General features: G+C 35.5%; 3 protein-coding genes across 6 annotated transcripts; 1 reads left to right on the top strand and 2 right to left on the bottom strand.

The window, feature by feature from the left end:
- Window positions 1-5087: 5087 nt before the first annotated feature.
- On the bottom strand, window positions 5088-22798 carry LOC110465138 (natural resistance-associated macrophage protein 2-like). 3 transcript variants are annotated; one of them, XM_021520745.1, is made up of 16 exons: window positions 22715-22798; window positions 21886-21939; window positions 16850-16968; window positions 16493-16615; window positions 15396-15561; window positions 14590-14650; window positions 13463-13601; window positions 12174-12329; window positions 11132-11290; window positions 10625-10672; window positions 9826-9864; window positions 8825-8944; window positions 7534-7757; window positions 6659-6815; window positions 5968-6018; window positions 5088-5724 (listed from the first exon to the last, which is right to left on the bottom strand). In XM_021520745.1, the coding sequence occupies exons 2-16, from the start codon at window positions 21890-21892 to the stop codon at window positions 5644-5646; spliced, it is 1650 nt and encodes a 549-aa protein (XP_021376420.1). In that variant the 5' UTR covers window positions 21893-21939; window positions 22715-22798; the 3' UTR covers window positions 5088-5643. The 3 variants fall into 3 exon arrangements, with proteins under 3 accessions (XP_021376420.1, XP_021376421.1, XP_021376422.1); XM_021520746.1 differs by lacking the exons at window positions 21886-21939; window positions 22715-22798 and adding an exon at window positions 20199-20365; XM_021520747.1 differs by lacking the exons at window positions 21886-21939; window positions 22715-22798 and adding an exon at window positions 17067-17138.
- An 8735-nt stretch (window positions 22799-31533) lies between these two features.
- LOC110465142 (natural resistance-associated macrophage protein 2-like) lies at window positions 31534-58865 on the bottom strand. 2 transcript variants are annotated; one of them, XM_021520755.1, is made up of 15 exons: window positions 58803-58865; window positions 57182-57476; window positions 56346-56468; window positions 55679-55844; window positions 49492-49552; window positions 48269-48407; window positions 47664-47819; window positions 46602-46760; window positions 46070-46117; window positions 44946-44978; window positions 44665-44784; window positions 44019-44242; window positions 40560-40716; window positions 38287-38337; window positions 31534-32983 (listed from the first exon to the last, which is right to left on the bottom strand). In XM_021520755.1, exons 2-15 carry the CDS (start codon window positions 57383-57385, stop codon window positions 32873-32875), a joined length of 1752 nt encoding a protein of 583 aa, XP_021376430.1. In that variant the 5' UTR covers window positions 57386-57476; window positions 58803-58865; the 3' UTR covers window positions 31534-32872. The 2 variants fall into 2 exon arrangements, with proteins under 2 accessions (XP_021376430.1, XP_021376431.1); XM_021520756.1 differs by having other exon boundaries at window positions 32892-36138.
- A 9-nt stretch (window positions 58866-58874) lies between these two features.
- On the top strand, window positions 58875-70742 carry LOC110465141 (proteasome activator complex subunit 3-like). The gene is made up of 10 exons (XM_021520754.1): window positions 58875-59153; window positions 59723-59755; window positions 62631-62693; window positions 63513-63608; window positions 65362-65422; window positions 65754-65866; window positions 66512-66580; window positions 67443-67565; window positions 68066-68152; window positions 68789-70742. Exons 1-10 carry the CDS (start codon window positions 59097-59099, stop codon window positions 68867-68869), a joined length of 783 nt encoding a protein of 260 aa, XP_021376429.1. The 5' UTR covers window positions 58875-59096; the 3' UTR covers window positions 68870-70742.
- The last annotated feature ends 1347 nt before the right edge of the window (window positions 70743-72089 follow it).

Here is a 72089-nt window from a genome sequence, read left to right as displayed (position 1 = left end):
AGTCACATGGTAACGGGGATCTTTCATATCGAGCCCCAAACATACTTTCGACATATGCACTCCGTTGCCGCATGGAAAACTATTTCAAGTTTTGTCGGAATTTCTTTACCTGTGGTTGTAATGGTCGAGGGTTTTCCAGCGTCCTGTAATACCCAAGGTAGTACAAGATACTGGAGATGTGCGCACACATTCCCATCGTTCTCTCTCCAACTGGGCACTGGCAGTAGTAGTCCTTTATTGGGGCCTCAACATCGGGTGAAACGGTGAACCGTATCCAAACGTTATATTTCGTTTGGCTTTTGTGTCGAGAATGTATTTGACATCGGAGAAGGTCTGGGGAGTGCTGGTAAAGCCACACCTCATAGTCTCCGTCATCACTTAAATGTTCGGCGATGTAACCAGGAGCCAGAGATATCTGATACGTTCCACACGTAATGGTTCTCAAGTAATCAAGATCGAGACGGGGAAACAGTACGGAAGATGCATCCATCTTGACAAACTCGGACCTTGCCCGTCTAGATAGATCCGGATCTGTCTTGACTCTCTGAGCTAAACCATTCGGTGTTGTCAAACGGTCCTTCATACGTTCAGCCATTAGCCTATCTTTGGCATCTCTCTCTGGAGATCTCTGGTAGATCGGTCCTCTAATACCATTCAGACAGGCTGTGACGGTTCGAAGCAAAGCCTCGATGACATTGATAAAGCTGTTAGACACCAATTGCGTTCGGAAGAACGTCCAGTGTTTCAGACGACCATGATAGGATTCCACAATCCACCTCGATTTGGTGATAGTTCTGTCAAGATTTGCTTGGACGTCAGAATGTTGACTTTGACCGGGTTTAACTGATCGATTCATGCTAGCATTGAGGCCAGAGGCTTCGAGAACTGGTAGGACATCTCTAAAACCTCGGTCAACGACAACGTTGTCGTCTGGTTGTAGCCAAGTAACTAGCTTGTCCATGACTTTTTTTTGTAATTGTAGCATCATTTTCGCTGCCAGTGAATGGTCCTACTGTGTCCAGAATGTAGCCATCTGGTAAGGCGATGCTCATGAATTTGAGATAGTTTCTCTTCTTCTGGCCACAGTAGGACATTCTCTGGAGCTTGTGGTCGGAGCTTTTCTGGATATAAATATAGGTGCCATCTAATATGGCAGTGGCTTTATCTCCAAAAAATGCTTCTGAAAAGACAGTATTGTGCCCGAGCAACTGTTCTCTTGTCAAGTGATCCGGACCTAGAAATTGTGGGACTATCGATGTGTCTAATGCCTGTACTATGGAGTGGAAAGTTTTGGACACACTTGACTTGGAAATTCCAAAAAGAGAAGAACACTGACTCCAGGAAATGTCGGTTTTCAGTTTTACCCAGAACAGTAATAGAGCATCGTGTGTAGTCTTGGTATATATACCAGATGAAAGATATGGGGAACAGTGCGAGTGGATTTCGAGGAACTGATCTTTGGACCAACCTGTCCAGGCCATGCATGCCGAGTCATCAAGAGAAGAAAAGCTTATTGTAAACGCAGACTGGTTCTGTGAAAGGACGTGCGACACCTCTAGGAGGTCATTAATGATTTCGGACGATTTTGATGGTAACTGAGATTCCAAGGAACCTCTACCATCAAGGACAACCTCTGTAGACGGATCTAAGTCGTTACCAATAAGGTGAATGGAGCAGACGCGGGATGAGGTGGGACACCACAGTTTGTGTGAATAGATCAGGTGATGTCTTGCACGTTTTGGTAAGACTGATGATTTTGTTCCATTTCTTGCAAAGGTAACAAGACAGAGACAGCATTTTTTGTGTGAAGATGATCCATTCAAAAGATCATGAAGGGTCAGCAACGGCAGGATATGGGACGGGGAGTCGTCTTCTTCCTCTATTTCCTGGTTCTGCTCGGGTTCAGGTTCAGGCTGATTTTTGTTCCGAAGATACTTCATGTAGCACTTCTGGCAAATAAGTGCTTGTTCCTTTGCTGACATCAATCCTTGTTGCACCAGCGTATCTAGGAGCCATTTATATTGTGGACTATTTACATTGCGTGCACTTCTGTTCTTATTGCCACTACGTTTCTTGAAGTATACTTGACACCCTTCTCCAACACATTTACCCTCCATCTTGAAACAATAACGATTGGTTTATGAAGCGTCGATAAAGTAACAAAATAGCAAGCCACCGATGATTGCTGTAAACAGCTAATACTTAGTAGTTTGGTACAATTATGCGAAAATGTGTGATAAATAACGAACAACTAATTACACAAAATAACAAGACAATATAATAAATCACATTCAATACCTCCAAGAAGCGCAGAATTGATTGATTACTTAGAACAAAATAAAGTATTTCATATGGATAATCTATCTATTCGATGTGGCGTGGTCGGCAGGCACAAAGAAAGTGAGACAAGTCAGGGTCCCAACCCTGACAGAGCCACAACGCTTTGGAGATGGGACAATAAAACAAGGAAAGTGAGACAAGAATAGCTAGCGTCGAGTCAATGATTCCGTAAACGTATAGACAAAGACAAGAAGATACGGATAAATGTACAAGGCCACACGATCAGAAAATTCAGAAGAGGACAACTTGAGATAGAACAGTATTCATGTATCAGGGTGTCCTCAGTGTAAATCTTTATATCGATACTGTTTATTTAGTCGTTACACATCATAAAACTGTCATGAAAATATCCGCTCTGATATTCAATACAAAAGTTGGTATATAATAAGCTATATAATAGGGTTTCAGACAAGGTTGTTACTCATTTCCCCTTTTCTTTCAATTTACAACCACATTCAGGCGGCGATATGAGAACGTTCCACCACATGGAATTAGCTGATTTTTGGTACACATATGAAACAAGTGAAGCTCTATCCGATTTTCTGATGGAAATTTGCATCCAAAACTATATAACGGGAGAAAATTGCAATTTTATGGCTTTTTTCTTCATAATTGTGTCTCTGCAAGTGCATTTTCATCCGAGAAATATTTTTTTTATGTTTTATGAATAAACACGATGTTTTGGAAATATTTATCAAAAGAAATTTATACTATGTTGCGAATTACAATTTCGAGATAACCTTCTTTTATTTACGAACGAATTTATTTAGTCTTTGATGCTAAAATTGACAACTTTATAAAAATACATTTTCACTGAAATTATGAAATCTGGGTGTCGGAAAGGTGTAAAATTATTCTTCGGAAAAGAAAAAAACAGTAGTTGAGCTAGATAAGAAATTATACGGGGGCAGGCTCCTATGGAGAATTAACATTACTGGAAACAGGCCCTTTGGATAAAATCCCTCCAATGGTATCGAAGAAGAAGGATTTTAAAGGTTTAAATATCAAATTCCCCTATTGGGAACAGTCCCTCAGCACGCAGAGTATGTACATGTGCCAGTTATGGCTAAAAGGATTAATGAAATAATCTAGGAAAAGTGCATGGTACACTTGTATGCTGGTATAGAGAAGTGACACAATTTATGCTTTTACAAAGACGACGTTACAACTAAGGAATAGAGTAAAATAGTTCGATAGTGAGGTAACAATTATTGTCATACCGTAGATAATGCCATGATATAAAGCTTATTAACAGGAATGTTTGCCGTCATTAATTGCAAGTCCTGAAGTGTAAATAAGATTGAAGTTTTCTTCTTTGTCAAAGCTCGATATTAGAGCATCTCCAGCACACACGCAGGCATACACACATAGGGAGATATTAGCCAGGTGGCATAGGACTGGTAGTTAGCGCCTGATAAGGCAGCTCCTGCGAATTCCTCAAAATTGTATTGATTAACCTATATGCTAATTGTATTAATTGTATATCTATGTACTGTAAAGCGCTTTAGAGTGGCTTATGTTGGCTAGATAGGGCGCTACATCAAATGTTGTATATCATAGTAAAGACCATAAACCGACAATTTCGTACCTCTTCCGCTTGTGTACGTAGGTACAGAATGAATCGCCTTAACAAGGATAGGCCAGCGTTGTCTGTGCCTTGACATGTACAGTAAACACACAAGTGAACAACTATATATAATACATTTGTCGTTAATTGATATGTTTTGCTAAAATTGTAGCCTAAATTCGCACTGGAGGTATCGCAAAACCGTTTTTATTCCGACTCTCTTTTCCTTGATACAGTATTTATGAAAAGTTTATTATTTGATCTGTTTCGTTCAAGGTTTTAAATTATAACTTCTCTGATAAAAAGAAATCAATTAAAATTATTGTTTTTTCTCCATTGTTCTCCAGTCAGGAAGTTTAAGCGAAATAAACGTGGTCACATCCTGAACAATAAAGCGATAATATGTAACTATTGTTAAGACTATGTCGCATACCAATTCTAAAATAAGAAGAAAATAACAACTGAAAATACAAAGATGAAGTGACGTAAGATATCAATTGTACACTTGTATTATATCATTAAGGCATTTTATAGAGACTGAAACTAATTATTACAAACTGCTGTATATTTAAATTCAGTCAAACAACTTTACCTCGAACTCACGTGATTGATCGGCGTTAACTCGAAAACTTTGTTATAACTATTAAGTGTCGTTTAATTTATCAATCCATAGCTTTAATTATAGCTCAAGACATTTAAGTAACGTGATCAACAATCTACGTGAGAAGACGAAATCGCCCTAACTTTTAAACTCATATTGATTGTCATGTATTTTTTACGTATTTTTTTTACATACAATGTCATTGTAAAACAACACTGAAACAATGCATGTATGCATCGTAAGGGAATGTACAATGTTAGTGATTCCGATGCTTAGGTCAATAAACTTATCCTAATGTGTAATTTTCATATGGAGCGCAAAAATAATCATCATATGGTATGCATAGTCGATCGACCCATACAAAAGTCACTCTACAACACACATTAAATCCAATGGTAAATTTTTGGTCTTAAAGTACAAAATGTTTGTGTTTATGAGATCATTCAATTCAGGTAAAGGTGAACACAATACAAAAGTGATTCCAATGCTTAGGCCAATACAATTAGCCTAACAATATGAGAGTTTGTGATGCGTTGGGTCAGAATGCTATGAATGATTGAATAGGATAACACATTTGTATTTTGTAGTTATTTTCACTTCAATTTATTTGCTTCGTACAGTCAGTTTTGAGAAACAAAGAATGTTGATGATGATGATATTTAATATGCAATTATCTGTGGTTGTTTTTTCATCTCATGAGCATTACATGTTGGAACAAAATTTTCCAAATTATAAAATATCACTGGCTAGGACAATATATTACATTGTATAGCATTATCTCACTCACTGAAGATAAGAAAACTCAGGGAACTAAATAATCTAATTATAATCTGCAAATATTCATCAATTCACAACTACAACGCACTCGCCATGTCCTTCTCCTTTAGCAACATGGTGAGCTGCAAAACAATTAGGTGAAACAATGAAAACGAGCTTATTATTATCACAGTCTGCTTTTTTATTTCGATGTTGATGACGAGTTGGCTTCCCTCGGAAAATACTTCAAATGGGTATTTTATTGTACACGACGTACGTATGGAACACATGAAAATTAACCGCCTTTCCATGGCTCTACTGTGAACACACTTATGTTTTAAAATAAACTTGTTCGGAACCGAGGATGCCTTTTCCCCCGTCAGTCCACTCTGATTTCCTCTTCCTCTTCTTCAAGAACCTCAATACTAAAATCGTCTGAGTATTGTAGAAACTGTGGACACTGGAAATGAAAAGAAAGTAAGCATATAATTAAATTGGCGGTATATGTCGGCTGCCATATTGACATAGCTATCGATTGGATGGTATTTCTCTTCTTTTTTTCAGATTTCGAAATATCACATCATTTGTGCATAACGTTCTAAATGACATCTCTTCAACTGCTCATTAAATTTTAGCAATGGTTTTAAAACGTGCCGTTGTTTAGGCAACCACATTATCCGACTCCAGAAACTATCAGCCTTACCGGTATTTTCAGTAGCCATTGCCATCCCATTCCGATTAAACAGTACCACGTCTGCAATAGAAAACACAAATAGAAGCAATAATATACTATTAATGACTTTTACGAGGTGAATACGATTATTTATCTATCCGAGAAAGATGATTTTTTTTTACATTTCCTAAAGTATCACATGGAAATTAGGCTGCAATGAAATAGAAAACTGACAAGAATGACACGAGGAACCGAAAAGATAAAAATAACACAGCATCCCTCACAAAAACTGTAAGCGAGTCATGATTTTCTTCAAATCTTTCAACATAAACTATTCTTTGAAAGGATTTTATTTATGATAAAAGAAAAATGATGATGAGACATATTCCTGCATTGAAGAACGTGATTATGGCCGTATATGTGATACATTATCGGATCCTACGGAGGAAGACAGTCATGCCGGGTAGGATTTAAACAGATCACAGAATAGAAGTATGACCACCATGATAGCTAATTTGACGAGGGCTCGTATTTATGAAATCGTTTTTAACCCCAAACTCAGATTTTGTGCTCAAGTTCATTTTCTTGTTCTGCTGATATATTAATCACACGTAACATTTTTTCGGGATGCTGACTTATCAGGCTGGCTGTAAATAGTACACGTAAGGTGAGGTTGGCCGCTTTGAGGAAGTTTTCCTAGTATTGAAAGATGTGGACTTACCAGGTAGGCTGTAAATAGTACATAGAACGTGAGGATGAGCGCTATGAAGAGGTACATAGCCCAATGATGGGGCAAGACCGGAATATATACAGCCACGAAATATAAGTTGATAACTATCACAACGACGGATAATACACTGGTGAGAATCTTTGTAAATCTGAAAGAGAACAGAACAATTAAGAATTACATGTCTAACCATTAATATCATCTAAACGATAATTTTCAAAAACAAAATACGTTTCAATGTGACAAAGTCTCCTTATTCACAAACCTATACATTAACAGAATTAATAAACATGTAAAATATTGTTCCTGAATGGTAATTGAGATTGAGTTGATGTATTAAATAGAACATGCACACCGGTATCACTTCCAAAAAAAAACAATTCTAAATTTAATTTAGAGTGATTTGAGGAGACAGGTTTGAGACATTAATTTTTTGAGTCATTAATAAGCATTTAACTTCATGATGTAAAATCGTCTACTCTTTCGATATCATTTTAGATGCTTCCTCAGTCTAAACTGTCAAATGTTTGTTCAACGTCAAAACAATTTGACGTCACTGGGATTTAGCTATGTTATACAGTCCTATGACACACCAAGAATAGCCATTGCACTAAAAGTATGGTACAACGATTATATAATTTGAAATAGCAGTGCCCGTGATAATGGTTTTTAGTTGTTGTTTTACGTAAATACCAGTTCCTCTCAGCACTGTCTACGCAAGATATTATTGCAAAAATAAGCACATACATATACATATAATATATCATATTGCTCCGAAAATTTGACAACATCATATTGTGTACACTGTAAGAAAAACTTCCTTGCTCCTTATAGTTAAATTTATGTATATATTAAACAAAATGTCTTACAATCCATTTTTAAAATCGCCCATGAGTTTTTCGGAGTTGGTGAAGGTGAGAATAGGGATGAGGGCGAACGGCAGCTGTAGGCTCATAAGGACATTGAGGAGGTCATTCATGTCTGTCAGGTCACCTATTCCTTTATAGATTGCGATAAATACTGTCGGTAGGATGGCGATTGACCGAGTAAAGAGGACTCTTTGCCATCTTTTCCATTTTAAGTTGAGGAAACCCTGATGGTTGAAAAGAAATATTAAAAAAAGGCGAAATTGTCAATGCACTGTACATTTATGTACATAAATTTACAAAAATGATATGACATTTGTCATTATACTGTAAAAAATGATAGATAACGATAATTCTTATTATTCGATACACTACAAATATGATAAAATATAATTTATAATTAAGATAATGATTTGTCAATATGCTGTAAATCCCGAAATTAATAACAATGATGATGATTCGTCGATATACTGTAATGTTCTCGTTAAATACAATTCATATCAATGAAAAGAAATTGTCGACTCAATGAAAATTTCGTTAGTATCATTTGTGACAACGACAATATTTCTTCGATACACTTCACATCCCATAATTATCGAGAAAAGTTATTTTCGCGATATTACTTGAGACAGTCGACGGAATCAGGAGAATTACAATTTGCAAAAGAAGCATTAACATATTAACACCTTCCTTATATTTTGCTGAACACAAAATTTCTCCAGGTACATTGATTGATGGTCGATTATTTTCCATAGCCAGTATGATATATCATTACGACTTCATAGTGTGGAATATCGCAAAATTCAATACCCGCAAATATTCTTATTTTAAACTATATACAATTTTAGACATGCGACTGACTATACAGCAATTTCAGTTTCACGACGAATAAGTCGGGACATACAGAAAGTTTTTTTTAATTATAATTGATTTAAAATATTTCGAATGAGGATTTATATACATTAGTTGTGAAATTGCTAATGATATTATTAAGAGATGGATATTGTAGAGAAATAATCATAAACATTTAAAGCGTTTTATGTGTTACTCCTTAGTTTCCTGTCCCTTTTGTTTAAAACTATATATTCATTGTTTATCAACATTTTTCATCATTCTGAACATGCATCAAGAACAAAAATAATCCAATATCTATCTAGAATCTATATCTCTCAATTTTTATCGATCATAGAAAAAAAACACCTGTAAATCTTAGGACACTAATTAATCTGGGCGACTGTATTGACTGTTTAGATAAAAAGTTAGATAAAATAAGTTATTCAGTTGATATGCTTACCTCCATTGCGAACTGTCCTGAATATGTCCCCGTCATGGTAGAACTCTGACCTGCTGCCAGAATACCAACCGCCCAGATATACATGGCAGCTATGCCGTACTTACAACCAAGATATATTCCCTGTGAACATGTAATGTAATACAAAATGATGCACGGTTACATACCCTGCCACCACATCAGCTTCAATGTCATTTTATTTGTTTGTGAAAATTATATTCAACTGATTCATTTTGGCCATTGTTCACTTACCAAAGCTTACGGCTCATTCCACAATTTTTTTCTGCAGAAGGGTTTGGACCGTAACCTTTGATAAGCAATAGGCCAATAGGAATTTTACAAAGATGTCGACTTAAGTAAATATTATTTATTTGAGTGCCATATATCACAATTGCATCGATACATTTAAACAAAATATAGTTACATGGCATAAAAACACGAAGTCGACACAAGACACCAGTATTCAGGGATTGACATTCAAATATTGCTCGAATATTATTTCCAGAGAAAAAAAGTATTATCATTAAAGAACATTTCTTCAACTGCCAATTATGTGAGAATAAAACCTACGGACATCATTGTGAGAAATAAGACAGTGATTTAAAGCATCACCATCACACGGCCAAACCTGATACAGAATAAAAAAGTCAAAAGGTTTTTGCTTACGTCGAAAAGATGTCGTTTGCATGGTTACTAGGTGATAAGGGATTATTTAATCTACTGTATATTGATGACATAACGTGCTTTAAGTTTGCTTTCGTCTTAAATAATATAAAACATTAGATTTTAACCTACCGGTAATTATCATTAAACAACTAAATTGTCCCTTATTCCTGAGGAATCATGCACACGTCATCTTTTCGACATTAGCAACAAATACCTGTTGACATTTTTTTTCTGTATAAAGTTTGGCCATAGAATTAATGTTTCTGTTGATACTAAATAGAAATAATACTAAATATGTAGAACATTGTCTATGCAATATATAAACCGTTTATACTCACCCCTCTATATATGTCAACATCGGCAACCACGTGAGAGTTCTGTCGGATAAAGAAATATGTCATCGTCCATTGTAATGGAAATCATTTAGTCACTTTCACAATTCCCCTTAAAACGCTTGACGTCATTCATTTCTTGTCTTAACACACAGGTTATGCTAATGAACAAAGCGTGTTGGGATAAAAATGTTGCTTTAATCCATTCTGTACAATGACTAAAATAATTTCCTATACAGAAAATATCAAGCAAATCACCTTCAAAAGATATACAATTCCTTGAAAATATTATCATGATTTTTAGCAGTGTTTCATTGTTGAGAGAAAAAAAAGAGTTCTGATATTTTCACGTTTTAAGTTATATACTTTTCTTTAATCAGGGACAGTGATTTGAAGTTCAAAATAGCTGCTTGAATGATACCAAGTTTGTACATAGAGTCTACCCGAAGTAAAATTATCGTTTCAGTTGCAAATGTAACTCTAGCTATTGCATAGTGTGAACGTCCTATAACCACGCAAAGAAATTGTATTTCCAGAGTACAGCACCTTACTTTACTTCCCGTTTTTTGTAAACTTTGTTTTCCAATTTGTTTAGGTTTTGTTGTCACCTGGATTTCCTTTATTGCCTTGTCCTATCATCTTTTGTTCTTGCGTGTTGACGCTCTGGCATTTTGATTACCTTACAACCCATCGCAATGAGAGTGGTATAGAATATGCAAATAAGTGAAAATACCGGCAGAGAGTAAGAACTCAACTTTGATATTGATTTTTGAAAATGACCGATGGTTCCTGTGATATCACTTACATTAAATAAGTCTGCGTACGGGCTGCTAGCGTTCGTGCAAATGTGATACTGTAAACAGAAACACATACAATTTATAAATAGACAAACTTTGTCAAATAAACCAAAAGCTTTCAAGGCATAGCAGCTTTTTATGAATTATTTGTATTGGTTCCCCTACGAGGAGAATCAACAATCTGAACATATAGTTTCAATATAAGGAATGATTTCGGCAGCATTTCTAGTCCATCACCTAACGCAGATACAAGGAACGACAAATAAAACAAATGAATAATATAAATACAATAAACAAACATATACTACCGATTTATTTTTTTATAAGATAATTCCAATTATATATTATTTTTTATTTATTCATTTATTTATTTATTGTAAAAACATTACTTGCCGTGATACAATCACTTAATTGGTATTGCTTTTTAGTGACGTAATAATTATTAAATGATCGACATTTTAACTATAGTTATGTGACATTATTATAAATATAATTTTTGTATAAATTATACTGACGATTTCCTGTGACGATCTGCCGTAGAATCCCTCAGCAAATATAGCGGTGACGAAGACATTGATAAGGAAGGATACGAACAATGCAATCGCGGCCTCGATAAAGAAGTACAAGTTGGCCTCGCTTACGGCTGCCTTCTGCTTGCGATTTACGTCCCTCGACTGTGGAAATTTACCAATATTAACAGAAGCAAATTATTCTGCAGATGAAAAATGTATGAAGTATTTCACTTGAACATTCGCGATAATTCGTGAAAAGCTCAAATTAAAATACTAGTGCCAGAAGAATATTTATAAAGATACGTTTTTAATTCAATAGACACACAGTTGTTACTAACTGTACCAAAAGCATATTTTGATACTTACTATACTGTTATTTAAAACAGATCTACCTGAGCAGTTATTTGCAAATATCAACGTGTATTACCTTAATTTATCACAAGTAATGTACAAAGTGTCGATTCTAAATCTGTTGTAAATATCTCCAAATGTTACCGAAAATAGGTTTCTGTATACTAATGGAATCGCAATGGTTATTTGGCAGTTACATTTTCCTTTATAAAGGTCTTCGTTGTTTTCTCAGATAAATAACTGCATATAGATTAACATAATATAACAATATGTTAGATATTACAGCGAAATGGAAAATGAACTTTTTTTTTGCGAAAGGCCTGCATAGTTTACATAAATAATATCGTTTAATAAGCAAAACATAATTAATCATAGAGGCAAAAAAACTTCTGGCTCCGGTTTCACAAACGTTCCTTCAAGAAATTATTCCTGAACTTAAGTTTTTTTTTTCAAAATTCAATCAATAATTTTGCAATGGAAAATCTTGACAAAAATTCTTCCAAGTTAAAGAACGTTTGTAAGACTGGGGCCTGATGAAGGTTATAGCATCTAAATCAAATATATTTCACCCTCTTCATTCTTCTGCATTTTAGGATTTGAAAGAAACACGAATTTCTTGAACTCAATCAAATATATGCAGGGATTTACTGTTTCTTCACAAAATATAACATTTCCAATGCACCGTGTGTCCTACCTTGACAAGGGCGGAGTGGAGGTATATGTTATGGGGCATGATAATAGCCCCGACTATTCCGATACCCTGTAGAAGTTCGTCAGACCCGCAGTTCTCACAGTAAGGGAAGAACATCCCCTTCATGACCTGTGGCTGGTTTGGGTGAACAACGACATACTGAAAACAAAAGTTTCTTTTAGAATTCACTGAAAACTGGTAAAGTCAGCTCAAATATTATCTGCCGTGTTAATGGTTTTATATTCATTAAAGCTAATTAGTTTTGGAGAAGGTAAACTTTGATTTTAATTGAAACACGTTTTGATTCATTGAACTTTTCCTATTTATGGGTGGATTAGTTGAGTGGTTAACACTCTGGCCTTCTATGCAGGCGGCCGGGGTTCGATCCCCGAAGTCATCGTATGCATAGATATTCAGAGAAAGTGTTTTTCTCCTGCCCACACAACTCCAACAACCCAGGTGGAGCGTAAATTGGTCTGGGTGGATGTTGCGGTATTCAAGTGAGGTGGCAATATAAATAATGCCGTTGGAAGCACGGTCCCACTACAAACAGAACACATTACATCTGCCCACACGCAGGCATACACACATAGGGAGATATTAGTCAGGTGGCATAGGACTAGTAGTTAGCGCCTGATAAGGCAGCTCTTGCGAATTCCTCAAAATTGTACTGATGAATGTATATGCTAATTGTATTAATTGTATATCTATGTACTGTAAAGAGCTTTTGAGTTGCTTATGTTAGCTAGATAGGACGCTATATCAAATGCTATATATTACTATGAATGCAGATAAAACAATAGAGATATCGTTCCATGCATGGCCAGTGGACGACCACTGGGCATGTAGTTTATGGTCAGCTGTCTACAGCGACCACATTGTGATCGATGATCAGGGTTCAAATGCCGGTCTGGCGCATATGCGTTTTCTTTCTTGTTAATTTCATCATTTCTGTAAAAACCACAAAGTATGGTTTTCTTTTTATAAATATCATAAAGCTGTTGCAGGTTGAAATAAACCACTAATAATTCATAGTCATTTCATCACATTATCTTGTACCGTATTCGAACTTAAGATGTTCTTTCATAATTATCCATTGATACTCTAATAAAACTTGCTTCCGGTATGTAAACGATGTGCAGAACAGTTCCATGAAATCACTGTCCCCGTTACCAGTCAATCCGTTGCCGCGTATAATTGTTCTAGGATGAAACAACAAAACTGCAACCTTCAACCACAGTCGATAATTGTAAACTGTCATTTGCAATGATATAATCTTGATGAACTCTTACCTCGTAGCCGAAACTGATGGACATAACAGTGATGAGGAAGCAAAAGAACGCTTCAAGTTTCCTCAGCCCGTAACGGTCCAGTAGGAGGAAGGTGAAGGTATCGATGATGGTAATGAGGACCCCACCGTATAGAGGTATTCTAAGATAAAACATAAAATAAAAACGATAATAGCATCATGTCAAAAAGGCAACATTAAAAACACGTAACAGTGCAGTAGGAGGAAGGTGAAGGAATCGACCATGGCAATGAGGACCCCACCGTATAGAGGTATTCTAACATAAAACATAAAATTAAAACGATAATAGCATCATGTCAAAAAGGCAACATTAAAAACACCGACGAGAAAATACCGTAGTGTTACCAAAACTATAACTCAACTTCAATTCAAAATCTATGAAACAAGGGCAAAATATGAACAATTGACATGGAGTCCAGTGAATAGTCCCCGAGAGAATAGGAATGCGAGTTCTTGACGGGTAAGTTTTCTGCTACATTGACGACATCCGCCACGTCAATGTCACGTTCCCCAAGTAAAAACAAAGGTATTAAAACCACAAGGCACAATTCTTAGCAAAATCAAACCGTTGTTATTAATACCACACGAGACAAAACATATTTTCCATTGAAATCATGATGGCAACCATGTAAGGGTATAATAAATGGCTATCCTACCATTGAATGTATTAACATTGCAGTTTGCGACTTCACAGTAAATGAAATATATTTTTCATAATGAATTCCGGGTATTCATGGTAGTGCATGTATGTTCCTTGTACGTATTACTTATACAACGTATCTATATTTGAGCAATAAATTGCCTTGATCTAACGCAAGTAATTGAAATACGGAGGGTAAAATTGAATACCAATAAAAGTATTGTGTACTGTTTTGATAAATAAGACAGCCCTATGCCATTAGTACCCAACCTTACTATTACGACGCCATTTATCAGGCAAGGATATTTGAAAAGAAATACCAAATTTTCCAATTTATTGCAATAAGTATTTTTTTAAACATAAAAAAAGCGGAATAAAAAAAATATTTCGTGATCGAGAATACAATTGGCATATATATACCAACAAAAAATAGATATTGAGCTAGCATCAATAAGAAACGATGAACATACTTTCCATTTGACAGAATGCTGATGGCTATAGCTGTTCCTATGACTTCCTGTATATCAGATCCTGTATACAAACAAAACAACAATATATTAATTTATACAATCTTTTATAGTCAATTTACGAATATATGATATTTTCTAGAGAATGACGTATTAGATATTAAACTTGTTAATTTCATCTCATGATAAAACCTTAAAAGCTACTGTGGAAATTAAACTATAGTAAAACCTCGATATAACACCGCTCATTCAATCTGCCACGTCACTTACCGCCAACATATTTCAGGGTCCTTTTTTCTCTTTTTGTTTGTTTGTTAAGAATTCTTTTATTCATTTATCGCAAAAATGTCTCTGGACAAATGGTGGCAGTGTAACGAGGGTTTATCATATACACTGTAGGTATTTTTCTTTATTGTGCCCGATTGTGAAAATGTTCATCGCTAATGGTCACTAATCAGTAAACATTGTCAGTTTTAGGCATTTCCCCCTCGTTTTCGGATTATGACCATCCTATTAACAAGGATATAGCGCCACTCTTGAGTTCAAAATGGCCGGCATGGCAAAATGGTGTAGCAAAGCTTTGCTTTATTTGGCTTTCAGTATCGAAGTACATTTCTTGAAATATATCATTCCTTACTTTATTCTTCAAATGATTATAATTAGTGCTGTTAATAATGTTACATTCGTAAAATTTACTGAAATCAATATTGCATTCTGTTTTTGTTGTTTTCTCAGCAACTATGGTGTTCTTAAGTTACAATTTGAGTCATTGATGCCATCAATAGAAGGCCGTATTTGATAGTAATTACCTATGATAGCTATTTCCACCATTACCCAAAGTATAATACGTGGTACTTTAGGGTAACGTTTAAAGCAGATTTCCGCCAGGTGGAGCCCTGTGACCACGCCCAGTCTCGCGGCAAGTCGCTGCATTAGGAGACCAAGCACTGTAGAGATCATAAGTATCCATAGTAACTGAAACACAAATGCATCAAATAAACAAAAAAATACATTACAACAATAGAAAATATCAATACACACACAAATATGTTACAGGATGCACATAAAAAGTAGACATGTCTTTCATTTCAATTAAACACAGAAATATACTATGCCAAAATTTAAAAAAAACACAGAAAAACACCATTACGCACACATTTCGAAAATAAATACATTGAGTATACATTAAACCCTACCGGCATGATATACGGTTAGATAAATATAATATGCCAATATAGTGAACACAATTCATTTTCCTTAAAACTTAAATAAACATGAAAATATCCAATAACAAAGCAATGAAATAGTGTTCAATGAATTAACAAATCATAGCAGCAAAGTTTTCATAATAATATGACGTTGCCAATTGCTTAAATGTGCTTAGTTCCAAGTAGGAAAAGCTTGTAAGTGTTTCATTTATTATGTCCTGTGTATCAAATTGTGATGTGTATTAGTTTTAATTATGCGGATGAGGTTAGATTTGAACAATGACACTTGACATGGGAGAGGCCTGGATGGCCTTAAGAGAGTACAATAATATGCACTTGTAGTCATGTGACTGAGGATGACGTCATTTCACTACTCGCCGAACAGTGACTTAGAATCTGCGTAAGCTAAGGATAGTTTGGATTGCTTTGTTTGGGGTTAACGTCCAGTGACATGTTGCTAAAAAGAAAAGACTAGACAGGGAAAAATAGAAAAATATAAAAGAAAAAAACATTCTTCAAGTTCTCCACATGGATTGGGGGCAATTAATATTTTTTTCGTTTAATGTACTTTGGGCAGAAGATCCAGAAAAGAACTTCCGATTCTGCAGAGGGCCCCACTATGGTTGCCTTTTAAGTCTCTGTATACCAGCATATATATTTAAACCTATATCATGTTTTATTAACTACATGAAACAAACCTTGAATTGGGCACTGGCTCCCGCTCTCAAGTCCGACTCGACATTTCCTGGGTCCAAGTAGGCGATACTCATAAGAAAACCGGGCCCAGTAAAGGCCCATAATTTACGGAAGCTGAAGCGAGTCTTAAAGATAAAGAAACTCGTTTTATTTTCCAAATTAGAAAAACATAATATTGATAGGGAAATTTTATGATTACTGAAACACTTTATATGTAATGTTGTATCAAAATATATCTTTAAAGGACACAACGAGGGATGAGGGCATTAAACGAACTGGTATTAATCATTCAAATCAAAATTTTGACAATCCGTTATAGCATCACATACTTTCCTTATTTTGTGAATGAAGTTACTTACGCCATCTGGTGGTGGAACAGCTACCCGTTCATCAAAATAGGTTGAAGCTGTCGTGTCGTTGACGCTCTTCTTTTCTGAGTTCACCGATGTCGTCATATCCGTTAATTCTTTTGTTATCTCTGTGGACGTGGAAATACAGGAAAATAAAGTTAAGTTGAAAATAAAACTTTTTTTTAAACATTTCTATAAGATGACAAGTAGATGAGTGATAACGTACGTAAATGTAACAGCCCTTGTAATCGTGTGTAACAAGCTCTGCTGATAATTTATACGTATCGTTACAGTGACAACCAGGGAAATGTATACACATTAGGGTTGACAACGGTTAGCCGGTAAACCGGTTGCCCGGTCGGAAGACCGCAAACCGGCTACCAAAATCTATAACTGAATAGTTGCCCCATAGGGAATCCCATGCTTACCTGGCTAGACCTACATGATAGTTCAATTAGAAATAACTGGTAGTGCATCGAGCTTTATTCTAAACGAAGTGGTCCTTAAACTGATTGAGGTAACATGTATGTATTTACTACGTTTATGGGTTGAGAACTTGACATCATTTATCAAACTATCGTGTTAATTAGTATACATGTATATTAAGTGTTAATACGTTTTCAATAGAACATTTGCTAAACATAAAATGTATTTGTTGTTGTTTATTGATTGATTACCAAACTGACCGATTATCTGACACTGATACACATTAAAAGTAGGCTAAAATGCAAAGCAGAAGATGACATGATTAATACAGTAAAACCTGTATTAGGAGACCACCATTGGGAACCCTTTTAATGTAGGTAGTCTCTTAATACAGGCTCAATTCAAAATAAAATTTCGACGATTGGGAATACTGAAACACTAAACAAATTAGGTCACTTATGGTGATAGCTGCATGAGCAGGTTTGATCGTACATAAAGGATGATGGCGTTAACCTCGTCAGAAAGATAATCATGCAATTTCCCCCCTTCTTTTTGTATCTCTGTTTAATAAAATATGCAAAAACTTCTATCTTGTCATAATCAGGAATTCATTTAGTGAGACTATGTGGCACATATGTTGTAATTTGGTTAGAATGAAGTCACAAATTTTATTTTTGAGAAATGAACAATAACTTTGTACGTGTAATTGATGTTTTTGACAACACATTATATTCTATATGCATTGTAATGTTCTGTACCAGGAACTTCAATAACCGATTTTAGAAGATCAACGTAACACATACACAGGTGATTGCCCACTTAGAATTTAGAAATAGAGAAAGTATGCCAAAAATGAATGACACTGCATACTACCGCGGTTTCGTCCTTCTAGGACTCATCGGTGAAGCTAGGGGCCGAAAAGTTGGAATTCCAAATTGGTCTAAACTACTGTTGAAACAGATGGGAACGTGTAAAAAACACCTTAACTTAAGGTTTTCAACATTAAGAGGAGAACTGGTTGATAACAAATTAAACAGATACTTAAGTGTGTATATTGTGTAACGTGACGCTTCTCAAAAGAAAGAAATGTGGACATTGAGGTTCAGGTGAAGCTGCGGGACTCAAATATCCACCAACAGAGTCTACAACCTTGTATTTTGAAAGTTGAACTACACAAGCTACATAAAACGTAACTTTTCTATTAATATGTAAATATAAATAACCAATGTATAAGCAATATAGTTATTTCGTCTTATATAACACGGTAATTCTGACCAAATTTAAGCCTACCAGTTAAAGCCTTACAGGGCTTTATATTATTTGTCAGGGCGATAGATATGCCTGTTTTACTAGACCACAAGACTATTTGATTAGATACATTGCAAAAATAGCACAGCTGTATGACAATAGGATTCAATACAGATATTATCAGTGGCCTTGACTTAAATCTTAAAGTAGATAAATACAGCATATGGTCAGATATAGTTTGTTGTTTATCGTTATCACCAATTTAACTTTGTACATGTACGTTCACTAGTATGTTATATTCCTTTTGCTAGTACTACAGTCAGGCTGTAAGAAAATACTCATGATAAATCATTAACACAAAACATTTTTGAAAAAGCCTGCCTCCGAAATCGCATAGCTCCCCTTGCCCATAGCTGCCGTTTTAAGAATTTTTTCTCCAAAATTTGGTATTTGATACTATCAAGATATGCCTATTAAAATCCTATCTTTATATATATGAATGTATATCGCTTGGGGAAATTCGGTAAGTCATTCTTCATTCATATTTTTTTTTTAAATGAATCAATTACCGATTGTTACGTTTTGGAGACTATGAATTCTGTAACAGTTTCAAAAGCACTTTCTTCTTAGTATTAACAGTTTAATGTCGAATTGAATATTTATTTATAGATTATAGATAAATAGGATATTTATATATATATTTATTCAGAACTTTTGCAAACGCGAAAATGTACACTCTGTGATCAGTGTCACAACGAGAACACTTGCAGGAAGTGTTCAATTTTGTCCTTTTATTATCATTTAACCATAATTGCAAAAAATATTTGATAATAAAATATTTTACAAAATACACATGTACGATTCTCGAGGTCATTTACCAAATATGTACGATCATTGTAATAGAAAGATCGTGTAAGTAAGAGGTCGTGCATATCGTATTTGTGAGTTATGTTTTAAATATTCAAATAGCTGTAATGGCACATCAATAAAACTACGTCATACAGGACCTAGTTATAGAATATAGGTAAACAGTTTGAACAAAAGGAAAATATGACGTAACATGTAAACAAATAGGGGCAAAAATGTCAACAGACAATACAAAGGATACCCCGATTATGAAGGTATACTGAGGTGATCATTATAGGCATATTTTCAGTAGCTATACTATAGGTACACTGTATATCCGATATAGCGAAAGTTTCGCCATGGACAGGTGTAAACTTAGTCCCTCAGTTGGTGATATGTTACAAGTGATTTTGAAATATAAAGGTAGCCAATATAGACAGATAGACATATTGGGTCACTTTATTGATAACCTACTACATATATGTCTAGTATAGAAAGGTAGTCGTCATAGAAAGATAGACATATTGGATCACTATATTGATTATTATTATAAATAATCGTATGTGTTATGGTGTGTATCCAGAACCTGTGCTGCACCCAATGTAATTATACACTCTATAAAGAAGTTGTTTGCATTAATAAAATAATGTTTAATGTGGTGTCAGTTAACAGTATAACCTCGTTAAAATGACCTGGTGAACCCCTGTATTAAGACGTTTAAGACTGATAGACATGTACTAGCAGCCATCCCTAAAAAACACAGATAGGATAAAATTGATAACACTATTTATATGAATTACAACTCAACAAACATAATACAATACAACAAAAATCTTACCTGTTTTAAATATCACAACCACTCCAGTTTCATCTTATTAGTGGATAAAATAAAAGTATGAAAGTATGAAATATTATCTCCAGATATAAACAAGAGCGAAAATCATGATATCACCACATATGAAGTCACGTGCAGTTGACTGTTATTTGTAGTTAGGGTGACTTATCACAAATGTGTACACATGTAATGTGTATCAATAATTATAACCAGTGTGTGTGTATGTCTGACGCATATAAACCATTGTAGCACCTGGCTGCTTCAACCAACATATTACAATTATATAAAGTACTACCAAAAATTACCTAATAAGTGGAATAAAATAACTTCAGATAGTATTATTTTAAAACTAAGAAAGAAACAAGAATTGTTTACGTTTATACTTATATATTACTTATAAGTATCCATTATCTTCATGTAGGAGCATATATATAAATATTCACACATACTGTACGAGTACATTGGTTGCAAATTTATAGATAGTGACGTTATCAGTACTGTACTTGTATATACATGTACGTATTCAATTCCGTTTATACCGGTTTCGAGAGACGCAGGTTTAGGAAGACTATGGAAAAGTTTAATATTCATCATGATAGTCTTCTTGAGAAATGGACAATTACCTTGTGCGTGTAAAAGATCGATATGTTTTATGTCATTACTGTGTCTTGTTTCCTAGCAATTACCCCTGTCCTCGCTTCTAGAACGTGACATTTCAAGAATTCCGTGGTGGGTGTTTAAGATGGAGCAAAAGAACGCTTACCCTTCCGGAACACTTGTTCTTGTTACTTTATCATGGTTCACAATGTTAATGACCTGCGGTTGCGCTGACACTTCGATATTGTCTCTCTCTTCGATAGAACTACTTGAAGAATTTCATTTGTTTCCTTTCTTTTCAAGTTCTGTAGGCTAGTGATATACTAGTAGCTTTTGTCATTCATGATGTTTTATGACATAACATCGTCAATATTTTTTGATGTTTAGGTTAAGGACCGGGCACTTATTTGTCTCATCTCTCTTTAAAATCCCATGCGTAAGTTCAGAATGAAAAGTGTTTTGTCCCTATTGGAATACTGTCAGAAAGCAGGTCATGAGGATGAATCTCCAGCGTACATTGAAACATCTCATGTAGAAAACCCTGACTATGTAGTGAATTGGTCAACGGGACGCTTCATTAACAGGATCCTGGTACCTTTGAGGCACGGTAGTCTAGTGATACTGTAGGACACCGGGCTCGTGACCGAAGGATTGTCATGTCACGGCATTGTGTTGTTGTATCCTTGAACAAGATACTTTACTCCGCTTGTTCCAGTCTACTCAGATGTAAATAAGTACGTGGTTGGGCAGTGCTAGAATTGTTGAATGTTGGGTGTGAGCGCCGAAATGGCAGCACCGGCTATATGCTCCACAGGGAGTTGAGAATGATATTGGCTGGTTACAAAGGCCCTATAACCACGGATAATAATTTGTGAACCGCTTTGAGACGACCTCCGAGCTACGTTATAATAAAGCAGTATATAAGAAACTCGAATTATTATTATTATTACCTACAATATATCCCGGGTTTGACAATCAACTGTGCCAAGAAAACTCGTGTATATGTTACTACTGAGAAAAGGAAAGTTATAGTGGATTAAGAGTGAAAACATTGATGATAGTGTTGATGAAAATAAAAATTCAGTTGGCTTACTTTCCATTATCGGTCGAGATGACGACAGTGCCGATTTCGTCTTGATGTTTTGTCCTACAAAGTTTAAGTTACATTATATATATGTATATATTAAGTGATACACAGTATATTTATCTACCTTTCTTATTTGCAGTCAGTCCCATGTTATGTAAATGTGAACGAAATGAATCTCACTTCTTACCTCATCTGAACCAAATGACCACGAGTTGTCCAAAGTAACCCCAAAGAAGTTTACACGAATATCTACAAAATCGATTTCCAACTATTTAAAACAATCATCAGAAATACGACGTCATGAAACACCTTTTTTTAACACAATTTAAGTCAATGAAGGAAAAACAAAGTAGATTTTTACTCCATCATATGGCCATTTCGTCCATTTAGTACTTGAGTCAATATGTGTTTAGAAGCATATGTAGAGATATGTCAATGGGCCAATGGGCCTAAAAAATGTTATATTTACAATTTCTTGAGAACAAAAGATCATTGATTTCTTTTCAAAAACCCTATAAAACACAACGGAGAACTTATCACAAACCCAACACAATACAACGAAGAATTTATCAAAAACCAGAAATCCATTATAACCAGTTAAAATTATTATACAAACTCGCTATAATGAACAAACTCTTTTATAGGAAAATTAGATATTTTATTTTGCACATATATTTACATTAAGATTTGTGTAGGAGAATTCGCGGTGGGTGGTATGTACAGAATCAATAATTGTCATCGAAATTTTCAAATTAATATCTCTTCATATAAAAGCATTATGTTAGGTTTATATTTATTTCTCCTTTTACACAAGTAGGTTATGTTTAATACGTACCTCTCTAAGAAATCAATATTATCCTGTTTCAAAACAACTTATTCCAACCATAACTTAATATATGATCACAAATATGCGAATATTCTATAATCTATCACATGTGTATGGTATATATCACCTGTCCAGAATGAAGTTGACACAGGCATGGAGAAAAATTAATGAATAGTTACCTTCTAATAAAACGTCAATCAATATTAGTTTCACAAATATTACTTATTTTGTCATTCAGATTATAAAAATTATACTAATAAATTTGACTTAAACGTTTAAACTAAGCATTCTACAAATACAAATTTTTATCAGAGACCAGGAAACGTGTTTTGAGATGAGTGTTTAGGATTGTTAAGCTAACAAATTTTCAAATGTCATGAGGCTGATATCGCATCTTGAGTTCAAACGAACTTAGGGCGTTGAGTACACATGCTGATATCAAGGTGGGTTCATGTTCAGTGTGCTTATATTGCTGAGTCTAATGACCTACATGTACTGCAAAATTGGTTATTTACGTGGGCTTATATTTCGCGATTTTGACCCAAAATTACACGGATTATAATTTCGCGATCTAGACATGTGAAGGAGCTTATCTTACGCGGTGTTTAGCAAAGAGACGGGGCACTCGGCATATAAAGTGTCAAATAAATACTCTTTATTAGAGATTATTGGACAAAACAATTAATTATATTTTGCTAAATAAATCACAAACAAAACAATAGCATGTGTGTAGATGTTAATGAGTCGTTACAGCCACATGTGCACTTTTTCATGACGACATTATGGTAATGCAGTTTAAAATAGTGGCTCATTTTGACGCTTGTAATGGTATTCTCAGGATAATATTTTCGCGATCAAATTATTGAACCGCGAAATCGCGAAAATACCATTCCCGCGGAAATATCTTGCTATACGGTATAAGATACAAAGTCGTATTTTATATCTGAATTATGAGATTATTTTACGAACTGTGTATACTTTATGCTATATGCCTATAATAATAGTGTTAGTTGCGAAGTTATTTTTTTCCATAATATAATCCGACGACTAAATTGAATGCTCGCTTATCTTAGTAAAACATAATTCAAAATACATTACTGAATTTACCATTTGCACTTAGGATACAATGCATTTTGTGTATGTTTCCCCTTCAAGGAATCCCCTACCTAATGTGTAGTAAATCCGAAAGGCTATGTTTTTGGCCTCGTTATACTGCCACCATTTGTCCAGAGAACTGTTGGCATTATAAAGGGGTTCCGCGATGTAGTGAGGGAAACGTATAAAAAACATTCTTAGTGAGAAAGTGAAAAAACACTTTAAAATTTGTGGCGGTATGTGTGGTGGCAAATGAAACGAGTGACATTATATGGAGGTTGTACTGTATACATAAACGAGTGACATTATATGGAGGTTTTACTGTATATATAAACGATTGACATTATATGGAGATTGTACTGTATACATAAACGAGGGACATTATATGGAGGGTTTACTGTATATATAAACGAGTGACATTATATGAAGGTTTTACTGTATATAAAAACGAGTGACATTATATGAAGGTTTTACTGTATATATAAACGAGTGACATTATATGGAGGTTTTACTGAATTTTAATTCAGTGCTGCGGTAGCTTTTTTGTCCACTATATTAATAACATATTTAAACAGTTATCTTACAGTGCTACGTAAGTGTGATCAAATTTATCCAGAAGGTATGTCATTTTATCAAAAACCATATATGTATCGTGTAGCGGTTCACAGTTCAAGGAAGTCAAAAAAGTTGACGGGTGCCTTTTAGGGTGAATTTAGAGACCGGTTGATATACATGAATCTGGCCGAAAGCATATATCTGGTCTTTTGTCATCAAAAGATAACTATCAAAATGTTCTCATATCAAACCCTTTCATTCTGTTTCTGTTTCTGTACTCAAACCAGTACATTGCCACCTCAGTGCAGAAAGGAGGAGTACAAGATACCTCGGGATGACAAGGACTTGGTATATTCAAACCACAACGCTGGGGTTCGGCAAGTCAAATGGAAAAGAGCCAGATGATACGGAAGGAGACTGAAGAAGAGAACAGACGAGCTCGATCAGTCGAAATGGGAGGACAATGTGCATGGAACAAGTGGACTAAAAAAGAGCGGAAGCTGACGGGTGCAGACCTTTGGCAGTACGAGCCACTGCGACCTTAATTTCTTTTGAGGTCGGTTTATGATCTGTTGACATCTCCAACCAACCTACCGGATGGGGTTTAGTGGATGACCCATGATGCCAAGTCTGTGACAAGCCAGGTACCATGAAACATGATCTGTCATCGTACCAGACTTCACTGACACAGGGAGGATACAGGTGGAAGCATGATACAGTCCGTAGGGAGTAAGTCGACACACTGGAGCGTGAGAAAAGGAAACACTTAAAAGAAGAGAGCACCCACTATGATCAACTTCGTCAAGGCAGAAAAGACAAGCATGAAACCAGATTCAATCACCACTTTGATCCTAGACGAGTACGACCAGTAGGAGGGTCGACTTAGGAAAGACGTTTGTCTTCCCAGAGACTGTCCAGACCTCACGGAGGCCAGATATTGTGATATGGTCGGCTAAAGACAAGAAGCTGTTGCCCAAAGAACTCACTGTCCCATATGGGAGTCGAGGTGCGACATGGCATATGAGCGGAAGAAGGTCAAGTCTACCAAGCTTCTAGACCAGTGCAGACGCTGCAGTTGGAAAACATGGCTTTTCCCCGATTGAGGATGGCGCCAGAGTATACCCCGCACAATCTGTGTGAGTATGCTTAGTGCTCTAGGGATCAAATGAGGCGAGAGAAAGCGAGTTGTTGGGAGACTTTGACAGTCAGCAGGGAAAGCATCTAGCTGGATGTGGACCAAGAACGGAACCTTATTGCACACCTATGATTATATCAAAAGTGGATCAATAACAGAACCTTGCCACACTTACATCTAATTGGGTTAATGCACATGCCCTCTGTTTTAACAGTCATTTAGACAGTCAGCAGAGAAAGCAATAATTTGGCTGCGGGTCAAGAGGGAGAAGAGCTGGCAGCTAACCACTGACCTGTAGTGCAGTTCCACTGCTCGGAGAGTGTCCTGTGATTAAAGGATGAAACTCTTGTTGATTGGCGGCTTCCAGCTGATCTGATGAGTCAGTGTTTTTGTACAGCACATGCTGTAACAACACATTGTCTATAGTCTATGCAAGTCATGTTTATCTTTAAACATTCACGTAAAATACGGATTCAAAATTACAATTGACTGCATCACTGACAGACTACCTAGGGTACTTTCATTGGTTGGACTGGTTGGATCCATTGGGCCAGAGTTTCAATTAGTCATTTGGATGTTCGTCATAATTTTTCCCTAAAATATTACACATTTGAAAATAGACAAACCGGTTGGTTCGAATAACGGAACAGACCCATCGATTGTGCTCATGATTGGATTCTTCACATACAAGTTAATTAGGTCATCTTGTTTGTTCTGATGTCTACGCACTTTACATAATAACAAGAAAAACCGACACACTGATCATGAGGATAACCTTTTTTTTTTTTTTTTTTTTACTAATTTCGTTTTGTTGAAAACCAGTGCAAGAATATTTCAGTAGACTTTTGATATTGCAGTTTAAGATTACCGCGCAACATCGTGTCAATAGTTTTGCATTCTTAAGGACCTGAATTAAAGAACCCAGCTTAAAGATAATGTCTTCAATAATGTGTAACATTTTAAAATTGCCATTCTATAATAATCGTAATTTCTCAATTCTGTCAAATCTGCGAAAAAAAACCACTTATAATACTGTGCAGGTCTTGTACGTGATTATTCAAATTTTGACTTTTTTATGCTTCCCGGAAATTCCCACTTTATCCATCCATCTGAAATATATGTATGTCCAGGCCAAAACTTATGACTTGCTGAAGATAGCTTAACGAAATGTTAGGGATAACTATGAATATCAAGGCGATGCGCTGCAAACTATTACTGGGTCCATACACCCAAGGTCAAGGTCACAATGATGTCAAAGGTCAAATTCACTGTCTGGGCCATAACTTATTATTCCCCGACGATAGCTGAATAAAATGTCAGTAATAAATGTAGGGTGGCATGTTGGGTCTGTACGGTCCCCTAATGTCAAGGTCACAATAAGGTCAAAGGTCAAGTTTATTGTCCGGGCCATAGCTTCTGACTAGCCAAGGTTATCTCTACGAATTTTAAGGGATAAATGTAGGATGGCAAAGCGGTGTGTCGTAAACCACACTTAGATCCATACACCCAATGGCAAGGTCATACTGAGGTCAAAGGTCAAGTTAATTATCCTGGCCATAACATCTGACTTGTTGAAAACAGCACTTGTGGTCCATAAGATTTAGGAGCCAACACATTTATCTCCCGACTAAAAAGCATGGGTGTGTACTTGCTATATAGCATTAAATATACATCTCTTTGCATTTGTAATGAACTGCATTCAATATTGATTACAAGACATGGGCTTTTTGTCAGATAAATACAGAAATGTACGATGAATAAAGTGTCTATACAAATAACGGCCAACTCTTTGAACTGTAAAATGTTCTTTATTTCACAAAATAACATCATTATATGAACAACAATGCACCAAATGTTTAATTATAAAAGTTTATCTAAGACTAGGTGAGAATAATCTGAAGGAAGACACCACAAATAATCTTCCTGTAACACAGTAGATCATCATTAATCTGTATATAAGTATAGGAAACAAAAGGTTCAAACGGTACACATTGCTCACCCGGCATATTAAAAGCAATCATGCCAAAATGCCCTCCTTAAAAGTAATATTGCAGATGAGTCTACAAGGACGGGGCCAGACCCTGAAGCTAATTATGATAGCATGAGTTTGTCTCTCAATCCTACAAAAATAATAAATATGATATAAAGAGGGTCTCAATTTTTTTTTTATCTTATAACCCAAGGTTGAAGTTCTCGGCTCCAGTGGAGAATTTTCTCTTCCACTTGCAAAGTTTTGTATCCCCACTACCTAACAATATTTTAAATTAAATCATAATTCCGTTTGAAAGAATTCGTGGATGAACAGACAGAGGGACGGTTAGATGGAAGGAAGACAGATACCACAGCACACCACTAGTACACCCAGGTCCTTTGGAACAGGTGAGCTTATTTTTTTATTTAAAAATAAACTTTCAGAACACATTTAAACAAACAGAAACTAACATACATTTATGTACATATCTATCCTGAATTTCGTTTTATCAAAAGCATCAGTAACTTGCACCATTTTTCGTGGTTTTTTTTGGTCACAAAATCATGACAAGACATCACTGCATTTACCCTTTGAGTTGTCATAATGAAGGCAGTGACGCATGTAATACAGGTAGATTGAAAACTTGATAAGGACTAAATATACTGTATCAACATGGAACAAGGTTAAAATAACGCTAATCTTACAGCCACTCCTTAAACTGTGTAAATGAGTGTACATTTTTATTAAAATTTGAAAATCTATACCCGGTTATCTTATCTTCAGTAAGATTCATTCATCAGTTTGAAAATATGTAATTTTAAAGTTTTATTTTATACACAAATAATATATGTATTAACCCTTTCACCACTGTAGACCATAATGGACTCATCCTAATAAATGCATGGTAGAGTCCACTAAAGTTACCTAGGGGTGAAAGGGTTAAACGGGTCGCAACAATTCAAAACTGACTGGTCCCTTTGTTAAGTAAGCTATGACTGGTATATATGTTATATCTACAATTATGATTTTATATTTACAAGCATGCACCTACGATTAGTTTTTTAAAGACATTTGTAGTAAACAACTATAAAAATTGATCTTACCATGGGAATCTACATCACAGGAAATAAATTTGATATGGCCTTGTTTTTCAATTTATAATTAAAACATTAATTACAGGATATCCCATATATAAAGCTCCAAATTTAAAACTTCATATCCTTCAATGCATTAGACTTTAAAAAAAAATTCAAACAGAAAGTCATTTTAACATTTTTCTTGATATATTACATTAATCTTTTGTCTTTTTAAAAGAATTAGACAAATCACAATCCATAATCTTGCATAGAAAAGAAATAACACAAAAATCTTGTTTTCATAATTGTCATTTTGTAAGTCTACATTATTTAGTTTCTAAAAAGAAACTCCTTTGAGTAAACATTGCTCGTATTTTAATCCTCTGAGCTTTCCAAAATACATAAAACACTACAATAAATAACAAAATAAGTCAATGCCTTCCACCCTTTAAAACCCAATTTACTCTGACCCATTACCGTGCGTCTTGTCATTCTCATGAAGTGTACATATAATTTTCTAGATGCTATAAATATGTGAGGTAAATATCAATTGTATGCATGTTCCACTAAAAAAAAAAATTCTTAGAATTTTTTTTTGTTGTAAAAAATAAAAGTTTTGGTACAATGAAGCCTGTCTAATCAGAACACTGAGTATTTTGACATTCTGTCTTATGCGACAAAATGATGTGACCCCTTTTTCTGATGTTTAGAAATATGTTGTGATGATGTCAAATTATACAGGTTTATTTTACTATAGTTTTAACTTTTATAGCCATTTTATCTATTTAAAATGATTCATTGGGGATTGTTTAAATATATTATACATCATATTATTTCCCCAGAAATACATTGTTTCTAAGTTTAAGTAATCAGAGAATTTGTTTTTTTATTAGCAAACCCTTAGCTAAGTGATGAGGATATTGATTTTTTTTGATTTTTTTCATCAGATTCATGAAATCTGTCCTGGAGTTTGAGCTAAAATAGGAACTTTTAAAGCCAGTTTCATCAGAATTCATTCAAAAAGCATACCTGAGTATATGGTTTCATTCCAAATTAAAGAATCTATCAAGAATGATTAAATATCACTTGATGATATAACAAGAATTCATAAAAAATACCTCAAAATAGAAAAAAAAACAAAGAATTGCATAGTAGGAATATTGTGTAAATCGATTATATCTCTCTAGAATATCAGCATTATTTAAAACAATTTATCAACAGATCTATCCTTAGTTAGTAACATGAAATATTTATCAAACTTAATCTATCATAAGAATATCAGCATTATTGTCAACAATTTATTAACAGATCTACCATAGTAATATGAAACATTTATCATTATAACATATTTTATCACATTCAAGCATCAATTTCATCTCTTTGTACTGTTATCTTTCACAGAATACCATATTTTTTACACAAAAATCTTTAAGCATTTAATACTATTACTAATATAAGGTACATGTATTCACTAATGAAAATTTTCACCGAAATTTCCATGAGCATCTGATGCAGTTGTATTTATCAAAAATGAAAAACTTAAACAAGAATATTACAATTGAAATTAAAACTAGCTTTTATCCAAACTGGTTAGAAAAGGTATTTCATTTATTAATAACAGCTAAAAGATAGAAATATTGCAAAACTTCATACTCTGATCACTGTAACCAAGACGGGACACTTTTTAGATAAATATCGATGTACTTTATACCATACTATCAATTCCAAAGATGTTCGTTCATTTTTCATAAATAGATACCATCCACTTTTCATTTCTACTACAAGTTGGTATTTGCGGCGCGTAGTAGAACGCCAAATACTATCGGGGTTACGGATGCCCTTGACCAGGTGTTACTGTACCCTGACACTTTGGTATCTTGGCTAAAATTGGGGAAAAAGCAATAAATATCAGCAGAAAGTTATTCATAGTTCAAATATTTTAAGAGTCAAAGGGTGTTCTTTCTGATCAAATATCTTCTCCAAACTAGCACTAGTTTTTACAAAATAGACTTATGATATCCAAATAAATAGTGTCGCACGGCACGTAAATCAGGAAAGTTCTGTTTTGGTAATTCTTCTTATCTTTAAATTGTCCATGTAACAATAATCAGCAGCCAATAAAGCTTATATATAGACAGTTAAATTGTCATAAAAGTTTCATCAAGTGAAAACTGCATACATAAAGGTACTTCTTTGCATTGCATGACAGTTTCTTGGGCTGTTTCCCCACAAGTGTCCCGTTTTGGGTACTGTCCCGTTTTGAATACAGTGATATTATATGGCACAGGGACAACCTTATATATCGTAAGGTAAAAGTTCAGTTTCCCAACACAATGTGATATATATTCAAGGCATTTTTAGAGCTATTTTGGGAATGGGGCATGTGAATTTTAAAAAGTGTCAAAGTAAACAAAGTTTTGAATTTTTCAAATTATACAGAAAATTGTATTTTTTCATTTTTAAAAAATGTCATTTAAAAGACCATGCATCTTTACTTGTGAAAAATTATTTCATTTTAGATGTTGCAACTCATCTCAATATAAAAATGTAAAAGCAAAAGTCAAATGGGGAATATTCAAAGGGATTTTGGGGAAAATTGTACTATATTCCAAGTGACATGGGGCTAAATTTCAGCCAAAAAACGGCCAAATAAAATGCTCTGAATTTATAAATATATCTCGGAAATTTTAAATATGTATGGAATGTACAAAATTGTCCAAAAATAAAAAATGTAAAAAAAAAAAAAAAAAAATGTCAACATATGGAAAGTAACTAATTTATTCTNTTTTGAGCAAAACTCGAGCATTAATTTTGTATTTCTTTTGTTTTTCATAAAAAATACTGGGTGTGAATCTGAACACACCAGAATGTTGTCTAAATCAAAATTTTGAAAAATGCATACTTGAAAGCACAAAATAATTATAAAACAATATGTAATTTTTTTCAGAACAATATCACAGAAAATCTTTTTTAATATACAGTGAGTTTCTAGAATCCTCTTTTCCTTAAAAAAATAAGCTTAAAAATAAAAATCTTGAATAAAAAGCATATCTTAAAAGGTGAAAACAAACTTTTGGGAGAAATGCCCACTTCCACAAATCGTTAATATCTTGAGTAAATAGTATTTATTCATACACATTTAATATAAACAAATATTTGAGGGGAAAAAATGGAATACTGTGATAAAATGCATTAATGTCAAAATTTACATAATAGGCTAAAATATTGCCATGTCATTTAGCTTAACCAACAGCAATGGAAGGAAAGGAAAAATAGTTGGCCCGATGTTACTGTGTGTTTGTCTGCAAGAACTGAAACAAGTCCAACACGATGACAACATTTTGAAGTCATTATGAGTTAGCACAATATTTTTTTCAGCCAGACCCATGATGAGGTTTTGTACATACCTCCATTTTTGTAAATTGGAGTAATATGGGATTTTTATAGATTTGATCACCAACCCTATTTTTCATGGTCAGCCCCACAATAGCTATCAATTTATTGTTATGCCGATCACCAATTCTCGTAATTCCTGGAAAGAACGCACAAAGAAATGTTTTGTCTTAAAAGTCAGGTGTCACAATTCACATTTATCATCTGTAGTTTTAATTGAAAGCAAAACAAAGAAAATGCCAAATAATAATATTTTGCGATGTCATCAAGATTCTATTAGTTTGTATTCTAACACGGTCTCTGACAACAGCACAACAAGTAATATAATCATCTTTATGCAAACTCTAAAATGTCAAACATTCATGCTAGACCCGATTTATTTATGGAATATTATTTTCAATAAAATTGGAAAATAGTTCACTACAGATATTCTTCTTGACACCAGTAACTATACCACTATGACAGCATTGCATTTATTACCGTTTTTCTTTTGACATAAATATGCTGGTGGTCTTGTATTAATTAGCAGCCAACTAGGCAAAGCTAGTTACGAAGCCAGCAATCTGGCTCTGGCAAGTTCTGTTTGACTTTTTTTCAATGAGTACACACTAAACCTAAATTATTTTTGCCAGATGACAAGAAAAGATATTGATTTAAAAATTTTAACGGCACAATCTACACAAATCTTGGTTTTTGTAAAAGCCTTACGAAGGATTTGGGTTTGGTCAATATGAACCTATCTTGGCAGTTTTATCTGGTATATTAATTTACCTTCTTAAAAATATATTTAATATGTTAGTACACACATCTTGATATGATATAATTGCATATTATCATAATTTCGCAGTCAAAGAATCCAAAAATCGGTTGGAAGACATTTAAGTTTTGTTTTTGATTAATGCATCCCGTTTTAGTAGAAATGAGATAACTAAGGCAGATGGTTAACTTGTTGGTCCAGTGGGTGATGGGTTGTCATAATTCAGTTCTGTGCTCTCGGCCAACTCTATGTTGGAATGAGTTAAAGTATAAAGGGGGGACAGGCAGGTCACGCACTGAAATAAGATAAAACGATAAACACAGGATCACACAATAAAACATAAAATCCAACGATAACAGAGTTTTTGACAGCTATTTTGGGAAAGGGTCCCTAAGCAGGAATTCGGTAAATATCATCTGCATTTGGCAAAAACTGGAAAAAAAATCATAAGTGTTCCCATATATCTACAGGTTCTGGAAAGTATCAAAAGTTTGGAAAAAATAAAACCTGCTATGTGATTAGCAAAACGTTTTCCTCTACCTGTTTCTTACAGTAAAATGTATAGCAATAAATAAACACATCAATTTTCAGTGTTTTTTGTTTCTTCAATTTCAAGTTTTCGTTATTTATGCTTTTTGAATGCTTCTTCATTGATGGTAATACTTTGAATGTATAAACATGTTTTTTAATCCAATTGGGAAAATAAAGACTGAACACACTGAAATAAAATCAAACGAAGAATATAGGGTTAAAAACAATTAAAGACTGTTTATAGCAGCATTTTGTTACCGTATTTAACCTAAATAGGTACCTACTCTTATACATAAGGGTGCCTCAAGGGATTTCAATGATTTAACTCAACAAAATGCTTATTGTAAAATTTCGGGGGGGTTTTCCATTTCAATTTCATAATTTCTTGAAGTCGTCTGCTTGGATTTGTTAGTTAAACTACATCCACCATCAAAATTGTTCCACATCAGGTTTATTGAACTAAAAGTAAATCTGCCATGAAACATTTTCGGCAGATACAATGTATTTAATATCCTCTATATACCACTTTATACCACCTACTGGTAGCATGATAAATACATTATCATGGATTGTCAGTATGAAAATACCCCAGAAGAAGTTGAGAACGACTTCAGAAGAAATTGAGAAGAACTTGAGAACAGATTTTCCTATTTCCCGGCATTTGGAAATGTATTTTTTCAAAAAAGAATGTCTTGCAAGGTGACGTTTTAAACCGGAAGTGATATAAACACAAAAGTGATCTGTGTAAGACTGTCATAAAGTCTGTCATAAACAAGTCAATATCAAGATACAAAAAAATAGTATAAAGATAATAACACCATTTCAAGCGTAAATGTGCATATGGAAAAGCAAATGACGATAGGATAGAATAAAAAATATATTTTTTGTACATAGTTTTGAGGTTCATTGTATTCCTCCGCGGAAATCTTTTATTTGGTCGTCACGGACCGAGGCATTGCGATCGTTGACCATAAAAAAATAATTGAGCTTAGAAAACATAGTGTTTAGTTGACATATTTAAATGGAGAAATGTATAAGGTAGTAGCTAGTATAAAGATGATAAACAGTTTATCATACAGTATTTTCAGTGTTTGTCGTTCAAGATTTCTCTATCGCCCGTAAGACCCCTAAGGTAAATCTGGCCAAGCAGCATGAGCTGATATTGCACCCGCACAAAGGATACATAATAAAGGGGCGGTGTGACATCGCAACTAGCAATCGGCAAGTCATGTGGTAAAGGGAAGTAACTCTTACAAAAAGCTATATACAGTATACATATAACGACTAAGGGAGTGTTTTACATGCATGCAAAAAAACAACAATATCTTTTCACAAATTAACATCATTGCAGTTTAAGGTTGATTTTTTTTTGTGTTTTAAGGTTTCCCCGGCTTCTGATCTGTCCAATTACAAAGACTACAAATGTAACGGAAGACATCCAAACTTGAAGAAAATTGTTCAACAATTAATACTCATAACAAATATCATGTGAAAGAACAAGTGAAGTTCTTTCAAGCAAACAAAAGACAGTCTTCGAAAATTGATCGAATTTCCAAGCAACCTGTATGTTACTGCCGTACCCGTACTTACTGTGCAAAAGTGGCATCAATATCATGCGATAACAATTACCCGACATACCTCTATTATGTACCAAATGTAACGTAAATACGAAAAAAATATGTATCAGTGCAAAAAGACAAATACATGTCTAGATAAACTTGGGTTCCTTCATATTTCCGCATTCTTCAAAAAAAAAATCCTGAGATAAGTAACATACATTAATCTTGTAACAAAGTTTAATTGACCATATCACAAGTTCATATATATACATATATATACATAAATATCCAGAAAACATTCTTATTATACAGTTTTACACCATCACCTAGGATGGAATATAAAGTATGCACAGGTGTAACTTCATACAAATAACAAATTTATACTGTAATGATTTAGACAAAATAAAAGATAGCTCCATTACCATACCATATTTATTCTGCAATAAACCCAGGGTGCCAAAGCATAACCCCTCACTCAAAGTAGGGGTTGGAATTATTACAGGACATTGGAATACCTTTTGTTTGCAATTTTATTGATCTGCAATAGATACGGTTGGGCTTATTTATTGCCAAATAAATACAGTTATGAAGTTATTGATCATTTTTTTTTTTTTTTTTAAATGATTATGGTATCAATTAGTTTAAACATCACCCCATCTGTATAAAAACAATGCCATATAACCTTGATTAGTAAATCTTAAATCAAATATTAATGCAGATACCCTTATCAGATCACTTTTCCATCATAATACTATATGACCTTCGCTGTCAAAACAACACTAAATCAACATCTACCCCTATATTCTATAATATTTCTAAAAAATGGTTTCTACAAAATTAATCTCTGTCAAAATATCTATCTTTACATAATACGCTGATACAAACATTTCATATAAGTGAAAATATATCAAAATGTTCGGTGTAAGGGGGTGTTAAGATTGCAAGATTTGGATAAATATTAAATAACAATTTAATCCAGTATTTTTATGAAATAACTGAAAAAAACATGACACAACTTGAATATACAATATATATAAAAATATCAAATGTCAAAAAAATAAAACCTGATCCTTAATAGTTCAACATGAACTCGACCAAAGTTGATGTGTCGCTTGGCCAAGCAATGATAGCTGACTGAAATTATACCATGAAGAAGGAAAAGATTCTGACACCTTGTAGTGTCAAAACGATAACTAAAACATGCCCCGCAGTGTTGATCAGCTGATCAGTAGAATAAAAGATGCCAGTAATTAATGCCAGTAATTAATTGCGTCTGAGGTTACAGTCGGCCAGTTGAGAGGGCGTCGCCAGAGAGGGTGTATGGGTTACACATAGACAGATCAACCAGTGGGCGTGTCAGCTAGGAGAACAACAATGCATTCACTATATCAGGGGAATTCACAATATATAAATAGACCTTATGGACCCAAATATAGTGTTTAATACAAGACATAATGGGATCCCTCTTGCATGTTAAATACAGAAATGGTCAAACAAAATGTACAGTAACTTGGATTAAGAATCAATGGACATATATGTGTAACAGGAAAGAGAATAGTGCTTCCACCGGGGATTGAACCCTCGATCTCCAGGTTCCTAGTCGGACGCTCTACCACTGAGCTAAAGGGAAATTCCCTCTAGCTCGAAGCTAGAAGGCGACCTTAAACCTATGTACATTTGAACCCTGCCACACTACTCCCCCCTTTTTAAATGTGTTCGCCCTCGAACACCACAACCCAGGTTCTAACTCCCTGTCACTACAGGGAGCGACACGTGCACGGACACCATTTGTAACAGGAAAGAGAATAGTGTGCTTCCACTGGGAATCGAACCCTTGATCTCCAGGTTCATAGTCGGACGCTCTACCACTGAGCTAAAGGGAAATTCCCTCTAGCTCGAAGCTAGAAGGCGACCTTAATCCTATGTACATTTGAACCCTGCCGCATATGTATCAAATAAGAATTTTCTCGGTTAAACTTTGAAATATGTATTTGTTTTTTTGATTTTTCGAAAATGACATTTTTTTTGCAGGGTTAAATAAAATGGTGAACTAATATTGATAATACCAGTGATAATAATAAATTTCCCCAGAAACTTCACACCACAAAGTAAGTAAGTTTTATACATAATAACACTTTTAAGTTCCAGAAATTAAGGCCAGCATAAAAAGTTTTATGAGCAAAGTATTCAGGAAATGAAAACTGTTAATTCATTCACCCCTGAAATTTTATAATGAACTATACCAACCTTTGAATTGTAAGAGTTCAAATGTGTCTTCAGGGGTGAATGAGTTAATAAACCAAAATCAAAAATGCAATCCTACTCGCATTTAAACATCTTAGCAATTGTATGTAACAAGAGCATTTGTGATATGCCTCTGACAGATTGATAATTTGTACAAAAAGGCTATAACTCTGTGTATTGTGAAACATGAAATCCAATTTTAGGATGCAGCACTCTCCTATCCCAAGAGGTACGAACATACAAAATTTAGCATCTTGAGGTGCTCCAAACGAACTGACAAACAATGAAGAAAGGGCCATAACTCTGTATATTAAGGCTGATGACTTGATTTTAGTACACATCGCTTCGACATCCAAAGAGGTACTCACATACAAAATTTGGCGATTCTAGCTAGGTGACACAATATATGAGACATGCTCAATACAAGTGACACTAAATGTAGATGGAAAGAGTGGAAGCCTGTTATTCCTCCACCAGTTAAGGTGAAAATAATACCGGTGTAGCATAACTGGACTGGGTTGAACGTCGGCAACCAGGTAGTTCAATTGGTAGAGCGTCTGTCAAGTTCAAGTTTGGAGGGTCCCGGGTTTCGAACCCCGGTCTGGCCATGCATTTTCCCTCTCCTGTTACACTGGATTACCCCATACTAATGGCGTGATATAACTTTTTAAAGCTTGCTACACCTCTAGAAGTAATGATGAGAACATAATACCCTGATTACCCCAAACTACCGGTATGATATAACTTTATAAAGCTCACCTCCAGTAGTTACAGAAGAAAAAAATAATACCCTGATTACCCGATGCTCATGGCAAGATATAATTATTTAAAGCTTACTGCCCCTTATTTAATGTAAAGATACTATGACAAGCATGCATTTAGTGTTGATTAAAACTACCACCTAATCCCTTTCTGACGGAGAATATATGGTAAGTAAATTGGTGGTTAAATATTTGACAGAGAAAGTAAATGAAGATATAAAATATGTGAAGCCAAGAAAGAATTTTCATGTGAAAATATATAAAACTCCAAACAATATTTTAAAAGCTTCATAGTACATCCTCGTTACTTTCCTCAAGCTGAGCGTTATGAACTAATGTGATAGCTAGCCAGCGGACATACTCTATGTGTTGATATAGGCAGTAGCTTTTACATATTCTGTGGGGAAAACATTCTACCTATACATAATGCGCCACAGAGACCGGTACAGCTTTGATATGGAAGGATTGATACACAATATTTCATATGAAAGAAAGTCACTTACCGGAATCTTCAGTAAAAAGTCACATCCCATTAGAACCAAACAGAACCAAGACTGCAAAAAAACAAGCAAATTAGTGAAATTTATATCCCTCGCTTGCAGGACATATTGTAGGTAAACATTATTGAGGTTAGATTTAAACATGTGATTATCACATACTTATTACTAAATACGCAATTCCCGCCCTATATGATACGACTAAAATCATGTGACCCATATCAGACTGGCCGGTTGGAAAATGCATATCACGTATCAGACCGGCCGGTCGGAAAATGCATATCAGGATTTTCGGAACACCTCGTGACTATTCGGTCCCGAACACATCTGGAGTTATCGTGCCGTTTCTGTGCGGGCGCAGCAGACGAGATTCTATGAAAAAAATGTCGCGTTTGGCTCAAGGTGAGATGATTTTGAACTCGTTGGCAAATAGGATAATGGAGTTATATTGTATTGTTTCTGTGCGATTTCCCAACCGACACACTAAAATTGGCATTTATTCCACATTTTTTTCTAATATAAATCTTCTATCGATGATCTTTGGCGAAAAATTGCTTGAAATTGAAGTTCGTAATTGATCATTGAAAAAAAAATGATCGCCCAAAATTTATGTTCAAGTATATGATAAACAGAATAAAACATAGTAAAATCCATATCACATGCCATATCAGCACTCGACCAATATCAGACCTTGGGCTAAAGCCCTCGGTCTGATATTGGGTCCTCTGGCTGATATGGCATGTGATATGGATTTACCATGTAATATTCTCTATGTATCGTGCTGTTGAGACATAATGTATAGCTTGAAACTCTAAGAAAAATAAGAAGCCTTATACAGAAGTTAGATTTTTTATTGAACATATAGGTATTATGGTGTAAATTAATCGTTTAATCAATCAGAATTTACTAACCTCATTAATTATCCGTAAATATGCACGAATCACATCAGTTGGCAAACTTAGCATGAGTCAGATGTGCATACATTTGGTTGAATTATCTGCACAATATCTACAGCAGTTATCACACGAAAACCAAAGAGTGCCCGAGATGGGTGGAAAGACAGACAGAGGAACACAAACATTGTTATCTAGTTCGAAGGAAATTGGCTAATATTTGCTAGAGTTAATTAAGCGGAAACTGCAGATAATGGCATTTTTCGTTAATCAAGGGACCATAACTTGTAAGGGTTGTCAAACTTGGCTGAGCCCTTAATACGTTGAACCCTGTTACTAAGTTTGAAGACAATCGGATAATATTTGCGAGAGTTAATGAACAGAAGCGGCAGATAATGATGTTTTTCGTTATTCAAGGGGTCATAACTCTGCCAAATGGGGTCCGCTGAAAGTGGCCATCAATCTTGGCAGAGTTCTTAAGGCATTTAACCTTGTTACCAAGTTTGAAGAAAATCGGTTTACATTTGTTGCAGTTATTGCACGGAAACAAAGCGTGACAGACAGACGGACAAACCCAAATTAATATTCCCCATTTTGGTGAAAGCGGGGGATAATAATATAGAGAAATATACAGTGTTTGTAACAGCTTGTGCAGTGTATCACACTTTAATTCATATGGAACTCAGAACAAAATATACAATAATGGTTTGAGGAGAGCACATTTTCTCAGATTCCACAAAACACATTTTATCGTATAACATCATTTCGATCAGTGAATACAACCATGTCGTATATTTTGTGTATGACGTCACGTTTTATGACCAATGGTGACATCACGAAATAATAATGAAATTATGTCACCGACTTTCAGTTTACATTATGATGCCACAATTGAGACGATAGTTAGAGAGCCAAGATGGTGTCAGAAAAGCCAAGGTGATTGAGTTATGGCCCTATCTTGTGTTTTGGGTGTCTGACTACAGTACAAATGTACTTTCTATCAATCATAAGATTCTCTCTCTCTCTCTTTTTATTATTTTCATGAAATAACTTTCTAAATGAAAGAAGTTAATAAATGAAAGGCAAATTAAAAAAAATATCTTATTTATTTTACAACAGATATGAATCAAGTTTTTTCAACTTATATTAACAATTCTTGTAGGCCCGTATAGAAACACAGAGGGTCTTAATGTGGAAGGAAACCACAGAACCCGGAGAAAACCCACATGGTCGGGCAGGTGACCCAAATACCTTTTCATCTTCTGATTGGGGAACTGAACCCCGGCCATCTTGGTAAAAGGTGAGTTTGCCATATACTGGGCCACCTGACCACCACCAACATATATTAACTTTATGGAACGATTAGATTTCTGTTCCCAAACTTACCAGATAAAGGACGAAAAGTAGATAGAGAAATACGATGACGGTTGCGGCGAGGATGATCAACCAATGATGAGGCAGTTCCTGGACATACACCACCACGAAGTAGATGTTGATCACTAAGACGACCAGTGTCAGGAGGCTGGCGATGATTCTCATGGCTCTGGAAAGATCGAACAGCCGTCACTACTTTGATACTCACAAAACAGTTTCATTCATTCACATCAAGGTAATACCGTAGGGTATGTATGTATGTACCAGCAGAAATTTTCTTGAAAAATCGAACAGATTTTTCAGAAAGAAGATTTTTCAAGAGAAGTTTTGAATTTTCTTTTCCATGTTGCTCAGTCGGTTTAAGTTGTTTCTGAACAATAATCATTTGAGTAATCTCTGTAAATACAGACGTCTTTTATACAAATGTGTCTTTAAATATAAATGTCTATATGTACACTAATTTCCTGTGTATTTGCTTGCTCCGTTACATAGTCTGCACCAAAAAAGTGTTTATGAGAAACCAGTTCTACAGATTGCCTGCTCCAGTAGATTTCCCGTGGATTATCTACTACATAATAGATACAGATACACAATGAACAACAATTAAACCTATCACAGGAGTTCCCCTTGCTGTACTAACGCTACCAATGTCACATAGAGAGCCGTGAAAACCTTCAAAAGCGGAATGGGCAGAGCTATACTGCCGAATTTATGTTGGATATTGTCAGCTATGAGAAGGAACATGGAAATTGGGAGAATGGCCGACATTTTGAATTTGACAAAGTTGTTTGTTATGTTTTTGGTTATAATTATGATATCTGCGATCTGTTACTTGACAAACATCACAAAGCCAGAATTTATGCTTTTTTGAAAACATTTTCTCAGATAGCCCACTTCATCAGAAGGCCCGCAGAGGTCATTTTTCGATTAAAAAACACCTGTATAGCCGGCCGCAGACAATACATAAGAATTACAGTAGAGATATTCTGATATACAATTGGGTCTGTATTTACAAAGGTGTCCTAATGCTCATGTGTCTTTATGTACAGGTGTCTTTATATAGAGGTGTCTTTGTGCAAAAGCATCTTATGTATTGATTTATCTTAACCCATTCACCCCTGAGGTCACATTTGAACTCTTCCAATTCATAGGTTGGAATAGTTCATTATGCAATTTCGGGGTGAATGAGTTATTGATTTCTGTATAGATTTGTCTTTATATGCAAAGATGTTTTTATGCATTGAATTGTCTTATTTCACACGTGTATTCATGCATAGGTGTCTTATGTACAAATGTGTCTTAATTTACAAATGTGTCATATATACATATCTTTCCTGTACAAATGTGTCTTAATTTACAAATATACATATCTGTCCTGTGCAAATGTGTCTTAATTTACAAATATACATATCTGTCCTGTGCAAATGTGTCTTAATTTACAAATATACATATCTGTCCTGTACAAACGTGTCTTAATTTACAAATGTGTCGTATATACATATCTTTCCTGTACAAATGTGTCTTAATTTACAAATATACATATCTGTCCTGTGCAAATGTGTCTTAATTTACAAATATACATATCTGTCCTGTGCAAATGTGTCTTAATTTACAAATGTGTAATATATACATATCTGTCCTGTACAAATGAGTCTTAATTTACAAATGTGTCGTATATTCATATCTGTACTGTACAAATGTGTCTTAATTTACAAATATACATATCTGTCCTGTGCAAATGTGTCTTAATTTACAAATATACATATCTGTCCTGTACATATGTGTCTTAATTTACAAATATACATATCTGTCCTGTACATATGTGTCTTAATTTACAAATATACATATCTGTCCTGTGCAAATGTGTCTTAATTTACAAATATACATATCTGTCCTGTGCAAATGTGTCTTAATTTACAAATATACATATCTGTCCTGTGCAAATGTGTCTTAATTTACAAATGTGTAGTATATACATATCTGCCCTGTACAAATGTGTCTTAATTTACACATGTGTCATATATACATATCTGTCCTGTACAAACGTGTCTTAATTTACAAATGTGTCGTATATACCTATCTGTCCTGTACAAATGTGTCTTAATTCACAAATGTGTCGTATATGCATATCTGTCCTGTACAAATGTGTCTCAATTTACAAATGTGTCGTATATACATATCTGTCCTGTACAAATGTGTCTTGATTTACAAATGTGTCTATATACATATCTGTCCTGTACAAATGTGTCTTAATTTACAAATGTGGCGTATATTCATATCTGTCCTGTACAAATGTGTCTTAACTTACAAATGTGTCGTATATTCATATCTGTCCTGTACAAATGTGTCTTAATTTAGAAATGTGTCGTATATACATATCTGTCCTGTACAAATGTGTCTTAACTTACAAATGTGTCGTATATTCATATCTGTCCTGTACAAATGTGTCTTAATTTAGAAATGTGTCGTATATACATATCTGTCCTGTACAAATGTGTCTTGATTTACAAATGTGTCTATATACATATCTGTCCTGTACAAATGTGTCTTAATTTACAAATGTGTCGTATATACATATCTGTCCTGTACAAATGTGTCTCAATTTACAAATGTGTTGCATATACATATCTATCCTGTACAAATGTGTCTTAATTTACAAATGTGTCGTATATACATATCTGTCCTGTACAAATGTGTCTTTAGGTACAGGTGTCTCATTGAATGAGTTCAAAGAAGACCCACAAAACAAATACTAGATCTCAAGCATCTCAGTTATCTTGAATGTCTTAAAAAATTGAAACTGCCAACATTATCGTATCGCTGACATCGAGGTTACATGATGAAGATATTTAAAACCACTCAAGGGATCTACGTCAAGGAGGCAAGCAGATTCATCAAACTGTGGAGAGATGAGACGGCACCACATAGAAGAGGCAGCTGCAGGAAATAATATCTACAATCAAGTTGACAATCAAGAAAACATGCCTTTATACTCATAGTAGGGCGTATTTGGAACAATTTTCCGGATTCTCTGTTGACTGTTTAAACAATCAACTCATTTAAAAACAGGCTAGACAGACACTGGGCAGATCAAGGACGTCAGGGCTCCGATCGGACCTGGGACCCATGTATTTGAGTCCGATGAAGAGGATCTTAGGTCTTGTATCAGAAAAACTCTAAACATCTATATTCCGTCTTTGCGTATTGCAGAGTTATCTTCATTTTGGAGCAGGTATTGATTGTTACGTCACTTGTTTATGAGAGTAACGTCATCAATTTTTGAGAAAACGACGTAATTTTCTCGCACAAACCAATGACGTAACATTCAATACCTGCTCCCAAGAGAAGATAACTCTGCAATACGCAAAGACGGAATAAGCAGATGTGCAAAAGTGTCTTCCTTTACAATGTTTGAAGCATGTCTGATGTTATTAAAATAGCCTGACTTCGCTTTCTGATGTTAACACTTACATTCCGTTGACAAAGTCGCCCATTAGATAGGTGGCACTGGTAAAGGACAGGATCGGAATGAGGGCGAAGGGAAGTTGTAGACTCATCAAAACATTTAGCAAGTCGTTCATTCGCGTCATGTCGCTGATACCGGAGAATATAGCCACGAAAATTGTGGGGAAAATTGCAATGCTCCGTGTCAGCAAAACCCTCTGCCAACGCTTCCATTTTAAATTCAAGAATCCCTTAAATGATACGAGTTGCGTTGAGAATGGTTACAAAATAAATACAATGTATAAGGCATTTTATATTTGAAATTATAATCGCGATATTTTTTTTATCCCTTTCTATATAATAAATGCTGTATCAAATTAATGTTGTTTTCTTTTTTCTTATGTTTTCCATTATTCATCAGGGGTAGTACTTTGTAAAATTACTGCTATTGTAAGTTTATATAAGACACAAGATCTTCTAATCTTTATTCTGTACAGCTAACAAGATGGAACAACTGAAAAGATACAATCTGTCATCTGCCAATGATATTTATTTTTAAATGTTTTTTTACATTAAATATTTGAAAATTTGATGATATAAATTCTTTTTTAGAAATGGCAGATGGAGAGATACTAACAAGCTGTTGATAACATTTGACCAATATAACACTCACCTCCATCACAAACTGACCGGTGTACGTGCCGGTCATTGTAGAACTTTGTCCAGCAGCTAGAATTCCTACAGCCCATATATACATGGCAGCCAGCCCAAACTGACACCCTAAGAACACGCCCTGTAGGGATTACAGAACAAATTATTTATAAATAGATATTGGTTTTTCCATTAAGGCTGACTTTTTAAAAATTTTATTTAGAATTTCATAATCATGATAATGAACAATTATAAAAAATATTTCTTGTAGAAGATTTTAGCAGTAAAATTTATTTTACTTACACCTCTGTAGATGTCCACCTCAAGTGATGAGCTCTGAAACAGGAAAACTCTCACATTTTGAAAACAGATGAATGTGGAAAGTTAGTTTTCTCATAAAGCTTTATGGATTTCATCAAAATAATATATGAAGTAAACCTTTTTTTCATCCTCAACTACAACCTGTCTCATTAAAACTGAAAACAAAATAACCATATTCTGCTTTTCAAAATCATCACCCTCTGATATTATGCATAAGTTTCCAAAGGTTTCTGAACTTTTTTTATTTAAGGTTAAGGGGACCAACAAGTTTAACTAAAGTTTTACAATTTCAAACTATTGTTTTCAAAAATAATAAAAAATAATAAAAATCACAGGTTTCCATGCTACTGACTGGGTTGATTTGTTCAAAACTTAAATGCTTCATTTTTTTTTTATCAAAATCAAAGTGAACTGCAGGGTTCGAACTCAGGACCTTTAAATAATAAAGCCTACACTTAACCAATGCTGCCCTGCAGGAATTTTACAAACGCCACATGAAAATAAGTGTCCAATTTACAAGCCACTAAGCATATAATACTTGTCAGGGGATGATACTCTGAGCAAGAAAAACTCCTTTCAGGAAGAATTAACTCTCTTCTATATAGTAAGGAAGAATACTCCAAGTAAAAAAAAATCTATTTGGAACTCTGTTCTTGATTAAAATTCATGCAGTGGTACCCTTTACCTCAGTTAAATTTTTTGCATTGATATATAACTTTTTAGCTTTTTTTTTCTATTAATTTTCAATTATTTAACATATTACCAGGTATTGGAGCCTGTCACTTTACTACATTTTTGTGTAATAGATGATACATGTGTTGATATCTAATTCACCAAGTACAAATCATCAATAAAACAGGATAATTTACAGGCATTTTATTATAATCTGGTGTGAGAAAAATAAATATTTTGTAACTGTTTTGGACTGGAGATTAACTTCATAGCAAAGTTGCATATACATGTATCTCTAAGTTTGACAATACAAAAAGAAGTGTACCAGGATGTCTGGCTGTTTTCCTCCAATACATGACATCTAAATTTTACAACAAATGATAAGATCTGATAATTAAAGGTATAGCTAAATAAATTAGGTCACATATACTTACATTGAAAATATCAGCATGTGGGTTGTCATTCTTCAAACAGTTGGAATGCTATGGAACCGAAAAAGGAATATTTGTAACCTGATCACTTGACTTTGTAGTGCATTTGTATCAGTAATATTCCATAAAAACCTTTTTACCCACAGAATTTGAAATTCCTCATCTCATAATTTTGATCTGTTTTACTATTATACAATAACATGTGTACAACATTTCAAACTCAAAGACTTGCATGAAACTTCCCAAAGTATAAAAGGAAATGAGAAAATGTTTGCATATCCGTATTTTTAATGTATTGGTGCAATTTTGTGAATTTGTTGAAAATAAAAACACATGTAGTTGTGTATTCTGGGGCAAATACTTAGAGAAAGGAGTGTCCGTCTAAAGTTAGGAGGGTTCAAATCACGTTCTGGCCATGCATTTCCCTTTCTCCAGTTACACAAGCAAGCCTCCTATATCACCTTTTAATAACATTTGTAAGATTACTTCAATTTACTATTATCATATCGAAAACTGTAAAAATCATTTTACTTACGACCTCTGTAACATTCTTGATATTAAATCCCTCGGCAAATACAGATGTCACAAACAAGTTGATGAGAAATGACACAAAGAGTGCAATGGCCGCCTCGATGAAAAAATATTTATTTGCCTCCTTCACTTCCTGCTTCTCAGTTCTGTCCACTTCCCGCGACTGAAATTACGTGGTGAAGATAATTTATGGAAGTAGATATAAGAATGCTGAATACAGTGTAAATTTCCCTTCAGTGTTAACTTCGCTATTTTTCCAATGAGGTAAAATTGCGAATGCAACAAGATAGCAAAGATTTCTTGCCTGTATCTCTAAATACATGTATCTTATTCCGTCTTTGTGTATTGCAGAGTTATCTGCTCATGTGAGCAGGTATTGATTTTTACATCATTTGTTTGTGAGAGTAATGTCATTAGTTTTTGAGAAAACGACGTAATTTTCTCACACAGACCAATGACGTAACAACCAATACCTGCTCACAAGATAAGATAACTCTGCAATACGCGAAGACGGAATATGATTAGGTAAGCAAATACAATGGTATTTTACCAAATTATGCAAAAATAACACTTGGATAAATTGTAGCTCGATGAGTGAGTGTTTACAGAAGTAATGGTCATCAGATCCATACCCAGAACAGATTATTGATTATTGATTGCGCACAACCAATTGATTATCGATAACTGTATTATCAGTTTGAAATGCTAGCTTAAGAATAATTAACTGTTTTTATTTTAATGAAATGAGTCAGTATTTATTCATATTTTCTATTCCTTAATTACTGAACACAAAAGACTCTAGATGACCATAAAACACTTTCTAGTCTGTAAGTTGTAAATCACCTCTCAATAAACACTTACTTTAAAGAAAAGAATTAAACCAATTTAGAGCATTTCTATGCTACAAAAAGGCTAGTCAAGTCACTATCAATTTAGGTAAATATGAGGAAATTGCAACAAAAGTTTGAAAGACACTTTCTTTATTAAATAATTACATATTCAAGGAGCCTCTGTGTTTTGATATTGCCTGTATTAGTCAATCTCATATACTTCAGTTTTAAATTACCTTGACAAGAGCCGAGTGTAGATAAATGTTATGAGGCATGATGATGGCCCCTATGATGCCAACAGCTTGAAGGATCTGTTTTGATCCACATCCGTCACAGTAGGGTATAAATAGTCCTTGCAAAACATCCCCTTGGTCAGGCCTCACGATCACATACTGTCAAACAAAGTCAACAGTGTTAAGGCAACAGGTACTATTGCATCAGTTATAATAATGAAGAAGAGTTCAATTTTATTTTTATCATGACTTGTAGCAATCTGAATACGGAATACGATTCATACGTTTGGTATGAATAATAATGATTAATTTTGTTTTGCACACAAACAGGTATTGAAAACTTATTTTGCGTGCTTTCAAAAACATCCGTTTCCTTTGTCAACAAACACACTTAGCCTTTAACATAAAGAAGTTACTTCCCTTGTCAAGGTTATTTCATCTCTCATTTTGATGCTATGCATTTATTTAATTTCTGGATAGAACATTAAAGTTAAGGATCAGCAGTAGATAAGTCCAAAGGATGAAGACTTTGGTAGCTTTAGAAGAAGATTTTAGGTAGTTACCAAGGTCAAGGTTACCAATGTTATTATTATGTAATAAGGCTTTACCTGGTAACCAAATGTGATGGCCATTGATACGATGAGGAAACCAAAGAAAGCCTCCAGCTTCCGTAGCCCATATTTGTCAAGCAATAAAAATGTGAAGGTGTCAGCAATGGTAATGATTACTCCTGCGTACAGTGGTATTCTGAAAATAAAAACCTATATATTCAAAACGAGGGATTTTTATAATATAAACCTATTGTCGTAAATTGTAATTCTGTAAATATAGGCCAACATTCACATCAAACCACCATATTGTCCATTAATTATATACATAATATACAGCATTTGATATAGCGCCCTATCTAGCTAGAATAAGCCACTCTAAAGGGCTTTACAGTACATAGCTATACAATCAATACAATTAGCATATACATAGATCAATACAATTTTGAGGAATTCGCAGGAGCTGACTAACTTCTAGTCCTATGCCACCTGGCTAATATCTCCCTATGTATGTATGCCTGTGTGTGTGATGGAGATGCAATGTCTTCTGTTTGTAGTGGGACTGTGCTTCCAATGGCATCATTTATAGTGCTACCTCACTTGAACGCTACAGCACAGATACCGCAACATCCATCCCAGACCAATTTATACTCCACCTGCCTGCATGGAAGGTCAGAGTGTTTACCACTCAATCTTGATTAGAACAGTTTTTGTTTTCCACAGAACATTCAACAGAATTTCAAAAACCGTACCTTCTTTTACTCATCAATTAATGTTCAAGGAGAAATCAAGATTTTAGATGATTTTGTTAAGTACATATAACCAAGATTCTTGTATACCCTTGTATACCCTTGTATCCCTTGTATACCCTTGTATCCCTTGTATACCCTTGTATATCCTTGTATCCCTTGTGTACCCTTTTATACCCTTGTATACCCCTTGTATACCCTTGTATACCCTTGTATCCCTTGTATACCCTTGTATACCCTTGTATCCCTTGTATACCCTTTTATACCCTTGTATACCCCTTGTATACCCTTGTATACCCTTGTATACCCTGTATACCCTTGTATACCCTTGTATACCCCTTGTATACCCTTGTATACCCCCGTATACCCTTGTATACCCTTGTATACCCTTGTATACCCTTGCCACAACCTGTAACAAGGGTTGGTCAACATGATACAGTTTGACAACTGGTAAATGCATCATGGGAAAAGAAATATTGTTATTCATATTGCTTCATCATCCTAGTGTATAGTTTCAGATCATGCAGTACTTACTTTCCATCAGACAGAAGATAGAACGCTATAGCTGTTCCAATTACCTCCTGCATATCAGACCCTGAAAATACATATCAAGTACATGATAGCATGGTAGAAATTTCATTTCAACTTGCTAGAGGTCTTGATGTGGGAGGAAACCGGAGTACCCGGAGAAAACCTATGTAGTCCTCAGGTCAACCTCATACCTTTTCGCCAACGATCGAGTAATCCAACTCTGGTTGTCTTTGTAAAAAGTTAGTGTATTATCTGCCCAAATATATGTGAATATATTTTGCATCTGACAAATCAGTTCCTCCATGAAAATTTGCAGAATCCAAACCTTTGGGAAATCTGTAACCACAACACTGAGTTGTCAATGTCATGGTTATATCTTACCGGGCCAGAATCATTTGCTTCCAGAAAATTAGCAGATGGTATACTATAAATTGTGCAAAATTAACACAACATCTTAAAATACTCCCAATTCTATTATGGTCAAAGTGTGATGGTTCCTGCAAATTTGTTTTAAAAGTTTATTCAAGATGCAGATATAACTGGGTTTGGGGGAAGGGAGATTTTTTTTAACATCACCAAAATAATATCATTTCCTTTGTTATTACTACTGCCTTCCTGTGGTTTCTCTCCCTCAGGGAGTGGAAGAAAAATCATACCCTAGGGAGTGAAAGACAAACCATACCCTAGGGAGTGGAAGAGAAATAATACCCTAGGGAAGGGAAGAGAAACCATACCATAAGGAGTGGAAGAAAAATCATACCCTAGGGAGTGGAAGAAAAATCATACCAATTTTTTTGGCAGAAGAGAAACCATACCCTAGCTAGGGAGTGGAAGAAGAATCATACCCTAGGAGGTGGAAGAGAAACCATACCCTAGCTAGGGAGTGGAAGAAAAATCATACCCTAGGAGGTGGAAGAGAAACTATACCCATTTGTTGTGGAAGAGAAATTGGACCCAAGGGAGTGGAAGAGAAAACATATCCATTTGTTGTGGAAGAGAAATTGTTACCTAGGGAGTGGAAGAAAAAACATACTTTAGGGAGTGGAAGAGAAATCATACCCTAGGGAGTGGAAGAGATATCATACCCTAGGGAAGGGAAAAGAAATTGCACCCTAGGGAAGGGAGTGGAAGAGAAATCATATCCTAGGGAGTGGAAGAGATATCATGCCCTAGGGAAGGGAAGAGAAATCACCCCCTAGGGAAGGGAGTGGAAGGGAAATCATACCCTAGGGAAGGGGGAGGAAGAGAAATCATACCCTAGAATCATACCCTAGGGAAGGGATTGGAAGAGAAATCATACCCTAGAATCATACCCTAGGGAAGGGATTGGAAGAGAAATCATACCCTAGCGAAGGGAGTGGAAGAGAAATCACACCCTAGGGAGTGGAAGAGAAATCATACCCTAGGGGAAGGGAGTGGAAAGAAATCATACCCTAGGGAGTGGAAGAAAAATCCTATCCTAGGAAGTGGAAGAGAAACCATTCCCTAGGGAGTGGAAGGAAAGTTGTACCCTAGGGAGTGGAAGAGAAATCATACCCTAGGGAGTGGAAGAGATATCATACCCTAGGGAAGGGAAGAGAAATCACACCCTAGGGAAGGGAAGAGAAACCATACCCTAGGGAAAGGAAGAGAAATCACACCCTAGCGAAGGGAGTGGAAGAGAAATCATACCCTAGGGGAAGGGAGTGGAAAGAAATCATACCCTGGGGAGTGGAAGAGAAATCATACCCTAGGGAAGGGAAGAGAAACCATACCCATGGGAAGGGGTTGGAAGAGAAATCATACCCAAGGGGAAGGGAGTAGAAGAGAAATCATACCCTAGGGAAGGGAAGAGAAACCATACCCTAGGGAGTGGAAGAGAAATCATACTCTAGGGAAGGGAGTGGAAGAGAAATCATTCCCTAGGGAGGGGAGTGGAAGATAAATCATACCCTAGGGAAGGGAGAGGCAGAGAAATCATCCCCTAGGGGAAGGCAGTGCAAAGAAATCATACCCTAGGGAAGGGAGAGGCAGAGAAATCATCCCCTAGGGGAAGGGAGTGGAAAGAAATCATACCCTAGGGAAGGGAGGGGCAGAGAAATCATACCCTAGGGGAAGTGAGTGGAAAGAAATCATACCCTAGGGAAGGTAGTGGCAGAGAAAGTATACCCTAGGGAAGGTAAGAGAAATCACACCCTAGGGGAAGGGGTTGGAAGAGAAAGCATACCCAAGGGGAAGGGAGTAGAAAAGAAATCATATCCCAGGGAAGGGAGTGGAAGAGAAATCATACCCTAGGGAGTGGAAGAGATATCATACCCTAGGGAGTGGAAGAGAAATCATACCCTAGGGAAGGGAAGAGAAACCATACCCTAGGGAAGGGAAGAGAAATCACACCCTTGCGAAGGGAGTGGAAGAGAAATCATACCCTAGGGGAAGGGAGTGGAAGAGAAATCATACCCAAGGGGAAGGGAGTAGAAGAGAAATCATACCCTAGGGAAGGGAAGATAATTCATACCCTAGGGAAGGGAAGAGAAACCATACCCTAGGGAGTGGAAGAGAAATCATACCCTAGGGAGGGGAGTGGAAGAGAAATCATACCCTAGGGAAGGGAGTGGCAGAGAAATCATACCCTAGGGGAAGGGAGTGGAATAGAAATCATACCCTAGGGAAGGGAAGAGAAACCATACCCTAGGGAGTGGAAGAGAAATCATACCCTAGGGAAGGGAGTGGAATAGAAATCATACCCTAGGGAAGGGAAGAAAAATCCCACCCTAGGGAAGGGAGTGGAAGAGAAATCATACCCTAGGGAACCTAGGGAAGGGAGTGGAAGAGAAACCATACCCTAGGGGAAGGGAGTGGAAAGAAATCATACCCTAGGGAAGGGAGCGGAATAGAAATCATACCCTAGGGAAGGGAGTAGAAGAGAAATCATACCCTAGGGGAAGGGGGTGGAAGAGAAATCATACCCTAGGGGAAGGGGGTGGAAGAGAAATCATACCCTAGGGGAGGGGGGGGGATAGAAATAATACCCTAGGGAAGGGAAGAGAAACCATAGCTAGGGAGTGGAAGAGAAATCATACCCAAGGAAAGAGAGGGGAAGAGAAATCATACCCTAGGGAAGTGGAAGAGAAATCATACCCTAGGGAGTGGAAGAGAAATCATACTCTAGGGGAAGGGAGTAGAAGAGAAATCATACCCTAGGGGAAGGGGGTGGAAGAGAAATCATACCCTAGGGAGGGGAGTGGAAGATAAATCATACCCTAGGGAAGGGAGTGAAAGAGAAATCATACCCTAGGGAAGGGAAGAAAAATCCCTCCCTAGGGAAGGGAGTGGAAGAGAAATCAAACCCTAGGGGAAGGGAGTGGAAGAGAAATCATGCCCAAGGGGAAGGGAGTAGAAGAGAAATCATACCCTAGGGGAAGGGGGTGGAAGAGAAATCATACCCTAGGGGAAGGGGGTGGAAGAGAAATCATACCCTAGGGTAGGGAGTGGAAGAGAAATTATACCCTAGGAAAGGGAGTGGAAGAGAAATCATACCCTGGGGAAGGGAGTGGAATTGAAATCATACCCTAGGGAAGGGAAGAAAAATCCCTCCCTAGGGAAGGGAGTGGAAGAGAAAACATACCCAAGGGAAGGGAGTAGAAGAGAAATCATACCCTAGGGAAGCGAGTGGAATAGAAATCATACCCTAGGGGAAGGGAGTGGAAGGAGTGGAAGAGATATCATACCCTAGGGAGTGGAAGAGATATCATACCCTAGGGAGTGGAAGAGATATCATACCCTAGGGAAGGGAAGAGAAATCACCCCCTAGGGAAGGGAGTGGAAGAGAAACCATACCCTAGGGGAAGGGAGTGGAAAGAAATCATACCCTAGGGAAGGAAGTGGCAGAGAAAGTATACCCTAGGAAAGGGAGGGGCAGAGAAATCATACCCTAGGGGCAGGGAGTGGAAAGAAATCATACCCTAGGGAAGGAAGTGGCAGAGAAAGTATACCCTAGGGAAGGGAAGAGAAATCACCCCCTAGGGAAGGGAGTGGAAGAGAATTCATACCCAAAGAAAGGGAGTGGAACAGAAATCATACCCTAGGGAAGCGAGTAGAAGAGAAAGCATACCCTAGGGGAAGGGAGTGGAATAGAAATCATACCCTAGGGGAAGGGAGCGGAAAGAAATCATACCCTAGGGAAGGGAGGAAAAATCCCACCCTAGGGAAGGGAGTGGAAGAGAAATCATACCCAAGGAAAGAGAGTGGAAGAGAAATCATACCCTAGAGAAGGGAAGAGAAATCATACCCAAGGGGAGGGAGTGGAAGAAAAATCATACCCTAGGGAAGGGAGTGGAAGAGAAAACATACCCAAGGGAAGGGAGTAGAAGAGAAATCATACCCTAGGGAAGGGAGTAGAAGAGAAAGCATACCCTAGGGAAGGGAGTGGAAGAGAATTCATACCCAAAGAAAGGGAGTGGAACAGAAATCATACCCTAGGGAAGCGAGTAGAAGAGAAAGCATACCCTAGGGGAAGGGAGTGGAAGAGAAATCATACCCTAGGGAGGGGAGTGGAAGAGAAATCATACCCTAGGGAAGGAAGTGGAAGAGAAATCATCCCCTAGGGAAGGGAGTGGAAGAGAAATTATACCCTAGGAAAGGGAGTGTAAGAGAAATCATACTCTAGGGAAGGGAGTGGAAGAGAAATCATACCCTAGGGAAGGGAGTGGAAGAGAAATTATACCCTAGGAAAGGGAGTGGAAGAGAAATCATACTCTAGGGAAGGGAGTGGAAGAGAAAGCATACCCTAGGGAAGGGAGTGGAAGAGAAATCATACTCTAGGGGAAGGGAGTAGAAGAGAAATCATACTCTAGGGGAAGGGAGTAGAAGAGAAAGCATACCCTAGGGAAGCGAGTGGAAGAGAAATCATACCCTAGGGAAGGGAGTGGCAGATAAATCATACCCTAGGGGAAGGGAGGGGAAAGAAATCATACCCTAGGGAAGGTAGTGGCAGAGAAAGAATACCCTAGGGAAGGGAAGAGAAGAGAAATCATACCCTAGGGGAAGGGAGAGGAAGAGAAATCATACCCTAGGGGAGGGAGTAGAAGAGAAATCATTCCCTAGGGGAAGGGAGTGGAAGAGAAATCATGCTCTAGCCAGCTGAGTGGAAGAGAAATCATACCCTGAGAAATCATACCCTAGGGGAAGGGAGGGGAAAGAAATCATACCCTAGGGAAGGTAGTGGCAGAGAAAGTATACCCTAGGAAAGGGAGGGGCAGAGAAATCATACCCTAGGGGAAGGGAGTGGAAGAGAAATCATACCCTAGGGAAAGGAGTGGAAGAGAAATCATACCCTAGGGAATGGAGTGGAAGAGAAATCATACCCTAGGGAAGGGAGTAGAATAGAAATCATACCCTAGGGGAAGGGAGTGGAAGAGAAATCATACCCTAGGGGAGGGAGTAGAAGAGAAATCATACCCTAGGGAAGGGAGTGGAAGAAAAATCATACCCTAGGGAATGGAAGAGAAATCATACCCAAGGGAAGGGAGTGGAAGAGAAATCATACCCTAGGGAAGGGAAGAGAAATCATACCCAAGGGGAGGGAGTGGAAGAAAAATCATACCCTAGGGAAAGGAAGAGAAATCATACCCAAGAGAAGGGAGTGGAAGAGAAATCATACCCTAGGGAAGGGAGTAGAAGAGAAATCATACCCTAGGTGGTGACAGAAGAATACTGAACAGGAAAAACAGGAGATAATTCTGTGAATGAAGGCAGATATTCACCAGAGCCGAGGATAGGATTTCTTTATGTATAATTATTTGGGTGATCAATATAATAGAAGCACACAAACAGGCAACAGCCAGACTCAGGGATTCAAATTCTAAGCTCCAAACTGTTGATTTAGTATTTTCTTACGAACAGAGCTACACCGATAATTACAAACTATATTCATTTTAAAACAATTACGAAACAAATTAAATACATTCACATTAAGTAATCACTCTTGCTGGCCGGATGGTAGAAAGTTGGAGTAATTATGTGAAAGCAAATATGAGTTCCCGAAGAAAACCCACGTGGCTGGTTAGGTGACCCCATACTCTTTAACAGGGTCAGGGAATCGATTCTCGGACGTGTTAGTGAAAGGAGAGTGCCCTATCCACTGTGACAACTGACCACCCAAACTATACAGCAATATTCTACGATTTAACAGAAATATCCCAGAATTCCTTACCTATGATTGCTATTTCCACCATGATCCAGAGGACGAGGCGTGGGACCTTGGGATACTGTGTGTAACACACTTCAGCCAGGTGCATTCCTGTGACAACGCCAAGTCTGGCCGACAGACGCTGCATGAGCAGGCCCAGGATCGTGGCTGACATGAGTACCCATAGCAGCTGTAAATAGAGTTCCATGAATACAGACAATTAATGAATACATCCTTCTGTATTATATAATTACAAAAGCTTAGTGGAGCCAGACGAAAAAATGTATGTGTTTCCTGTAACATGTTGAAAATTGTTTAGGGTAGGTAGATAATAAATAATTCTATATGGTTTATATTAGGAGAGTTGTCAAGACTTTAACAGTGCTTCTTTGAAAATTGCCTAAAAATTTAGGGTAAGCACAAAAATTTAGGGTAGGTAGGATGAAATGAAACACCAATTATTTTTTGTTTGGCCTGGGATTAAGTGAACTATAAAATGATTAATTAAATTCATTTTGCTTCAAAATTATGATAATTTTGTATGGTCTTATCAACAACATTTTGCCTTCCTGACACTTATATTGAGGAATTTAAAAGAAATCCTCATCTATATAAAATATCTTTGTCCCCAATTTCTTCAGGAAATTGATGTGCTTGGATTGAAAAAAATCCACTATTGACAACAACTTACTCTAAATCCAGCAACTGAACCCGCCTGGAGATCAGACTCGATATTTCCAGGATCGAGGTAGGCAATGCTCATCAGAAAGCCGGGGCCGGTAAATGCCCAGAGCTTTCGAAAACTGAACAACTCCTGATGAAAAATATAATCTGAGTTATTTCTAAGCATCATGACCACTGTTGGACATATCATTATTACAGATTAGAATGTATAAGAATACATGCAGAGACTCTTTCACTATTTTGGGAATAGTGTTTGATGCTTTTGAATAAGGAAAATTGTGTTGCTGTAAATAAAATTTGATTTTTTTTAAAAATTATACTGAATGTCTTTTTTTTCACAAAGTACCTCTTAATCAAAAGATTACTTTGTTTCAAATGTTTCTTTTTGTATTGCCATCAGAATTAATGCAAAGTGGAAAATGAAATTATTTGTTTATGTCTTTTTTGTCCTTTTTTGAAAATTTTGATGGGAATATGGGAAAAAAAAGCACTGGTTTCCCTTTAATGGAATAGAGCCGTTAAGATAACTGGGTTTTATAATTCCTCAAATTCCCATCTTTTTGGGTTGGATTGCATAATTTCTTCACCAAATCATCCGATATATATGTGTTTTTTTATGGAAAATCTGCAACTGAGAGTCTCCATGATTAAAAAAATAAAATGTAGCGGGTACATCTCATGAATTTTTATGAAATTTGAAACTACTGAACCATATTTTTCTCTATGGCAAAATGCTGGGCAATTGTATTCATCAAACTTCGTCAACTCTGCACAATTCTAACAAAATTAACATTGATTTGAACAACCGATATGCCAGCTTATATTTATATTGAAAGTACTCACCCCTGATGATTTGGGCACCACTACTTTTTGATTAAAATAGGAAGTTGTAGTATCATGTTGATCACTTCCTATAACGACGGGTGTGCTAAAGGATCGTCTCTGCTTGGACTCTGTATCTTTCCCCTCAGAGTCTTCCACTATACTACCGTAGCTAGCGACTTCTGAAACATCCCCTAGATCGGTGATGTCATTAATGGTTGCCATAGCAATGGCTTAATTATCAAGATGTAAGGAATGAGGATGATTGGCCAAGTCAATCCTTGCGAATCAAAAATTCAATTCATTGTCTGATATTCTGAAAAGAAAATCAGATTTAAGTATAATCTTTCTGTTATAACACAAAGGAATGTACCTGGGAGTTAGCTTACAAAATCAAGGACTGACATTAGCAATATCAATCCCATAAAATCATTACTTACAATTAAGAAATAAATATAACTTATTTTAGATTTTTTGGGGTTGAATATTGATATATTTACAAAATGCTATGTGTTCTGATTCACAGATAAACATTAGTATTGCTATCACATAAATATTTGTTAATTTGTTTCATCTTCTCATTTCATGTACTCATAAAGGTCACTAAAATGCTTCTAAATTCAACATTTTCAATTTTAAAAACAGGTTTTACCTTCAAAAGTAAAATGACAACATAACTGTATAAATTTCAATTTTTATATAATTAAAATGTATAAATAATACTATTGGGGGGTGGGGACAGCCCGAGTTTCCTCTTGCCCTGACACCAGACTTGGTCTGGTCATCTATCTGTCAAAATGTCTAAGTCTGGTGTCAGGGCCAGAGGAAACTCGGTTAGGGTAGGGTAGTACTAAGATTAATACCTGGCCCCGGCCGACGGCGACGCAATATATAATCAGTCTGTCAGGTTTTTTAGGGTAAAACCCGAGAGACCTGCAAATGTAAAATCTCACCGGATTTTTTTTTATCAAATAATTATGTCAATCCCTATTTCATTTAATGAACAGATCTTGTCCAACCATAAAATAAAGCGGCCGTAAGCACCCTCTGAAAGATTTATTTTTCAAGAGATGCCCATGCCATTGAAAATGTATCCTGCTGTTTTTCTTGTTTCCTTTGAAAAAATATTATTTCTCATAAACATAAAAAATCAGGGAAACAAAAAAATATGTTGAATGAAAACAGGAACATCAAAATTTTGTAATTTTACAAAGAAAGTTGGTCATCAGACAAAAAATATAATAATACATGTTTCCTGTACCCTAATATTTTCTTTATAGCCTATAGCTAGGTTGCGTCACAGCCACAACTTTACGGATGGTTACACATCATGCATTCATGCATGATGTAGGTCCTATGATAGTCCCAATTATTCTGACGTTTTATCGACTTTTTTATATCGGTCTGTTGTCGATATAAAAAAGTCGAAAAAACGTCAGAATAATTCGGACTAGTCCTATGATAACGACATACGATGACCTACGTGTACTCAACGAACCTGTCTAAACGGTATATTATTGTAGTTTTGAAGAGCTGTGAACATTGACCCGATGTCTGAACGTAAAGCAATTTATAACTGAATCAAAATTAATTTAAATACTGTTCCATCGAAATGGGCATCTAAAACTCACGCATTACTTACCGTCACATGATCTGACAACAACCTGTCATCTTTGGAAATAATATTACAGTGACCTCCCCTGACGGAGTTCTCCACTCAAAGGTGAAGGCCGACAAACATGCTGACTTCCCGTTGTTAAAGATTTTGGCGCATCTGTTGGAGCAGAAAAAGAAGAAATCGCTTTAAAACCTTGGTTCCCGTTGTTAATTTTTTGACGCGTCTGTTAGAGAAAGGAAAAGAAGAAATCGCAATTTAAACCGAATATTTTTAACAAAACAAACTGAATATAGTTTGACAAAACAACAAAATAAGAAAATGCCGAAAGATTCAAAAGGTGCACTGCAGATCGAAAGAGAACGACTTTTGGAAAAGGTAATGAAATCGTTTTAACAAAAATATGGCCGAAAAAGTATGAATGAACTACCAATGTATAATGACATGAGACACATTGGTATGGATAGTTTTTTATATTAACGCGTCCCGACATTTACTAGCAGCACAGTGATACACATGGTCACATGTGAGAAAGGCCTTACTGAACTTACAACTCTGTCGTATACAGAATGTATTTTATTTCATCTTGTTGAAACGTCTGACATTTTCACATATTCAAGATTAATTCTATTCTTGATTCATGCATGTCAGTTCATATATTGAATGTCAAAGAGGAAACCTCATTTTACCATTTAAATATGTTCAGTCGTACAATTTCCAGAACATTTCTAATAAAATATATATTATTGATTATTTGAATCAGATTCAAAAGAGTCAGAGTTCAGTATTGGCTATAGTTGTAATCAATTGTAAAACATATACTGGTTGACATTTTTTGGCAATGTTTTTTCTATGCTTTGTCAATTGTTATTTATATAAGTCTCTGACGTTGTGCCTTTTTTCATGAACTATTCTTTCTAATAATTTGTTTTATATTGTGTTTATAGGTTTCAGATTTCAAAGAAAAATTCAAAACAGATGTAAGTATATCAGTTTCTGGAGATATTTGTCAATGGTATTTAATCTAAGATTGTTTCTTCAACTGTGTTGTTTCTATGATTGAAAATATCCTAAACACTATACAAATCATAAAGCCTATTAGTTTACATGAATAAGAATTTATTGGAATGAAAGACCAATTTTAGCTCACCTGGCCCGAAGGTCACATGGGTCAAATGTCGTAAAATCTTCAAACCCAAGGCCCATGGTGCTGTTATTGGGCATGTAGCATGCTGGGATGAAGGACTGCCATGTTTGTTCAAATGCATGACCTTGACCCACTTTCAAGGTCACAGGGGTAACATGTCTTAAAATCTTCAAAAGACTTCTCAATAACCAAAAGGCCCAGGGTACTGATATTGGGAATGGGCCTGTAGCATGCTGGGATAAAATGCTACCAAGTTTGATCAAATGAATGACCTTGACCAACTTTCAAGGTCACATGGGTCAAATGTCTTAAAATCTCCAAACAACTTCTTCTCAATAGCCAAAAGGCCCAGGGTACTGATATTGGGCCTGTAGCATGATGGGATGAAGGGCTACAAAGTTTGTTCAAATGAATGACCTTGACCCACTTTCAAGGTCACAGGGTCAGGGTTCAAATGTTGTAAAATCTTCAAACCACTTCTCAATAACCAAAAGGCCCATGGTACTAAAATTAGGCCTGTAGCATGCTGGGATGAAGGACTACCAAGTTTGTTCAAATGAATGACCTTGACCCACTTTCAACCTAATGTCCTTGTTCAACATTCAAGGTTACTGGCATCATGTTTTAATCTTTTAATAGGTTCTTATGAATCAAAAACTGATATTATGCCTGTAGCTGTATTTTAGTCCACTTTTAAGATTACAAGTGTGAGATTAATACCAGGTTAGTGATGCAGGTCCAATTGGGCCTCTTGTTTCAAGGTCACAGGGGTCAAATATGTTTTAAACCTTTAAACAACTTTGAATAACCAAGACGCCTAGGATAATGCCAGTAACATGCTGGGATGAAGGACTACCAAGTTTGTTCAAATGAATGACCTTGACATATATTCAAGGTCACAGGGGTCAAATATGTTAAAAACCTTTTAAACAACTTCTACTTATTAAGCAAAAGTCCAAGGGTGATGATAATTGGCCATTAACATGCTGGGATTAAGGACTACCAAGTGAATGACCTTAGCCCATATTCAAGGTCACAGTGGTCAATATATGTTCAAATCTTTAAATGATTTGTTCTGTATAGCCAAAAGGTCCAGGGTAATGATATTTTGCCAGAAGCATGCTAGGTTGGAAGACTATAAACTCTGTTCGACCTAATGTCCTTGTTCGACATTCAAGGTCACAGACGTCATGTTTTAATCTTTTAATAGATTCTTATGAATCAAACACTGATATTCTGCCTGTAGCTGTATTTTAGTCCACTTTTAGGATTACAAGTGTGAGATTAATACCAGGTGAGCAATTCAGGCCCATTGGGCCTCTTGTTTATCAAACATTATTGTCTTTGAAATGTAGAACACATGAAATTATGATATTAAAACCAGTTAGTGAAAAATACTTAAATGTATTGCATATCTAGGGAAAATCCTGGAATTTGAGAGCAGTGGGCCATTTCAGCAACTTTATGTCAATATCAAAAGTTAAGAGGGGCCATTCTATGTAAAATTAAAAGAAAATTGTAAGATGGAGGGGTCAATTTCAGTTTTGAGGGGTCAATGACCACATGGCCCTCCCCAGGATTATCCCTGCTGATGTTTTGTAGTGTTTACACATTTAAGTAAATTTAGCATTGTATACTAAAAACAAAACAGTGCATTAGTATTTTTATGTGCAATACCAAATACATCAAATTGACAATTTACGAAACAAAATAAACAGTCTATTAATTTATTAAATTACAGCAAATACAAAAATAACTATAGCTAATTATCATAGGTAGATCCAGGTGGGGATGTACAAGTGACCAATTGCGTTTGGTATTATTACGTTTTCAATTAATTGTTATTTGCTGAAATTATAAATATATATATATAAATTGTTTTCACCAATGGATAAAAGGGGCTTCATTTGCCCCTGGACCCCCTTTGTAAAATCTTTGATTTTTCCCTCTAACTGAAATCCTGGAACCACCCCTACTAATTTCATTATTATACCCCCGCTTCAACGAAGTCGAGGGTATTTAGTGTTTGCTTCGTCCGTCCGTCTGTGTGTCTGTGCATCTGTCCGAAAGGTTTCCAGAGCATATCTCCTGTACTATTTCACCTAGGGTTATGAATCTTGGTTTGTGGGTACATGCATGGAAGACGGTGTGTCACGTATCTTTTGTAGGTCACTGTGACCTGTACCGTGACCTCTGACCTACATAATATCGTCAGAAAGGTTTCCCGAGCATATCTCCCGTACTAATTCACCTGCGGTTAAAAATCTTGGTTTGTGGGTACATGCATGGAAGGCGGTGTGATGCGTACCATATGTAGGTCACTGTGACCTGTATTGTGACCTCTGACCTACATAATGTTGTCAGAAAGGTTTCCGGAAAATATCTCCCGTACTAATTCACCTGCGGTTAAAAATCTTGGTTTGTGGGTACATGCATGGAAGGCGGTGTGTCGTGTACCATATGTAGGTCACTGTGACCCGTATCGTAACCTCTCTCCTACATAACGTGAGACTTGCAGCATATAAACTCTTCACTTGACTCTTCCAATCCACAAGCCCATCACTCCCACCAATTTCTGATCAATCAAAAGGCCCCCATCTAGTTTAAATAAGTATTTCACACTCCATTGATCAGAAAATCATCATTAGAAGAAAGGAAATTTATTTTTGTGATTATTATGAATATAATGTGGGCATTTCAATTTGCAGGGAGACCACCTCGTACAAGACGTCTTCCCCAACAAAATCTTAGAACTTGAGGAATTGTTCCAGGTTTGTATGTTTTTGTGTGTGATGGAAAACTACCCCTTACTAAAATGGTAGACTTTATGTTATGCTAATTCAACCAAGGTAAATAAGATATAGCAAGGTCATGGCCAGGACTTTGGGTGGGGGAGACGTATTTTGGGATGAAGAAATATGTTTTTTTTCACCATTTTCTCTTCAAACTTTTAGGAATGAAAAAAAGAAATTAAGCTGTAATTAAGATGACAATGCAACATCTAAAAGGGGATGTTTAAGTGTGTAAGATAATACTTTGTAAAAGAAAAGTTTAATTCTTTACATTCCCAATTTGGATTAAAAATGATACAATTTTCCCCATTCCAAAGTATAGGCCACATTCCTGGATTGAGTGCAAGAAAAAACCCTGACATTAAAAACACATCAAATATCAATATAATCAAAAACTTATACTGTAAAGTAGAATGTTGCAGTGCTCTTTGTTGTATCTCCAGTGAAGAAAAGCTTTGACTTGCTTGCTCATTTTTGTCCCCACCACATCAGTGAAAGGGACATTTTCCATCTTTTTATCCAACTTCTTGATTGAAGTTTGCGTTTAGCTCCATTTCTAGATACTACAAGTCCCATGGTCATCAAACTTTATATGCAGATACACCTTCACAATTACTTTGATGTCATGTAACCTACATTTTCAGCTTTACTGCCCTGGTCAGACTTTGCATTTAGCTTCAATTCTCGGATGTTACCCTCCCATCAAAAGTGAAAAAATGCAAGGTTTGAGTTTCATCATTATTTTGAAAGCAATTATTTGATAACTATTTTAAAACATGTTCCATAATTCTTTTTCAGACAATGTGTTTGTCCAAAGTTACAGACATGCATTGCGACCTCAATATTCCTGTTCCAGACCCCATATTGTTCAGCAACGACAATGATTCAGGCGAGGTAAATATAAGACTGTGTCAAGGTCATGTTACTTACTTAGTAAATAGAAGTTCATGTACAATTGACAATGTATATAGTTTAAGGATATGTGTTATCTTACTGTGACACAAAAATCTCTTTTCCCAAAAGAGTTCTAGACTCTGAAATCTCTAAAATGGCTTTTATTAATGGAAATTCAGAATTGGGTAACCATCAAATGGCACTTATGAAAAGTATTCAGAAATACATGTATAAAAAAAACATTCAGAAATACATGTATAAAAAAAAACTTGTGTTATTTTGAATTTTTAGATAGGGATTGAGCAGCAGTTTTTAAATTTTCATGCAAGTATGATTGCGAATCGGTTACATCCATATTGCATGAAGCCCTATAGCAGGCATGAAAATTTAAAAAACACCGTTCAATCCATATATTTACATTTTTACTATAGAACAATTGTTTAATTTAATTTTATTGATTTATTCGTAAATGATTAATTTATTTACTGCATTTTGTATATATGCATCATCCTTTAAACGACATTGGCGGAATAGCCCTATTTGAATAAAATTGGTGCCAATAATTAACAGTAGTCATTTGAGCGTTTGACGCAGGGGAATTCTCCATGTTATTGGAAGGGAAGCGACAAGACTCATTGAACAAGGTTTATCTGTGACATTTACATTTTAACTATAGAACAATTGTTTAATTTTATTGATTTATTCGTAAATGATTTATTTATTTACTGCGTTTTGTATATATGCATCATCCTTTAAACGACATTGGCGGAATAGCCCTATTTGAATAAAATTGGTGCCAATAATTAACAGTAGTCATTTGAGCGTTTGATGCAGGGGAATTCTCCATGTTATTGGAAGGGAAGCGACAAGACTCATTGAACAAGGTTTATCTATGACATTTACATTTTAACTATAGAACAATTGTTTAATTTTATTGATTTATTCGTAAATGATTTATTTATTTACTGCGTTTTGTATATATGCATCATCCTTTAAACGACATTGGCGGAATAGCCCTATTTGAATAAAATTGGTGCCAATAATTAACCGTAGTCATTTGAGCGTTTGACGCAGGGGAATTCTCCATGTTATTCGAAGGGAAGCGACAAGACTCATTGAACAAGGTTAATCTATGAAGTCATAAGTAAACCATGTGCTACGTCACAAGAGTTTTTTCTTTCATACTCAAATGAAATGCATTTCTGCTGGTAATGACCATATAGTGGCATGGGTTGCGGTGCAAATGTAAATATATAATGGTAATTTTGAAATATATATAAATCATAGGTAAAATGTATAAGGTAGCATACAGCCTTAAGTTAAAAACAAGTGAGTAGTGTACTTCACTTGATTGTTATGGATAATCCAAATTTTCAATAAGCATGCAAACTACCTGCCCTTATTTTACATGTAAATTGTTCTTTTTTATAGGCCAAAATTTCGTTGAACTATTTTTAGAGTTCCTGAAAAACCCTCTCAGTCTGATTGTTCATTTCAGTTTCCACTGCACTACCAAATCCCTATTTAAACAATATCAAAAATTGCATTCATGGAACTTTGAACGCGATCAGGTCAATAGATGAGACCGTCATAAGATGCAAACATTTTGGTGATTAGTTTGACTGTTATATCATTTACACTGATGATATAGACTCTTCCATGTCACAAATGTTTATTTATTTATTATATTATAATATTTTTATTTGTTGATCTTTTAAATCCTGTTTAAGAACTGTATCTTTCCTTTTTTTAGCCACAGTCAAAGAAACGAAAATCTGATAATGACCATCAGAACAGTGAAAACAATGTTTCAGGTAAGTTTAAAGTGTCAAATACTGATTAGATGCCCAGCCTCTAATTGTCCCCCACTAAACGAAGTTGGCTGGAGATATAGAAATGCCCAGGCTTTTATTAGAACCAATATAGTACATCCAAATAATTGAGTAAAGATCTATTCCATTAAAAATAATTTACCTAACCACAGGACTCCAAAATTATTCTCTTCTATCCACAAGTAGGTTTCTTGCCTGTTACTTTAATTTCATGCACATTATTGTCTAATCACTGAATGAAGGACTAAGAACCATATATTGTACAATGTTTGATCTGGTGGAGATGATGACCTGTTTATCTTCCTGTTTGCAGGCACCCCTGTGATGGTGCTACCTAACGGGGCGGTTCCGTGTAATAAAAAACTGGTGGTGTTGTCAGAAAGGATGAAGCCTCTTATATGGGAACTCATAGACCACGCAAATCTTGTAAGTATTAAAAGATTTATTAACTTCATTCCCCCCCCCCCCCCCCCCCCTCNCGTATTTGGCACTTTGTTGGCCTGGGTGGTAGCATACAATGGATTTTTAATGTGAGTGGAAACTGGAGTGAACGGTTAAAAAGAGCTTGGTTGGGCAGATGACCTTTACTTTTCAAGTCTGAAAGGGAAACCAAACCCTGGCAGTCTTGGTGAAATGCATTTTTTTATCCACTGGGCCACCTGACCAACCCAACAAACTCTTTTAAGATATGAATACATATTTGTGCCTTGAGTGTTTGTCTAGATTTTGTGGTTTCTTTGCGAGTGTTTATTGATTTATCAAGGAAATGGTTGTCTACTTTAAATGATGGTATTTTCTTGAAACTGGCTAGTAAAATTGATAAGCATTTTTCATTGAGGTAATTTTTATGGTCACTGATTGTGTATTTTAACAAGAACTTCAGCGAAGGACAGAAAGGCTGTAGGGAAACATACATTGAAATGCCGGATGTACAGTTTGATTAAAATAAAAACTAATTATCAAAACTTGATTCAATTCTTTGTTGAAATAAGAGCTGAATGCATTGATTTATACTGGTTGTATATAATTAACCCTTTCATAATGTTTTTATGTGTTCTGCCTTCGTTTCAGTTAAAAATGTGGATAGCATTCTTGATACCGAAGATTGAAGACGGCAACAATTTTGGAGTTTCTATCCAGGTAAGTAACTTGAGATAAGGCAACGTCACTGATTATACTTTTCAGAAAAGCAAAAAGCAGATTTTGTGTGTAGATCTCTACAATCCTGTACAGATGGTGAATGTGGGTAGGGTGGGGATGGGGGCTGGGCTTTTAATCAGCATAACCCTATTGTCATAGTTTTAATCAGATTGGTAGCTAGGGCAACAATTTTGAAGTTTCTATCCAGGTAAGTAACTTGAGATTAGGCAACGACACTGATTATACTTTTCAGAAAAGCAAGAAACTGAAAGCAGATTTTGTGTGAAGATCTCTACAATCCTGTACAGATGGGGAATGGGGGTAGGGTTAGGCTGGGGGCTGGGCTATAATTAGCATAACCCTATCGTCATAGTCTTAATTAGATTGGTAGCTACAGTTGACAAGTATTGTATGTATACAGAAGAACCTTCACCCATAAAATACACGTTATTTGGCCAGTGTTTATTAGGTCAGTTTTTGGCGTTCTTTATTGACTTATTTCACTGAGATTACTTTGTATGCTTTACTTAGACAATGCAATGAAACATCAGAAACATACATTACTACATACTTATCATTATCAACATGTTTATTGTTAATTCTTGCATCTTATGAAAATATAGCTAGGAATTATGTTCTGATCACCAAACTTTAAAAATATGTCTAGAGTAAATTAATTTCTTTATATGTCCTTAAGAGTTTTTTATAAGCATATTGTACTGCATATGATCTCTTAATATTTAGAAAATGATATTTTCTAAATTCTTAATGGTTGTATTGAAGATCATTTCCAAAAGTACTAATACATAAAAAATACTTGTACAAAAAAGCGATACTTTAATTCTTGTTTCTATGACAACAGGAAGACACAATGGGTGAAGCTAGACAGGTGGAGAGCGAGGCTGCGTCCTATCTAGAACAAGTCTCGCGTTACTTCATCACACGGGCTAAACTTGTGTCGAAAGTCGCCAAATACCCACATATTGTAAGTCAGGAATACTGTAGAGTGCTTCAGCTTATCGTATTATTTATAATTCAATTGAAATTGTTTTCATAGTTAATGTTAATTTAAGTATTACAAAATCAGTTATTCAAACATAATGCAAGACATACATAATCACATGTCATGTGAAATGTGAACTAATGTTGTCGCAAGTAAGTATGAAAAGGTCAATTTATGAAATTATCTTTGTACAAAATATGAGTATTAAATGTATATATATGCTGTCTTGTTATTTGTAAAAATAAAATAAAAAATGTACTTGCCAAGGACTTACCAAGTAAGGAAAAGATTTGCTAATGTAAACATTGAAATAAAAAGGACTTGTATATAACATATATACATGTACCACTCACTGGTCTGCCATATATAACCCATGGAGGTGCAGATGGCATTCATTCTGCTATAAATTTCATGACAGACATGTTGAGATTATCTGATCATAAATTTGGAGGCAAGTTTCATGCTATAGTTGTGTTCCTCAGAGTGACTACAGACAAGCCGTGAAGGAGCTGGACGAGAAGGGATTCATCAGCCTCCGTCTCATCTGCTGTGAACTAAGGAATCATTACGTGAGTATAACATATTCAGTGATTTGTTTTGCTCAGTTTTACTGTCTAAAAATGGCTGTTTCCCCTCTGACACTAGAAAGCGCCTTATTTTCCCAAAATAAAGCAAAACTGAGGAATAACCCAATTGCAATACAGATAATGCTATATTTTCCCCATTCATAAAGGAATGGGCTGTTGTAAAATTCAGGTAACAAAAACACTGGTATGATAGGACAAAGTGCTAAATATATAATACATTCCACTTATTGTCATGTTGTTTAATATCATGTCATGCTTAATATCACATTCTACTTTGTCTCCCCTTCGAATGAATCAAGGCCAGCTTAGAGCAGTCGCCTGGTACTGGCCACAAATTGATGGTTTTTCTCCACCACCAAAACCTAGTTCATTATGAAATGACCAATAGCTGTTGTTAATATGATGTAAAACACAAACTGTTTTTGCTATTTTTTATAATCAACAACTTTTGTTGAACAGTTTTACATGAGATTTAGTTGCTTTTGACTGTCAAAAGTGATAAGGATTCAAATTTAACATTCATGAAAACTAACAAACGAAAACCGTGTAACAAAAAATTGTTCATAATGAACAATATTCTTTTCAATATATTACACAAAATCATAATCATTTTTTCAGGCTAGTCTACATGACCTTGTATTGAAAAATATGGACAAAATCAAGAAGCCCAGAAACGCAAATGCCCAGAGCTTGTACTAGTTTGACTTCAAAGATCAGGACATTACGACGATTCGCATACTGGACTCGGCATTCCCCAGCAGGATAGGCTATCAACACACAGTTAGTCCATTGCGATGTACCAATGCTGTCTGAATTGAGGACGTTCAGTTATCTTCATGAAAAGATGCTGTTGTGGTGATCATAAAAACAAAATTCCATTTTGGAAGCAGAAATACCATCATGCTGTCCGAACGATGAATATGTGAAAGAGACTCTTTGGATCTAACTTTATGGACAGAGTATGGCATTATAACTTGTAAAACTTTACTTTGTAAATGGACATATGGGGTCCGAGTCATGAATTTGAATTTTTTGAAATTGAAATGTTGGAAAGTGTTTTTGTCATGTTTGTTATTTGTCATGTCAACAAACACACCAAATGCAGGCAGTTTCTAGACATTTAGACTTTATTCATTAATTCACGGAGATTGTGCTTAAAGTAGTCGGGATATTTTCTAAACAAAGTTGAGAACAGAAAATACGAGAATAGAGAAATTTGAAACATTTTCATTTTGTTGTAATTATGATTTGGCAACAATCCTCAGACTGTTAAAAACTTAACGCTGTTCCTGATTTCTCAAAAAATAAAATTTGTAGTTTTTAAAATTAATTGTCCATACTTCTTAATTTCATCATAATTTGCATGTCTCAAAATATATCATGAAGTTTAAAAAGTAAAAATTGTCATTAAAAACCTTTATTTTGAGCAAAAACCAAAGTTTTAAAATTTAGGCTTTTCTTAATTTATTGAAACATTTTTCATGCAATTTCAAAAATTCTTTAATGTAAACAACACATATTTGTAGTATACTAGCACATTGAAAAACAAAAATTAAGGCATACAAATGGGAATAAAATAGTATTGGTAGAAATAATATTGAGAATCTGTGCTTGCGTCCTTTTTGCCCCTGCTTTTGTTTCAAATGAAATGGTCTGCTTATTGGGTTAAATTCAGCTTAAGACTCGAATTTTATATACGCAAATTAAATATGTTTACGTTGCTGTTGACAACATATTAACATAATTAGGGACTGGCGAGCCTGACTCGTTTGATAAGTCACTAGATATAATTGATATGCTGTGTTATATGGAATAAAATTAATTCAGGGTTGATGCCATGAATACTGTTTTGTCAACCTCTGCCATATACGAATAGTAATTTATAGCTCTAGTCAACTTTTGACTATTCTGACCATAAATGTATGAAAAAATGTATAAAATTCAGTCATAGTTTCTTTTATATCATAGATTGATATTAATCTTTGAGAAATAATTCAGAACAACTTAATAATTCATAAATCATCCAAGCATTAAAAATAGATAAAGTGTTGGGATTCAAAAACCTAATACATCTGGTACAATTGTAAGGTGATTCAGTTTACATATGTCTATGGTGACTGTGTACCGGAAATTTTCGCCTTTTTCGCCCCCTGCGATGAAGGCAATTTTTTTTCATTGTAATGAAATGTGAAGGGCGAAATTAACACTGGATGAAATTTGATTTCACAGGTGAAAGTTTGAGATGACGAAAATTTTCCGCTATACAGTATGTAAATAATTTTCGTTTTATTAAATGAAATAACACTTCTGTATACAGGACACTTTGTCAAGTAACCATTTGTGAAGTATGCTGTGTGGTAATGTTTAGCACTGTGATGAATCTGTAGTCAATAATGTGAACAAAAATGGCAAAATTTAAACTGCAGGGAACATTTTCTGGTATAATAGACAAACCTGCTTATGTGACCACTTCCATTAAGAGACCATCCTTGTTATATTAAGAGGCCACTTTTATGCCCTATCATAGTGATTTCATTGTGAATTTAACCTGTATTAAGAGACCACCTCCATTAAGAGACCTCCCCTTGTTATATTAAGAGGCCACTTTTATGCACTATCATAGTGATTTCATTGTGACTTTAACCTGTATTAAGAGACCACCTCCATTAAGAGACCTCCCTTGTTATATTAAGAGGCCACTTTTATGCCCTATCATAGTGATTTCATTGTGAATTTAACATGTATTAAGAGACCACCTGCATTTAGGACATTTTTTTTACTTCCCATGAGTGTTTTCTTATACATGTATAGGTTTGACTGTATACAAGGTCAATATACTGTAAATGTGGAAGTTTATAAACAGAGTGAATAATACTTATCACATGCTGTTTGTGTTTCGACATAATTCTTTCTCCTCCCTTTAGCTCATTATTCACCCCTACATTTTTAGACTGGAATTGCCCAGTCTTTGATTTCTTATCTTCCAATGTGACTTTCGGGGTGAATGGGTTAAAATGGACTACTCCTCACAATGTGTATCAGTCTCTGAGCATGCTGAAGTTACACACTACAGAACAGCGCTTTGAGTGAAATTATGATTTACATATTGATATGATATCGAGATTGGCTGAAAACTTTGGTTTTACACAAAATTTACCTGTAGAGTTAGTTGAGAGGCATTAATTTAGCCAGTTGTCCTCAAAGCCAGTTATTTGATTAGAGCTGTTTCGACGATGTAAATACACAAACAACCAATCATATCCTCTCTCAAGTGTGTTATAGCTGTGTAAACTTAAGGATCGTCGTAGCATCGCCAAAAACTGTAATTAAGTGTCGGAATTAAAAAAAATAATTGTCATGACTATAGCGTTAATAAATTATTACTGAAAAGAAAACCATACCTTAGTGGGGCTAGACTGGGAATTGAACTCTGGACCTCAGATTGTTATACTATAGCTCTAACCGATTGAGCTACCTGGTCATAGGAAGTGCCCTGCCCCAACTGTGCTACCATCCAAATGGAGGTCAAGGGGAGGTTACTGCATATATAGGGGAAAACACAGTGCTGTGGGACAGGGATACTTAAATTATTAGTCTATCATTGGAACTGCCGAGGTAGACTTAAAGGTTTTCACTTTTTCTGCCAATTTTTTTACGGACATATTTCATTCTCTGTCACGAACGATTGCAAAATTTTGTACGCGTGCGAGTGCCTCTTGTGATGGTGGAGTGTCACAATCTGAAATCAGATCTTGTGAACCAATATAAACAGAGTTATGGCCCTTTGTTCAGGTTCGATCATGACCTTTATCAAGAAGTTGAGGACTATTAGCGGATCACAATACTTTGCCTTGTTTCTATATTAAGGGAAAATGGTGCTTCCGTATAATGAAATTCCCAGAATAGATGCATTGTATTA

This window comes from Mizuhopecten yessoensis, unplaced genomic scaffold (assembly GCF_002113885.1).
Source record: "Mizuhopecten yessoensis strain PY_sf001 unplaced genomic scaffold, ASM211388v2 scaffold11057, whole genome shotgun sequence".
Taxonomy (NCBI): domain Eukaryota; kingdom Metazoa; phylum Mollusca; class Bivalvia; order Pectinida; family Pectinidae; genus Mizuhopecten; species Mizuhopecten yessoensis.
This window is presented reverse-complemented; position numbering and strand designations above follow the sequence as displayed.

Bases quoted from the DNA above. Each gene is read 5' to 3' on its own strand.
- LOC110465138 (XM_021520745.1), bottom strand. The intron at 14,651-15,395 runs GTAATTACTATC...GTTTGTATACAG, and splicing joins GGTGGAAATAGCTATCATAG to GATCTGATATACAGGAAGTC. The intron at 5,725-5,967 runs GTAAGGCTGATA...TTTCATTTCCAG, and splicing joins AATGGCTACTGAAAATACCG to TGTCCACAGTTTCTACAATA.
- LOC110465142 (XM_021520755.1), bottom strand. From the start codon at position 57,385: ATGGCAACCATTAATGACATCACCGATCTAGGGGATGTTTCAGAAGTC. The intron at 49,553-55,678 runs GTAAGGAATTCT...ATGTATTTTCAG, and splicing joins GGTGGAAATAGCAATCATAG to GGTCTGATATGCAGGAGGTA. The intron at 38,338-40,559 runs GTAAGTTTGGGA...GTTTTTTTGCAG, and splicing joins TACTTTTCGTCCTTTATCTG to TCTTGGTTCTGTTTGGTTCT.
- LOC110465141 (XM_021520754.1), top strand. From the start codon at position 59,097: ATGCCGAAAGATTCAAAAGGTGCACTGCAGATCGAAAGAGAACGACTT. The intron at 59,154-59,722 runs GTAATGAAATCG...TTGTGTTTATAG, and splicing joins GAGAACGACTTTTGGAAAAG to GTTTCAGATTTCAAAGAAAA. The intron at 65,423-65,753 runs GTAAGTTTAAAG...TCCTGTTTGCAG, and splicing joins CAGTGAAAACAATGTTTCAG to GCACCCCTGTGATGGTGCTA.